Source organism: Triturus cristatus, chromosome 8, assembly GCF_964204655.1.
Source record: "Triturus cristatus chromosome 8, aTriCri1.1, whole genome shotgun sequence".
In the NCBI taxonomy this organism is placed as follows: domain Eukaryota; kingdom Metazoa; phylum Chordata; class Amphibia; order Caudata; family Salamandridae; genus Triturus; species Triturus cristatus.
The window spans coordinates 506,367,179-506,439,267 of record NC_140591.1 but is presented as its reverse complement, the minus strand read 5'-3'; positions in this window follow the sequence as shown (position 1 = coordinate 506,439,267).

Here is a 72,089-nt window from a genome sequence, read left to right as displayed (position 1 = left end):
TGGGTGAAGGGTAGTTCTCCCCACATTTCAGCTGGAGGGGACACGTGTTAGACCTGGCATCATTGGCATGAGTCTCTCCTCCATTTTTTTCTGTTTGCCTCCTCTGTTTACGATGTTTTTGCTGGATTATTGCTTTGGGCACTGTGCCACTGCTGATCAGTGCCACAGTGCAAGTGCTCCCTATGTTAAATTGTTACATTGATTGGTGTTACCATGATTGGCTTGGTTGACTTACTGTTCAGACCCTAGTCTAGTGCACTGCGTGTGCCAAGGGCGTGTAAGTTAACTGCTGCTGGTGGGCTTGCAGCACTGGTTGTGCCACCCACAGAAGCAGCGTGTAAAATGTGTCTCAGGCCTGCCACCGCAGCGCCTGCGTGCAGTCCCTGACTGCCATGTCGACTTGGTAAGGAAACCTACTTACCAGTCTCTAAACCTTCACTTTGCCACATTTCAGACACCTCTATGGTAGGCCCTAGGGCAGGGTGCATTGTTGGTAAAAGGTAGGTCATGCCCTGATGTGTGTGGCATGACCTAATAGTGAATTACAGCCATTTTTCGTTTTTCACTATTGAAGGGCTACCTGCCTCCAATAGGCCAGACTGGGCAGACTGATTATTAACTCCATTATAATCTATCTGACTCAGGGAGCATGGTAGCAAGTCGAGTTTAGTATCCCTGAACTCAGAATTTAATAACACACCCTTTAGGATGGATGGTTTTTAAATTCTATGTTTGAAAATAGCACTTTTAGAAAGTGGCTATTTTCTTGTCCAACTATCTACCGGTCTCTGCTGGTTTGGTGTGTGTGTCAGGGGCTGGGTGGCTCCAGAGGTCTGAGTGAGTCAGTGTGGGGTGAATGGGGCGTTTACACGTAGAGTGAGGGAAGAGTAGCCTGCCCTGCCTGACACAATACTGGCTCCGCCTCCTGCTGGGCGACTGATAGCCCTGCTCCTGCCAGTGACAATACTGGCTCCGCCTCCTGCTGGGCGGCTGAGGACTCTGCCCTGCTCAGTGAATAGGCCAGGTGCCTCTGCCTGGCAACACCCACAACAAACCTGAGATGGTGGGAATTTCCCTGCTTGGACAAAGGGAACAAAGGAGAAATGGGGTATAAGAGAAGGACCCCTGAACCAAGAACTCAGATCACTTCTGACAAGGAAACCTGTACCAAGGAAAAGAAGCCTGCTGATCTAAGGACTTGCCTCCCCTTTCTGCCAGAGTGCTGTTTTGCTGTGGAGGAACCTGAAAGCTGCTTCTTTATTTTTGCCAAGGAACAAGGAGAGAGGAACTTGGTGTGTACTCTCTGAACACTTGCTAGAAAATCTCCAAGGACTGGAAGAGTGCCAGTCTCCTGTTGAAGTCACAGGGCCAAAGGACTTCACCATCTACTGAATTGCTGAATTGCTGGAAAGTGTTGGTTCCAGTACACAAGGGAAAATCTGCAGTCTCGACGCCAGCAGCAACGCCAGTGAGCAGTGGGTATCGGCCCCGGCTCCAAGTGACCCCGTCTCGACGCCGGTATCAACGCCAGTGAGGAGTGAGTATCGGCTCTACCTCCAAGTGACCCCGTCCCGACGCCGCTGCTGATCGCATCGACTCGACGCCCTTCTCGACGCCGTGAGCGCTGCTCCGGCCCGACATCCCTCGACACCGCTGCGGATTGACCCGACTCCGAGGCACGATCGACGCCGACCTCGACGCCGACATCTCGACGCCGTGGATCATCGTTTCCTTCGTTTCTCAAGGTACTGTACTTGTGGGGTCTGTTGCGACTCCAGGCTCGACGTAGCGCTCCTCGCGGTCGACGCCGAACCTTGGGAATCTTGTAGACTCGACGTCGTGTGACTCCTGTGGGGGTTACATTGTTGCCAAAGAACTGTGCTCAGAAGAATACTTTACTAAAGAACTATTTGCCAAGAAGAAACCTTATTTGAACTATTATTTTTCCTTCCAAAGAGTATTTATTAAGACTGTGGTATATTTTTGTCGTTATTTGGTCTTGTGCTAAGCCTTATATAAAAATACTATTTTTATAATAACTTCTGTGTCGTGTCCATCTGTAGTGTATTCACTTTATTACTGTATGTGGTCATAAATGCTTAACACACTGCCTCTGAGATAAGCCTGTCTGCTCTGCCAAGCTACCAAGGGGGTAGCAGGGGTTATCTGAGTGCGTAATCCCCTTTCCCTGACTAGAGTTGGTTGGTCCCTATTTGTCAGAAGTGTATACCTCTGCCAACTAGAGACCGCCGGTTCTAACAGTCATGAAACCAACAAAGGCAGGTCAGAATCAAAAGGCCAAAAAGCAAAAAGTGTGGGGATTAACCCCTGGACAAGCCATGTCTAACAATACGTTTTCTGAGGATCATCTCCACCCAATTTTGCTGCAGGTGAATTCGGGATTACCAGGACCTTTTAAAAACGTATTATAACGAAAAGCCCAGAGGCCTCAATTGCAAAGGTTTTAGTAACTTACTCTTACAGAACTTCTGGCTTACTTCTACAATTTAGTAGTAAGCCAGGAGCACTACAAGAGTACCTCCCACCTACCTATGACATAATAGATGTGAATTAGACCCTAAATTGTTTAAAGGATGCAAAGAGAATTGAACTACTTAAAAACAATTGCAAGTTGTTGGTGACTCTAGGGTTAATGGAGGTACTGACACTTCGGAGGAATTCAAGAATGATCTCTAAATTCAGGTTCAAAAGATATGCACATATAGAATATTAACCTTGGTCGAGACTTTAGGCACTATACAAATTTCCACACTGTTACAGGGGCGGGTGAAATAATTGATAAAAGGATTAATCGAGAAGTAAAACTCAAAGAGGTGAAATATGCTACATGTGTTTGAAGTAATCAAGATGACCTAGTATGGAATGTATGCAACAATATCTTGCGAACACTAGACTGTAGAGAATTGACAATCATCTATACTGAGTGGCATGTGCATTCAAAACTGATGTAATTTCAAGGGTTAGTCCAAATTACAGTTCTAGGATACACCTCTGTGACAAACGTACTCATCATCGATTAATATATATAACACATTCTGTAAGTGTGAAAAGTCAATATGTCAACATAGTTCAGTATTTAACATCGAGCACAAATTTGATAATAAAAAAAGAACAAAAACAAATCTCTGAAGCTCTTTTTTCATTTCTGTCTTCTTCAAATACGTTTTTTACTACCTTATATGAGATTTTCAGATAACATTATGTTTTAGTGGGCTTTGTTGATGATAAAATTAGCATCTGGGCCCCCCTGATCTATCTAATATATGCCAGGTACCAAGGATGTTGTTTGCAAGCTTGTGCCTTGATTGTTGTGCAGCTGCACAATGTCACCACAGCTTGCTTTCCAATTGCCTTTTCATTCTTATGAGTTTGGCTGGTGGTCTGTGCCTGACACTGATACAACCACAGCAGGTGATGGCCAATACCTTCCTTCTCAGTCATTTTGATTTTTCAGTGAAATTATATATGAATTGTCCAAGCCCAATTATTTCCACAGGTAGGGGCAGTGGGGGTGGGGATTGTGGAATTCACCTCCCAGAAACAAGATTGACAGATGTACAGCCAACCTGGAGACAAAAAGTTAACAATGCACACACTCATTGCTGGCTGTGACAGTTCAGCTTTTTCAGGACTGCAGCCACCTTCGGCAGGCTTGTAAGAGATAAAAGCACATTCCGTGTATGTTCTTCACTGGGTCTGGACATCAAGGCATTGAAGCAACATGGTTTATTTCTTTGAATCCAATCTAAAGGGGATGAGGGGGTGGGGGCATATGAGCTAAGATGACCAGCAAAGCTGTGCTGCATAACATATCCTGCCAGATGCCTGAAGGTTGTGACCTGGAGGCAAGGCTCCCTGACCACAGGAGGCGTGCAGGAATATGTCAGCATTACTAGCTTTTTATTGTACAACTGAGCTACCTTTCTCTACTTCTGCAAGATATTAATCACTTGTGAGCGTGCTCAAATGTTTCGTTTAAAAATAGCTGGGCTTTTTTGTGTGTACTAGGATATGACGTTTTGAATACATTGGGTGCAGATTTGTGGCTGGGAAGGTGACAGGCAGTCTTAGTAGATGTCGCCAAGAATATAACTGTCCATGTTGCAGCCTTTTCATCTGAAAGCCTGTGTTTTGAATTCCAGATGTGCCACTTGAACAAATTGAGTGATCATGGGCAACTATTATTAGCTTCTTATTTCTTAGTCCCCATGCCTTATTATAAGTCCCATAGGGCAATTCAATATGTTTGAAAGAAAATGAACTAAGAGTGATCACATTACAGGCAAGCATCAAGCATGAGACAGTGACAAAGGAACATGGTCGAAAGGAAAGTTGCCAGCACACATTGAACTTGTTTCCGAAGATAGGCATTACATTTTGGTGACTTCTAAACTTTCTTTACCATTTAATCTTTCACTGTAGCTTTCATAGAGGTTCATAAGAGTGGAAGGATTTCTTATTTTATCTCCATCACATTGGTGTTAAAATAAAATTAGAACCGTTGAGTCAATGCTGTTTCACTGTTATTTAAGAGTCAGGATAGACTTCCAGGAATTAGGTTTAATTTTAGTGAGTTTGCCTAGAAACTCTTCTTTAAGCTATATGTTTGTTTTGGAAATATAGCCTCACATTTGTTTCTACAGATTTGTGGGTTCTGCTGCACATTTGATTTTGTACACTTGGCAGTTTTGCCTTATATTAGTTTTTTGCTCGTTTGTTTGCTGAAAGTGCAAATGAATATCTTTCTAGTGGGCAAAGGGATTACATCACAAAACATGTACTCTCTCTCTCTCTCGGACATAATCAATCCTTCACATTGGTATTGATCTATCCACCATCTCACAAACACCCAACTTACATGTATTGCTCCACATCCTTATTAATTTCAGTTTCATGACGTGTGTCATAATGAGGAGACAGTAATCACACTTCAGCCAATGAGAGTTTGCAGTTTGATATCTATTCTTTCACTTTCCTCATCTCATTATATGCATTGGCCTAAAAGACCTATCACACCGTGTGCTGTTGTAAAAAAAAAAAGAAAGAAAACATGAAGGTATTTTATTTGCATTCAGGTATTGCTAAATCATCGTCCATGTGACTGCATTCAAAACAGGACTGACTCTCACCAATATTCTTCAACTGGGAGTTTCAAGTGAAACTAGACTCATTTGCCCTCCCAGTGCTTTCTGGTCACTCTGTTCCATCTTTGAAAAGTTGCAGTTCTTCCAATAGAGAAAAGCTTGATAACTATTCATTTAAATGCAATATTCCATTTCCTTATTCCCGGACACTTGTGTTTTGTTCTTCTTAAGTTCTTCAGTAGCAAAGCAAGTATTGAGCCCCAAACTTCTTTGCTGCATAGCATTCAATAACCAGTGCCTTTCCTAACTGTCTGACAAACAGCATGTTACTGCAATAGTCATCCCCCTTTGGGGTGGGCCATTGGCACCAGGAACTTTTCCATTGCGAAACAACTTCCAAGTGGCTGCACTCAAAACAGGACAGAAAGAAATGAATATTTTTCAAGGTTTGCTTCACTGTAAGAACTGCAGTGCTGCAATGCAGGATCACATTGACCAGAATACACTGGGAATGCTGCTGAGTCACATTTCACTTGAAGCCCCCAGTTGAAGGCTGTTGGAGAGTGCCAGTCCTGTTGAGTACCGCCAAATGGATATTTTGGTTATTTACATCAAATGGTTCCAGTGGCATGTAAAAACTCCTTGTATATTTACTAGTGGCTTCCTCATTGCCATATACCTACCCGTGACACCGTGTCCTCTCACAACACTTCGGGTGATAACGCAGAGGTCAAAAAGTGTGTCGTGTATCTCAGGCCCACCAGCAGAGTTTGGAAGTTGGTTCCCATTGTCCGATGGATTAAACCCAGATCTGTGGCTGGGGGTGAATGTTTTGCCAATGTGCAACATTCCGTCCATCATCTTGTGTGTTTTGCTGTTCGCCCTATGTGGGAAGGGTATGCCCAGACGTGGGTCCCGTGCTCACTACGCCACTGGAGTCAAGCTATCCTGGCTGAAGAGGGGTGAAACCCTGAAAACGGTCCTAGGATGCTTCATTCCGGTCCAGGGAAGACATGGCTTGGCAGTTCGGGCTGGACTGTTCCCATGAGGCACAGGGTCAAGCCTGATTTGCATATGGCCATGTCTGAACTGGGGTGATGTGGTGAGGAAAATAACAATGGATTAAACCCAGATCTGTGACGGGGGTGAATGTTTTGCCAATGTGCAACATTCCATCCATCATCTTGTGTGTTTTGCATTTACCTACTGTGACACCGTGTCCTCTCACAACACTTTGGGTGATAACGCAGGGTTCAAAAAGCGTGTCGAGTAGCTCAGGCCCACCAGCAGAGTTTGGAAGTTGGTTCCCATTGTCCAAGGGATATTTTTTGAAAGTTATCTACTTTCATGTCCAGCGCTGGACGTTTCCTGAATAGTGTTTTTTTTATTTCTCTCTCGGCATACTTACAAACAAATGTGGCTCTCTACATCACAACCCATCCTATGTGTCGTGAGATGTCCCAGAGTTACATCTTGCTAATAAATATGTTTGATTCTTAAATCAGTTGCTTGTCCATCTTTTATGCATTGTTGTAACGCTATGAAGAGTGATTTGTTTAGACAAGCTTAACTGTTTGTCTGGTATGGTGCTGCTTCGGCCTGTACTTTTTTGCCGATTTCGACCAATATTTATTTTCTTTCCTAATTAGTTTATTTTCAAATTCTATTTTATACCTATGTCATTCATGTGTGTATTTTTTTTCATATGTTTTTAGTGCATCATTTATTTTGAAGTCCATAGTCTTAAATGTAGTGTCCTCTCTACATTCTAACGAGGTAGGAATTGTGATCTGTTGTTAAGAAGAAGAAGAGGTCTGCAAAATATACAGCAGAAAATGCTTTTAACTTCAAGGTATTCCCATCTGCGCGTCGTTTACTGAATAATAGATTATGAAGACCAATTGGAAGTTTCCTGAATGCACAGCAACCATGTTTTCATCTTACTAATGGAATTATCCTCTGCATTTCATGCCTTAAGAATCAACGTTTGTTCTTCCTAGAATATTCAATGTCATCTTATTCTTTGTTGCAACATAAATTAAATAGCTCAAAGGGGCTTTGTGCAGGGGTGTTTGCTTCTTTATTATGCCTCGAGAATGTTGGGAATACAGATAGGCTCCTTTCTGTGTAGCAGCAAATGGAAAAGCTCTGAAAAGAGCATAAGAAGACAAAATGCAAATAATATGGCTGAAGGCCCGGTGAGAATATACACCTTCAATGCAGGAATTTCAAATGGCAGATAGTTGTGATGGAGGTTTGATAAAATATGATAATATAGTCTAAGGACATGCTCTTTTCTTTTATCTCGTTTAAAAATGCACCAAAGTATCTTCTTAAAACGCTCCTCAAAAAAGTTTGGTGATCTTGAGAAACAGTTCCTTAACTTCAACAAGTACATCTAATTGTATAAATATTTTTTGCCCTTTTCGCTTTCCTGGTTCATGGACTTAGTTGTACCTTTTCTATGCTGGACTCACACTGTTTCCATTTACTATATGTGAATTTTATGGTTGTGTTTTTTAATTCGGATGTCTGTCACAATACTGGCTCGTAGCAGATCTGAGTTTGTAATATCGTTTGCCCACTATATCACATAGCATAACGTGTATTTATAAAGCGCACGTTCACTCAAGGGTATCATGGCGCTAAATAACAAATGTTTATTGGTACCCAACAGTACTCTTTTTTCCCACCTCAGAGCAACGTAAGGCTGAGTGGATCCACTGGGTTTTGAACCTGTGACCCTGAAGTCGAACAAAGACCCCTGCAGTGTATGCTTTAGACCACTAAGCCACAAGACCAGTAATATCAATAGGGTGAGTATACATAGAGTGCAGAATAACTATGCATAGCCCCCTCTACGTGGATTGAAGGAGTTATATGAAATATTCTCACATGTACTTTCATTATTTGGTCTATTGTGCCATCCACATTTTTTCTTTCACCCACTACATCATGCAGCATTTGCAGTGGTTTGGGTCACTTCAGCCGCTGGCTAACTTCATAGTGAGTGATGGCATTTTGCTTTTTCAAAGTAAGCAGCATCCACAGACAAAGAATGTCCCTTTCTGTCAGCTTGCTAAACAATAAAGCTTTTAAAAAAACACGACAAAATAAAACGTTTATTGACAATGCCAAGAGGCAGGCAGCCAACCCCAGATCTATTACCTTTGCCAATGATTCCTAATGTTGCCCCAAGGATGAAAAGTGCATACAAAAGCAAATGTTGCACTTAACTTGTGAAGGATTGTGTGCATTTAATGACTTTAATTTCTTTTAATCTCTATGGAGTCTGGAATTGTCAAGGAAGAAAAGGAAAAAAGGTATAATATCTTCAGGCAGAGTTTTTAACAGGAAAAATAATTTATTAAGCTGCAAGTCTTCGCTTTGAAATCCGTTCTTCACAACCATTAGTGCTGTAAGGTATTGACACTCTCATCTACTTATTTGTATCACAAGTCATACTCACTACCCTCCCTTTTGAAGCCATTTTTAAAAAGATTGGTCAAATGTGTTGTACCAGAGCGCATTTTTCCCATTATGTCTGCTAAGCCGATATAGAACCTGGTTCTTCCACATTACTTGGAACTGGAGTTTACACATTACATTGATAATAAAATCAGTGTTAGAAAGAGGTGTGGTCTGAAGCTCTTATTGAGGTAAACTGTGTGATGAAGCATCATGTGCAAATTTATTATGGTTATTAGTAGCCAAGTATGAGTTCCACTGGTACAGGAATGTGAAAAGAAGCCATGTGAAAATCACTACATAGATGCTTGCTAAACTGAAAAGCAATAATTCAATTTTATAAGCATGAATTCCGACCACTAACATATAACTTTCCTAATTTTTTAACAACATGCGTGAATAGAAACGTTCATCTACATATGTTCATGAATAGTGATATATTGTCGAAAAATCCATGACAGTTAAAAGTGAAAAATATCCCAAAAAGCCTCAAGATAACCAATGAAAAACAGACACAAATGCATGCATACACACACACAGACACACACATATATCCATGCACACACATGCATACACACACACAAACACACACACAGCCACAGACAGAGACACACGCATGCATGCAACCACACACACACATCATTCTTTTGACACATTTCGAAGCAGAACACAATAAACGGAGCATCTCTGACCTCAGCCACGTGAACATCAATCAAATATCCCTACCACCAATCACTTAGATAAAATCACACTTCAGAGAGATGACAATTGTCACCTATGTGCCAGAAAACCAATACACCTAAAAACATCTTTCAGAGAATCATAGGCCAGTCTTTACAACCTATATATGCTGAAGGCAAGATGGCTGACAGGTGAGGAGCTCTGGCTCGGAGCTCTCGGCCAGGGATTTCCTTTTTGGCCCAAATCCGCACATTTCCACCCCCCTGCTTGGATCCTGTTACTCACCTGGTCATGCCTAGATGACGGTCCTCGTCTCTCCGAGCTCCCATATTCTGGGCCCGAGATCCTCTGATGAAAACCGGATCGTTGTTTTGAACGCGGAGACTGAGCAACGTGGCCGATGTCCGGTGGAGCTGCATCATACAGATATAGAGGATATTGCCCCCGGTCCCTCACCTCAGCCATCACCTACCCAGCCGGACATCGGGCACTGTTCTCCTCTTCTCTCGGCTGCTGTCTCCGCTCCTCCCCCGCCTTCCCGCAAACTACGGATGTCCTGCTGTCGACTGAGCAAATCTCAGCGATGCTGATTCCAGGTGGAATTCTCCAGATGGCAGTCGAGGAGCTGGGCTGAAGTTCACCCCTCCTGACCATCCCCCTGCTTGTCGGGTTTGACTGCTGATTCTTGCTCCATGGCCATCCCTCTTGCTTCGCCTTGAGTAATTGATGACTGGGACGCGTAAGTCTTGTTTGCCAAAACTGGGGGTGTAGCGGCAGTGAGAATCATGTTACTGCGGTACGGTGCCCCTGAGATGGTCTTTACTTTCCGAGCCTTGGAGGCGCACCCTCCTGGTGCACCCTGCTGCTTCCTGTTCGCTGGGACTACTGCCTTTGCACCAACACAGACTTCCACCGACCTGCGGCATACGGTTCATTGATTTCGCTGCCCCCGCAGCCCTGAACCTGTGCTCGCAGATGGCCCATTGAGGTTTGGTTATCTCCAGCTCCTCTCCGTGGAATCAACGCTCTTGGTCTTGGGCTTTGTTTTTACACCGCCATTTTGCTGTGATGTTACTGGGTCTCTAACCTGATCCGACATCATGGCAGCTTCGAGGGATTTCCAGGCTACGATGGATTTATTGGTCTATGCATGCCCCTCAACTGCATTTTTTTGCCCCTCCCAACCCAACCCGTTTTTCCATGTCCTAGAACTTCTGATGTAGCTAGTGAGCCCAACTCTGGACGTTTTGCTTTCTGGTTCTCAGCTGGTTTGTTGACTCTCACCCGGACTTTTTGGTTTAAGCTCTTTCACCCTTGCTGTCCGTCTAAACCCAACCACATTCCAACCCTTTTTTCCTTACCCCTCTTCCTCCTATGCCACATTCGTCTTGTGTCTTGTACCTATGTAACATTGCTTCTTTTCCTATGTAATGTTTTGCTCCCGAAGCTGTTCGTAGCCATGAAATCTAGCAAATCCTTATTTAAAGCACTCGGGTCTAGCCAGCATTATCTAAAACTTCTCAAATAAATAAATAAAAAAATGTATTATACTCTAATACGCTTCCTGAATTTGAGATATGCAATAAATTACCATGTCACAAAAGACTTACTATGTTTAAAACATATTCACTAACATGCAGGAGCCAATAACTAGCTTAGATGATCAAGGATTTGAGGGGTGCAACAACATTGGAATGCTCAATTTCAAATTTGCCCCATTTCCAAGCTTTACATTCACCTTTTTTATACCCACAGGGTCCTAAAGATTCCTATTGAATATCTACAGTAGCATGGGAAATATCTGTCAGCTAGCTGATCGAACCACACCAATACGCGGATGCTTGAATTGCATCAGCGTTAAACTTGACTTTTAACCCGTAGCACAATCCACACTTGCAGAGCATATCAGCCCATATGGGGCAGCTGATCCCCTGCTCATAACACATAAGAACACAGAAGAGAAAGAGACCATTTCACCAATTATTCCAAACTCGGCGATGCCTAGGACTGCAACATAAAAAGTGCTGAAAACTCTGACATCAATGGCAATAACAAATCTCCAACACAAAACCAATTTTTTGTAGTCAGCTACTAAGATATGTCCACAATCCTGGAACATAACCCGAAATAGATACATCTATGGAAGCTTCCACAATATGTTATTCTACTGCTTTCCTCTACGAAATCCACAGGCACAGAGTAACAAGACATCACCACTCCTGAACATTATACCGGTGACACCAGCTTCACAAACAGCAACCTCAAGTGACAAAACCCAATAAAGCCAACAAGGCCAGACAAACAGCAACATGCAAAATGCCTTACTTCAGAAGAGATCAGATGCTACTTTAAGAACATCAGATATGACTTAAGGAAAGCTGTTCTACATTCTGGCAAAAGACAAAGAGACTGCTAAATTGCAACATGGAATTACATATGAAGGTACTGTTTGCCCAGACAGAACACAGTTACATTGTGTCATCAACAAAGACGTAATACTGACCAACAAAAATGCCATTCCGTAGAAAGGGAATTCTCCTGCCATAATGCCATATGGTGTGAACAGCGTCTACAACATAATCTATGCTTGAGTTTCTGAGTATCCAGTCAGCCATGCAGTGGCTATGATAGCACTCAAGTGTGCTTGAGGAACCACTCTATTGGTGATGCATGACATAATAATGAAACTAGATAGGTCTGGACACAGACCGCATCCGTCGCGAGCCAGCGGGATGAGTCATGGGGTTTTCGCACCCCAGGAGGTATCAAACAGCTGTGTCACAGAGCGAGGCACGTGCTGAGAATCGAAACTGGAGGGGTGGGTGGGATCAGCAGCAGAGTGACAGAGCTCATAGTGCGTGACCGACTGTCACTCAAAGTGGAAATGGGACCCATAGTCTCTCACTCGACAGGGTTAAAGGAGTGACTCCAGAGGGGGGCGTGGTCTGACACCAACGGATATGGCGGCACCTTAGTGGGGCTCCCGCTCCAAGGATGTGAAGCCGTGGACTTAGAGAGCTCAGCGCAAAGGCGAACGGCGGAGCTCTTCTCTGAATGATGCCTGCAGCTGCTCCGAGTTTCTTCCGCTGGCTCCAGTAAACGCGAATAGCGTTATTTTCAGGTAGATGCTTGGCGGTGGACTCGCGGTATAGCGACCGCCATTTTGTTTGATGATTTGCCGAGAGCGTTCCTAATATGTCTACGATGACGAGAATTATCATTTTTCTCCAGGCGCAATTTTTCTGCTTCACCACTCATGTCCCTTTGCAGCAGCAATGCACAAGTTGCACTTTTTTATCAGTTTCAGCTGCTTTTTCTCTTCAGTCTCTGTGAGGGGAGCAGCCATTTTGGAAGTTGCTTTTCGTCTTCATCATTCAGCTTTATGAGGGGACATGAGTCATCTGTAATCTGAAGGTGCTTTATCTTATCTTCTTACCCAATTTATACATTTGGCTTCGCCTGCATATTTTTGTGTAAATTAAGACGACTGGCTACACCTACTGTTCTTGCATTAACGAAGGAGGTTGATACATTCCAGCTTAAGGTGCCCTGTTAGCAGCACAGCTCACACTGGTTCTTGCTTTTGCCTCATAATTTTTCTCTGTTGGGATCCTTCTGCAAGACCCATTTCTTCTCTCAAGTTATATTGCTTATTTGGTTGTTTTATTCAACAGACTGTTTCACTCTCTTCATGTTTTGGCATTCCCACTTCATGCCCTTTATCACTTTCATGACTCTCTATTTTTGCTCCTCTATGTTTTGATGGGCAGAACGAAAGGTTCTTTTTTTGCTGCCTCACAACCAAAACGTGTTTTTATCAAAAATTCAAAGCTTTTTTCACAATTTTCACTACTGGATAATACTGACTCTTCAACGATGGAAGGTAATAGTGCAAAAGGGGATCCTGCATGCACTACATCTGGGATATCCAATGTGAAGCGTCTGAAACAGGACCCTCATTCACCTCCTAAACCAGCATCTCTAGTCTCTATGGAGTTGTTACTGCAGGAAATCAGAGCGCTCAGACCCTTCATGGAAGAAACTAATTCTAAGTTACAATCTCTATCGGATAACTGGCTACAAATGGACTCCAGACTTACAGTAGTGGAGCAAAATGTCTCTGCTTTTAATTATGCCACTAAAGATGTTTCCTTCATGCACACGCAAATCTCATCACTTCAGAAGCAGGTCAAGGACTTGGAAAATCGTAATAGAAGAAATAATTCACGTATTTATGGCTTGAATGAGGGGGGTCGAAGGCATGAACCCTATTGCTTTCTTCAAATCCTTCCTTCCAAAGATCCTCCAATTACCAGGTGATACTTCCTTGAATATCCAGCGCGCTCACAGACTGGGGCGCTCTTCTACCAATTCCTCATCTACGCAGCGGCCCAAGGGAGTTATTCTTTATTTTTGAGAGTACACGGATCTACTCAAAGTGTTTGTGGCGGCCAAAGCTATGCAGGGGATATCTTTGTCTGGTTCTACATTAATTTTTGCGCAAGATTATTCAAAAGCAACGGCTGCTAGACGCAAAGCCTTTCTAGCTATGAGACCTGACCTCCGCGCCATGGGAGCTAGATACGGTCTCTTCCACCCATGCCTTTTCAAGGTCACTTACAACAATAAGACAACGTCATATGAAGATCCGATACGTCTGCAAAGCTTCATTAATTCGAACAAGCTCACTCCAATGGACTCTTCAAGGCCTTCCTCCTCGCCTATTACCTGACCTTCTTATGGCTTGCGTGTGATTTTCATTCTGTTTGCAGCTCCATATCCTTAGATTTTGCCTATTTTCAATATGTTATAGCTATTTGCTGGTCATTATTGTTCAGTGGTTAAACTCTTCATGTTTTATTCATTGTCCTATATAGAATGTTCGCCTTACCTTTTTTGTTCTTTCTCTTTTTCTCTTTGTTTCTCTGGTTATTATCACGACATGGCGTATTCCTTTTTTGGTTTGGTTTGATCCCTGCTGGGTATCTCGTCTGTTCCATGTGGTTTCACCCACCCTTGCATTCCTGTTTCCCTTTTGTAGGTATGTTAATGGTTTTACCCTTTGTTTTTTGTTTTGATCCAGTGCTTAATACCGTTCTCTGTTTTGGTGTCTTGTACATTTTTGCTTCCATGTTATCCCTTCGATGTATCTCTTCTTCGGTCACTGCATATTTTCATTCTCATTTCTTCTTACTTTTTTATTATTCATTTGATTCATTTACTTCTTTATTCCTCAGCTTGCTAGACTCCAATTCTTGTATTCTTCTGCTTACTTTTGCTGAGCTTTCCTACTGTGTGATGCAGCGATTTTTTCATCTTCTTTCTCTCTTCTTGTATTTCTTTTGTTGTTGGTTTCATGATTTGGACTCATGTCTTAATTCTCGTGCTCAATATTGTACTTATAGCGTATGTCATTAAGATTGATAACTTGGAACGTTAGGGGTTTGAACTCCCCCATCAAACGGCAGAGGGTTTTATCTCATCTGGGGAAGCTAAATGCTGATATTGTATTCTTACAGGAAACGCATCTTTCAGATGCCGAATCCGCTAAATTAAAGAAGGGATGGGTTGGGCATGTTTTTTTCTCTCAAGGGGACAGCAAACGTAATGGGGTGATGATATTATGCCGTAAATAACTTCCAATTACATTGATATCACAAGAATCGGATACCGAGGGTAGATGGATTAATGTTAAAATGTTGTTAAAGAATGTTCCAGTTTCTCTTCTTAATGTTTACGCCCCTACCTCTGGTGATACTACTTTCTGGTCTACAGTTGCAAAGCAAATTTCCCACTGCATAGAAGATAATTTTATATTGGCTGGAGACTGTAACCAAGTTTTCGATCAGTTCACGGACAGGAACTCTAAATCCTCCTTTATCCCTAATAAACCTCATAAAGCGTTTAATCACGCCATCACTCAACATAAACTCCTCGATGCGTGGCGATTGTGTAACCCCACTACTAGAGAATATTCATTTTATTCTCCAACACATCAGTCTCAGTCACGAATTGATTATATTTTTGTCTCTCATAATATCTCGCAATCCCTTAGTAATGCAGAAATAGGTCCCATTTTGTTATCAGATCATGCCCCTGTCTCAGTTTGTCTTGACATTTTGCCTAAGCTTACTGGTCCCCAAAGATGGCGTTTTAATAATGCTCTTCTTTTAAATCCAGAGTTTACTGCTTCCTTTATTACTTTTTCAGATGACTATTTCAGGTTGAATAATACTGAATCTTTGCCACTTTCCACTATTTGGGATGCTTTTAAAGCCTCAACGTGAGACTTTATTATTAATTTTGTAGCTAAAAAACGAAAAATTGCACGCAGTCACACCAGTAAACTATTGGAAACCATTAAGAAACTAGAGCTTTCTTATTATACTTCCCACTCAAAGGACTCTCTCAATGCGCTCATAAATGCAAAATTGCAATTCAACAAAAAATCGACTGATGACGCTTCCTTATATTTATTCAAATCTAGTGCAAAATTTTATGGAGGGAAAAATAAAGCTGGGAAAATACTAGCTAATTACTTAAAAGTCCAACAGAACAAGATGAATATTGATTCTATTTTGGATGAAAACTCTGTTGTAAAGTTTAAGGACACTGACATTTTAGACACATTTTCTTCTTTTTACAAAATGTTATATTCGTCAGAAACACAACCCACGGAACAATCCTTGTCTTCTTTCTTCTATACAATCCAGAAACCCCAACACAATATCCCTGATTTGACCCCCCTAGAGTTAGACATGTCACAGCAAGAACTCCTAAAGGTGCTTCATAGCCTTAAGAAGGACAAGGCACCGGACCCAGACGGTTTCACTGTCGAATTTTATACACATTTTTCCAAACTTTTAATTCTCAAATTGCATTCTCTAATAAATCACTTTTGCTCTTTAGATAGATCCTCCGGCTCCTTTTCAGAAGCACATATTTGCATTATCCCCAAAGAGGGTAACGATCCTAGTCACTGTAAAAATTATAGACCTATATCTTTAGTTAATATTGATTATAAAAAAATTCTAAAGCATTAGCTATTCCCTTAAACTCCTTTTTACCAAATTTGTTGGACAAAGAGCAATCTGGGTTTGTTAAGGGGCGCTTTATAACAGATAACACACGTATTTTATTCAATATCTTGTCTAAATATATTCATCTTAAACATCCCCTTGTGGCGATTGCTTTGGACGCAGAAAAAGCATTTGATAGAGTGGAGTGGACCTATTTATTTTATGCCCTCAGGTGGTATGGTTTTGGCCCCAAATTTGTATCATTCATTACTTTCTTATATTCCAATCAACGTGCAGCAGTTTGTGGCAATGGCTTAATTTCATCTTTTTTTGATTTGGGTAGAGGAGTCCGTCAAGACTGTCCTCTTTCTCCTTTCTTATTTAATTGGGCACTGGAACCTTTCCTCTCCAAATTGCGTCAGAATCCATGCTTACATGGCTTCCAAACCTCTCAAATTCATGTTAAACTTGCGGCTTATGCCAATGATATTTTGCTTTTCATGTCACAGCCAGATGAATCTATTCCTGCCTTTGTAGCAGAAGTACATTCATATTCTCTCATTATTTCTGGCTATAAATTCAGTAACGACAAATGTGAGATTTTGCCCCTAACCAAATATACTTTTAATTCAGACTTTAACGCTTCCAATTTCACTTGGAGTCCCCAACAAATTAAATATTTAGGCCTATATTTTGTGTCTTCTATCTCGGACAAAGTTTCTCTATGCATGACTAAGTGCATACAGAAACTTTCAGAATTAACCTCTAAACGGCACCCTCACTACTTATCTTGGTGGGGTCGTTTAGACACTATAAAAATGATGCTCTCGTCCATAATTGTGTATACTATTTCCAACATACCAGTCCCTATATCCAATAAATGGTTCATGAAGATTAATTTCATTCTATCCTCCTTCTTATGGCAACACAAGAAACCTTGTATGTCCATATTAAAATTATCAAGTCCTAAAACAGAGGGAGGTGTCAATTTTCCCAATTTTCGCATTTACCATAAGGCTTTCCTCTTACGCCAAGCCTCTCACTGGTTGCTTGATTCTACAGACAGCAAACCTCTTTGGACCTCAGTGGAGTGTCTTTTCTTGTTCCCCTTCTCTTTTTCAGAATATCTATCCTTCTCATGTAAACCACAGTCCCTTTCTACTCCTATAATTAAATTAACCTCTAAACTTCTGGAGGCATCTTCTATTCCAGCTCCTATTACCATGGACTCATTTCTCAACTCCACAATCTGGCACAATATAAATTTGCTCATCAATCATAAGCCCTTCTATTGGAAAACGTGGAGACAAAAGGGTCTTCTTTGGATACATCAATTGTTCTCCCAATCTGACTTCTTATCTTTCACTAAACTCAGACAACCATACCATTTACCTAATTCATTTAATAATAAATATACTATCCTTAAGAAGGTTGTGATGGATACATATTCTCAATTGCCTATTTCCCAGACTCCCCTTGTAGGGGTAGACACTTCATCACAGACTTGTATTCTTTTACAAAATTCCCCCAGAGCCTCTACTATATATCGCCATCTATACAACATTGCCACAGTTAAGCAGAAATCAAAAACAGAGTTAGCTTGGGAACATGATTTTGAGACCTCATGGTCATCGTCACTATGGACAAATCTTTGGACCAAAGTTTGTAAATCTTCAAGGGCAGCCAGTACAATGCAAACATTGTTTTTTTGTTTACAACCGACTTTTGCTTACACCGGAAGCTTTAAGTAAAAAATTCACGGCAGTTCCGGATGTGTGTTGGACATGCTCTGCTCCAAACGCTGACTTCTTTCATATGTTATTCTCATGCACACATGTACACATTTTCTGGGAACAGGTTTGGACCCAAATGAATCTAATTTTTGCTACTAGGTTTCCTTTCTCTTTTGTTCATATCTTTTTAGGAAGCTTATCATCCATCTGGGATAATATTACACTTAATACCAAAATTATTGATTTGCTATTAGCGGTTGCCTTTCAACAAATTACCTCAAATTGGAAAGACTCTATGAAAATTTCTTACAAGGCCTGTTGGTGTATGATTTGCCATAACCATAGACACTTCCTTTGTATTCCCTATGCAAATGGCGACGAAACGCTTGAACTTATGGTCACCTGTTACATTGTATATTGAAGCTAATGCCAAACGATGTTCCCAACTCCAACCAGTTCACCAAGAAGTTCTTAAACCTCCTTGAACACCCTAACTGTTCCAAATCTTTATCTAGTATAATGTCATTCTTGTTTTTCGCATACTTAGAGTTGTTCTTTTTCCTTTTATTACGAAGTCCAAATTGTGTATGATTTTTTATTACAGCCATTTTATATTGTAATGATATGATTTTGACATTGCTTATTTTTCATTGACACCCTTCTTCTTCTAATAAAATGTTCTTGAACTTAAAACTAGATAGGTCTGTCATCTAAAGTGTGATTCACTGTTTAGCTCCTTTCAGATGCAGTCCTCAAATACATAAACAAAAGATAAGTCCAACTACAAAGAATATATTAAAGCTATGAGTAAATACCGTAAGCAAATATTATTTCTCCATGATTACATCACAGAGGGCTACTTGGCATGTCTTGTTCATTGAGTGACACTAACTTTAAAGTACACGCAGATCATAGCTCGTGAGCAGATCAAAACCACCGTCCAAGCACACTGCCATCCAAGGTGCCACTAGCCAGTTCATCAACTTCATGATTCATGATCCAGTTGTCTGTTAATGCCCTTGGCTTTCTCAATGCATCAACCTGAAAGAGAATCAGTAGCAAACTACAAAGCATGAAGTTTACATATAACACATTATTAAGTTGAATGTCCACATTTAATCTCTGACATTCCAATAGTGTGCCACATATTTCTAAAATCATTTTTTATATATGGACACACAGTGAAACTGGATATTCAACACAAAATGAATGCAGAATCCTCAAGCACCATTATCAATGTTGGGTGGCAGATTGCATGTCAACACCTTGGCATGCAATCTGCCACTACTGATATAGGAGTGTTTTCACAGAGGGTCACTCATGAAGACCACTGTTCTAATGTTGCCACTAGAAATGTAGCTCTCTGCTCCGCACAATGACTTTGAGTCAGATGGACGCTAACACCACTCATACTTCACTATGGGTCAAAGTTATTACAGATGAAGATACTAAGGTGAAGATATGGGATGATGTAGCTTAAACAAGCACCTGGACTCAGTGCATTCTGGTCTGTTCAAATGTCTAGATTGGGCAAGGTCAGGCAGAACTTGAGTGTGATGCTTCATATAGATAAACTGATAGCGCTATGGTAAACCAACAATGTGAGCAATGCGACTGAAACTAGTAACTGGGAGAGAGATGCCACAAAGTGGCCAAATTTGCTAGTCACGGTGTCTTGCAGATAGGGCAATGGGGACATTTTTAAAAGCGTGAGAAATGCAATGTGAAAGTTAGGTGGCTGAATTGAAGGAATGGGCAAGTCAATTTCTCAGCCGATAAATAGATAGATAAGACTTTAGTGCATGATTAATTAAATTCATTACAGTACAAGGTCCACAAACCCTCAAAGGCCAAACACAATGAAATAGGGTTTCAAAAGGATGAAACTGTTATAAAAGCTTGAAGAGAAACAAGTAAAAAGTTGGTGTTCTAAAAAGATTGAAAGAACGAGGGCCTTGTCCCAACCGCGTCAGAAAAGCTCCTCTTTGTCCCCATCAGCTGCTCATTCTCAGACCAAGTCAGGGCAGGATCGGGAACGGGGCTTTCCTCAGCTGAGGTATTGCCCGATCACTGAAAAAGTGTAAATACTTGCCAGTCTGTTCGTTGAGATTGCCCTGACTCAATCTGCGTATGTACTAGCAAATTCCTTCGAGTGATTTCAGTTTGTGGACTGTTGGGGATGCTTCAGCTGCTAGTGTGCACACTGCCTTACTAAGCCCAACCACCTCCCCAGAAATCTATGAAAGTGTCTGTACCATTGGTCAGAGTAGTCAAGTGACCATGACATCTAGAAGAATCATTGGCTCTCTCCTTCACCTACGAAGGCTGAAGTATGGAGGCCAACCTGGAAAGGTATGCTGGCAGCCGAGGTGTTTTTAGGTATGTGCTCATAGGGTAATTGACCAAGGCCCCACATACTAAGGGGCCCCATGGAAAGTGACTTTTCTCTAACACTGTTTATTTCTCTCCTTCAACCATTCTCTTTCTCCCTTTCTACCTCTAAAAGATTAAAGTATATTTCAATATCATTTAGGATTAATTAGACTTAAATAAGCAGAAAAGGGTTATTAAATGCAAAGTTGTTCTGAACAAGGAGTCCCAAAATATACCTTGTTCAGGGCCTCAAAAGTGCTAAAGATAACACTGGTTGCCAGGGATCTGGCAATTTACGCTGTGTTAATGGCAAATTCTAAGGGGTATATTCACAAGAACGTGTGATAACTACCACAAGAGTAGCATAACGCAACTTTCAATATCACAGCCCATCGCGTGAAATTAATCCCGTGTCAACGTGGAATTCACAACACGGCGGTACCATGCAATAGTCTGCCGAAAACGCGGACAATATCCACGATACAACCACCCTGACGGAGATAAAAACACAAACCATAACACCAGAAAACCTGCGATGAGCCCTTCCGCTATGAAGAAAGCAGGGATAAGCAGCGCGAGGGCAGCAAACTCATGCGCAATGCAGGAACAAGCACAAGAACAAATGTGCCCAACCAAGCAAATCACATCTGCAACCCCAGGGATATGTAGCATGACAATGCAGAATTCCAACCTGTAACCTGCAAATATGTTTTATTCACACATGCAGTGCAATTGGACATCTACTACTGTCCCATGATTGCCATGGACAGACACAATGTGATGTGCTCATGAGAAGTAGGTGTCAATGATGTAGTTCCTACGGGCAATTCCTGCCGCAGCTGCTGTGGGATGTGGGCCATCTGCCCCATCACCATCATCATCATCCGGTACCTCTGGAACTGGGATCCATGGGGCCCTGGTGTGAACACAGATGTTGTGCAACACACAACATGCAACTATCATCTTGCACACGATGTCCGGGCTGTACAGGAGCTTCCCACCTGTGCAGTTCAGGCACCTGAAACGTGACTTCAACACGCCAAATGTGCTTTCAATGATGCCCTTGGTGCATATGTGGGCTGCATTGTACTGCCTCTGGGTGGGTGTGCTTTGGTCCCGGAGGGGTGTCATCATCCAAGGGCAGATTGCATACCCTTGATCACCTGTGACAGTGCAGGGAGAAAACTTGGTTCGGCAGGATGTGATGGCTGGCCCACCAATTCAGTGACGCCTGTGCTGGCTGTGTGTGGGGTGAGTGTAAGCCAGCCCTCAGGGAGTTGCTGGTGCTGGCAACAACTCCAACAGTCATCAGACACTCAGACATGCAATGTCATAACCACAAGGGGGGATGACTCGAGTCACACAGGGCCAGTGGCCCCGGATGCACAGCGGCTGACATGGGCCCACCACCACGGGACGCTGACCTGCGGGAGAATAGGGCAGGGTCATGAGGGCAGAGCATTGCCTCACATGTGTCATGGCTGCATTCCGCATCTCCACACGTCAAGCTGTTGTGTGGTTGTGGTGCTATGAAATGTTTATTGGGTGCAGGGGTAGCCCAGGATGACCATGGAGTGTTGTAGTCGTGTCTGGTAGGTGGTCGTGTAGTCTGACATGTCGAATGTGGCTTGGTCACGTGTGCATCCCCACAGATGTGCCTTGTGCATTGGTGGCTGTGGGATGTGTGGTGTGTTGATTTGGTACTTACCAACAAGCAGTCCCATTCCATATGTGCCATTCTGGAAGCGCTCGTTGATGATCCACTGTCAGAAGATGAAGGAATTGGGCACACTGCAGGGGTAGTTTGCGACAACATTGGTTAAGAGTCCCCAGTGGTCCACTATTGCCTGCACATTGATGGAATGCGTGTGCTTTATGTTGCGGTAGTGGTGTGCAGTATCCACAGGGGGCACAAATGAAACATGATGGCAGTCAATTGCCCCTACACAGCAGGGAATGCGGCTATGGCGTAGAAGCCTTGCTTTGTCTCCAGCTGTTCCTGCGCATTGTTGGGGAAGTGAAGGTACTGAGGTATGAAGCTGAGGTTGGCATCCAGGACAGGTGTGATGAACTTTGATAGGGCTGGCTGTGAGACTCCTTCGACTCTGGCAGTTGTAGGTTGGAATGTCCCAGAGGCCAACAGGTGCAGCACAGCCAGCAGCTTTGTCTGAGGTGGCAATGTTGGTTCTCCGCTGTGTTGGGACCGTCAGCCCTTTGGGCGATGTGGGTCATGATACGGAGAATGGTTGTCCTTTTGAGCCTGTAGTGGGCAATGACTTCCACGGGCGTTAGGTCTGTGAGAGTGGAGTGTTTTTGGTATGTCCACTGTCTTATTCTACGCTACCTCTGTGGTGGTCCGGAGGGGTGCGGGTCCGGGTCCGAGGGGGGTGACGGTCCTGGGGTGGTGGAGGTGGGTGTTGTGGCCCTGTTGGGGTTCTGAGCTGCATGATGAGTAGCTCCATGGTGTCGTTTGTTCTTCGGGTATGGCTGTGTGCGGGGCTCCGTTGCCTACTGCAGGTAGGCGTCCGTCTTTGCACCTGCTTGAGGCAGGTGTTAAATACCTGCAGCCACCGCGGCTTATCGCCTGTTTTTGGTTTGATTCGCAGTTCTGTCAGTTCGTTGTGAAAGTGTTGTTGTTGTTTTTCCGTGTGTTTTTGTACTGGAACCCCTAATCTGCATCTCCTTAGAGTTAGTTGGTGGTGTTCGCCGTGGTGTTAGATTTTGGGGCAGTTATCGCGGGAATACTGGTGATGTCTGCAGTTTGCACCTGCTTGTGAATAGGGTGTTAAATCTATCTCCACTTTTGTTGCGTTAAGGTGGAGATAAATTGGAGATAAGTCCTTGTGAATATGCCCCTAAATGGGTTGGGTGTAGTAAGTGCCAGCACAAATTCAAACCTTCAGTGCACAGGTTGTTTTTTCTTGGAAGTGAGAAATATCGGTAAGAATTATGATTTTTCAGCGTTTCCTTTGAATTTACAGTTCATTGTGTTTCCAGTTTTACAGAAGGATTGCTGTCTGAAAATAACTGCATTATTTTCGGTTCCTATTTTATTCATAACTATAAAGTACCTGATATTATTTTTTTTCTTTTTACATACAAACAGGATTTACAGTTCTATTGACAAATTACACTTCATTTCATACTCTCACGGTAACACCGATCCGGCCCAATTCCTATTGTGGTAACGAGTGTGTTCAGCAGCACACACTTTCGTTTGATTTCCAGGGCTCACAGGGCATAATAAAAAGCAGTAGGTATGTGAAATAGAAAAAAAAAACAATCAGCGTATTCAAAGCAATAGACAGTGTACAGAAGGTTACGTGCAAAGCCTGGAACTAATTATTGACAAATGATAAAAAATAGGTCGCTGGGACAATGAAACCAAATTAAACTGTTGGTGAGAAATGTACGATTAAGCAAAGCGGAATCTCGTTTCTGCAATCGGTCCTCGGTGAGCCATTCCGCAAATTGTGAGCAGAGCCATATCCATTCTGAACACTGTACCCTGAACCATGAGTTCTGTGCGACTTGCAAGAGGCTCTGATTATGGCTATTACAATCAAAAATCAGTGACACAGGTGCTAAATGTTCATTATAATGGGACTTCAGAACACTGCATTGTCTGATGGAGCACAGAACAATACTCTAAATATATTAGGAGACTTTCACAAAAGGAGGCTCAATTGAACATGATTTTGAATGCTGAATATTGTCTCTACAACGGGTGCCTACGCTTCCAAATAGGGCGATTTATGTCACAGATTATATTGCCAGATTTTCTATTGTTTACGTTTAAAACCGATATTATGCTTTGCAAATACAATTCATTAAAATGGTGGCGCTGAGTTTTGATGAAGCACAGACAAGGCAGTCTTCAAATGTTCGCTCTTATTATACTCTTGTATCTGTTCTTAACAAATACTTTTGTATTGCAAACGTTTTTCTATTGGCTGATTAGACCTGCAAAGTAATCTTCATTTATCAGGGTGTTTTCAGCTTTTTCTAGTGCATAGTAGCCCCCAGTATGATGTCAGTATTTTCCAGATCGAATATCAAGCATTTTATATATACATCTTTTTGCTAAAAAAACAAATGTTAAAGTAACGTTATAGTTAAGTGGGAATTTCAGTGACACCATAATGTTTTAAACATACAAAACTACTGAGATTCACCATTTATAGTTTTCTCTGGTAACTGTAACTCACATCTGGCCATGTACAGTTTTCTTATCAATAAATTCAAACCTGTCAGCCTTAGGGTGGTGTTACCCCAAACATGTTTGCCCTACTCCTCCAAATCTTTCTGATCTCGTTTTTGTTGGCCTTAGGACTCTGTGCACTTTATTTCTGCTAACCAGTGCTGAAGTTCATATGCTTAATCTCTAAAACATGGCAACATTGGTTTATCCACAAGTGGCATATTCAATGTACGTATAAGTCTCTGGTAAATTGATGCTACATATACCCAGGGTCTGTAAATTAAATGCTACTGGTGGACCTGCAGCACTTGTGCCACCCACTTATATAGATCTGCAAACTTGTCTCAGGCCTGCCGTTTCAGCCCGTGTGTGCAGTTTCAAACTGCCATGTCAACATGGTGTTGCTTGAACATGAAATAACCTGACTAAAAAGAAACAAGAAGCGTTTGGCAAAACAGGAACAGTTTGTTTAATTAAACAGTGCAGCCGGGAGAACATCTACAGACATAGGGTCTCAATTTACAGTCGGTCTAACATGGAAATACAGTTCATTGAATGCAATAAAATACTTCTGGCGATAATTTTTTGGTAAGGAATGTGAACCGCTGCCTTTGTAGTCATAAATTAATGTATTCGATGAGGAATGCAGGTGGGCCTCGACCTTTTGTGGCCAAAATGCGGTCAGTGGATAACGTCTCCAGATGTCTGCATAGGTAGAGTGCGATCACAGCGTATACTGTGTGTGCTGCGTCCTGATTGCCTATGTGTTCCTAATCTCATGTGGGCTTTATTGAGGTCAATCTCCCTGGATCATTCTGGTGTTGCTGCGCCTACCTGTGGGTTTGATCTGGGATTTCCTGTTTGGGCATTTTTCTGCTGGTTACATGCCACCCCACCTGTGACCTGTCAACCAGTGAACACGGGTCTGGGTCTCAGAGCCTGCCTGACTACCTATTCCTGAGTCGGGGTTGACGTGGAGTTCACAGTGGGTGAGTTCATCAATTAAAATGCAACTTTGCAGGTTGTGCTTAGTCTCTACCTTGCTTTATTGAAACTGTGCTTGCGCTTAAAACTTTGCTGGTACTTAAAGTGTACACCAGACATCTTTTACCATAGTGAATAAGACTTGTCCCCGGTACTGCATAGTTTACTATTTGCAGAACATTATTGTTGATGTTGTTATCAGTGATTTGATCGGTGATGTGATAAGTTATACAATTTGTGATGTTATCAGTGATGTCATCAATGATGTAATTTAACATGTCATGACTAATGTAATATGGGAGGTCATAAGCAATGCATGTTGTGGCCATATATGTTTTAGTTAGCTAAGTGGAGTATAATTGGTGAATGTCAGTGGTTATTTGTTCTAAAACAATATTTTTATATTGTTACAAGATCTAAAGAATACCAACACGTTAACCTTTGTTTTTTCAATAAATATACATGTAAACACATAATATGTCCTCTTGCCTGTTCCCCCTGAAACAAGCTTGCCCACAGTCCTCTAACCTCTGTTGCCAATCTACCTGCTGCCCTCTGTTTTGCTTTTTCTGCTTCTTTTTCTGCCCTCGGTATTCCCTTTTTCTGCTTGTTTCTTCCCTCTGCCTTCCGTTTCCTCAAGACCTGCCTTTTCGATGGAGACCTCTCACCCCAGCGCCCAGATACCCCCAGACGTGACAGTGGTGAGCTCTACAAATGCGGTTTGATTGATATGATTGAAAATAAATCAAAATTAACCTGAGTAGAAAAGTTCTGAGTTGTAAAGTACCTGAAAATGACCTGTGTGGTATTTATCGGCATTGCAAAGACTCCACAGTAAAGGTACCACATGGTAAAGACTGTGTGGTAAAAGCAACATACCACCATAACAGCTACCCAATGTGTCAGTAAGATAGGTCTTCCTCATGTGACATCTGCCTCCATGAGACAGTGGGTTTTGCTAAACAGCAGCAAGGTACATTTGCCATAAACCAGGAGACCTTGTAACTGTGGTATGGAAAGCAATTTTACTGTAAACCTTCTAGCATTGCTATCACATGGAAGAGGAGTACCTGTCCTGCTGATGTTGTTTACTTGACTGAATTATCTGCTATCCCATGAAAATTGTTTCTTATGGAAACAGGCTCTGTTATTTAATAATCCTGGAATCTTTTATCCAAGTTGGACAGCATTAGAGAGTAAAGACAACAAGCTTATATGTCATTGATAAATACTCCTAGGCAAAATCTATGTGCTCCCATGATGCTACACTCATCTTTTAAAACTGAATAATCCAAGTCAAAGCTAGTCTGAGCACATTTCCTTAGGAAGTCAGATCGTGTTGTGTAAGTAAATCAAGAAGCCTACTTTATGGTTAACTTTTAAACCTCTTTCCTGATTCTTTTTCAGGCTTGATATGCGGGTCAGTAACTTTAGAATTAGGTTTTAGAGTGAACATACTGGGATGTTTTTTGTAGCTACCTCCTAACTGATCCAACGCTTCCTTGAGATGTTCCATTCATATTTGTACTGTAAAATAAAATTATTAGTCACTGAAATGTGTGTAATGGACATGGAAGTGTCATGTGCATCCCATTCAGAGTACCTATGATGGTTGGAATACTCAAGAGGCTCACACATGGTTCCAGAATAGGGTGAGCAGTATGCATTATTCAGTGATGTCTGTAATATTTTACACTCTCCACCCCTAACCGTTCCTTTGCTTTTCGAGATTGCTCCTCTGAGCTGAAGTGTTTAGGAGCCGTAAGAAAAAATTGTATGCAGCTTCAATTGTAGAAATATTTCTGCAATGCAGTACAGCCTCAGATCTCTCTTTAGCTGGTAAAATCTTCAAATGGTAAGAGATGTTCTGGAAAAGGTCTCTTCGTTAGTGAGACCTCATACCCAACAGCACTACAAAGATTCTTCTAAATGCATATAAATTCCCTATTAAAAAGTCATCTAGTGGTTCAGTATAAATCATTTCCTCACTCGAAACCAAAAACCCATGCAACAACCATCAATAATATAGTTTCTATTGGAGTCTATTTTAAAAGTCATGAGAGGAACTGTAAGGAACTAGGGTATTAGTTGACGTGGATGAGTGCCTACCTCAAATAATGCCCCCAAACATTGTCACAGTGAGCCCTTAAAGTCCCTAAATTAACCTGAGCTCAACCCCTTGGAAGATATGGCCGAGAGCAAAAAGGTTAAGTTAGAGGCAAAGTGTGGAGTATTTATGCAACACTCAAATAGTAATAAAGTCAAAACACAAAAAACTAAAACTATTTAGACAAAAAGCATTGAGTACCATCCTAAGTCATCTGGTTGCACTTAACCAATACCTTGGCATAAGTTTAGGCTGATTGCACTGGTGCACTGGTTGGATACAGAGACAAGGTTGGACCCAGTCAGAAGCTTTACCTTCTGAATCAGTCTTTCAAATCGAAGTCAAAAATGCTCAGCGGGGCATGGCAGCAGGCTGTGGCCCCACACTTCAAGATGTCAGATAGCCACTGAACGACATGTGGTGAAGCTGTTAGCTTTTGATGGGGAAACTCTGAGGTAGAGACATTTTAATTTCAGCACAGGGAAGATCCTTCACTGGCAGAATTCCTTTTGTAAACACAATGTGATGATGGACAGAGCACTGAGACTTTTCAGACACTCACCCCGAAGTCACAGATCTGGGTTTAATCCATCATCGTTCTTCAGCCCACTTCGCCACCCCAGTTTAGACCCAGCCATATGCAAATCAATCTTGACCCTGTTCCTCATGGGAACAGTCCAGCCCAATCTGCCAAGCCAGGTCTTCCCTGGACCGGAAACAAGCCTCATAGGACCAGTTTTGGGGTTTCACCCCTCATCAGCCAGGCTATCTTGAATCCAGTGGCAAAGTGAGCTAGGGACCCAGGTCGGAGCATAACCTGCCAACTTATGGTTAACAAAGCAAACACAAGGTGATGGTGGACGGAGCACTGAATCTTTTCAGACACTTACCTCCAGTCACAGATCTGGAATGAATCCATCATCGTTCTTTAGCTCACTTCAGCATCCACATTATTTGCATATCGCTGGGTCTGAACTGGGGTGGTAAAGTGTGCTATAAAATGATGATGAATTCAACCCAGATCTGTGACTGGAGTGAGTGTCTTACCAGTTTCAGCACTCCGTTCATCATCTCCTTGTGGTTGCAGAATTCTATTTGTGCCTTCACCTGATGAGATTTCTGTCTTGGAACTTTTCTGGAGCTTGGATTCTTCCAGTATGGCAAGGCTGAAGGCTGTAGCCAATGAGGGCTCCACAAGGTCGGATACAGTCTCTGCAAAGTCTTGCTGAATCAGATTTACTGCTCTGGAAAAGCCTGAGCCGGGCCAACCTGAATAATTGGGCAAATGGCAATGCACGTTTGTTGGAAAAGCTTGGCAGGTTGGTCCGAGTACTCTGGAAGTCTTTTGAGTCAATATGTTTCCCAGGTTTCAGGAAAGGTTAGTCTGAGTACAGTTTGACACCAGCCACAGAAACTCCTGGCCACTCCCTAAGCAATGGGGTAAACGTTTCCACAGGTGACCCTACCAACTTTTGCAGCATTTCCTGTGAGCCTTACTGAAAACAATCCCACAATGCACTGCTCTACCTAAAACTTAGATAGCAGAACATCTCTTCATCGGTGCAGTTCATGTGCCCACCCTAGAGGTGTGGATGATAAAGGAGCAACCCCTCCTCTGAGATCACTCAAAACTGATTCTGGTGGCAGCTTCTCCCCCACTGATATTGGTGCCTGGCTACCTAGAGGGACAAATGAAGGGGGTGACACAGCTGTTAGCTATAACTGTTGTGTAAGCTGCAACTTTGGTACAGTCCTACTAGGTTTACTTTCCCCTCCTACGGATGGCACAGGTGAACGTGTTTCAATGCACCACAGCTAAATGCTAAAGACAAGTTATAGTAGCCTCACAGAACCCCACCTAATACATTGTTTAAGTGGAATTATTGTTTTTGGGTTACAACCAATCCCTAAATAGGGATCTGGGGCACTGTGATACTGAAAACCAATCTATTTTGGTCTTCACAATACTACACAGGCAAATGGTACTAAGAATAGACACTTTTAACTCAAAGTATTTATTGCAACAGTGAACCTGTTTCTCAGCGTAACTAAAATACCCACACATCATATTATAAAAACAGCAACTAGGCATGAGAATAAAATGAACATTTCTAGCATACTTAAAATTTAATTTAAAACTTAACATCCTAAAACCTACTTCTATTTGCTACGCTAGGAGAGGATGGAAAGTAGAACTTGCAACCTAGAGCCTGATTTAGAACTCGGCAGACAGGTTGCTCCATCACAATGGTGACGGATATCCCGTCCGCTAAAATATATATCCCATAGGATGTAATGGGATTAATATGTTGGCGGATGGGATATCTGTCACAGTTGTGACCGAGCAAACCATTTGGCGAGTTCTAAAACAGGCTTCTAGTCTTTCTTAGAGAGAAACAACTCACTGCATATCTTGTTGACAGCAAAAATCGTAGTTATCAGTGAAGCATGAAGGCAGTGTCCCCTCCAAAAGGAAAGCACGTGCCACCGCAGCATTCTTTTTCCTGGACTCAGCTTGTTATCTGTATCAAGTGTGATGTAACATCTTCTTGGTGCGCTGGCAGCAGTCTAGATGGTCTCTGGCAGTATCTTGTATGATAATCTGGGTGAAGGACATCTCCTTACAAGTGGTCAAGGGGGAGTCCTTATATATTACATCTTTTTGGAGATGGAAATTTCAGAGATAGGTTTAGCTATATTTGGCATTAATTATGTGCATCAAGGCAGGCATCACAGAGATATCCTTATGAGCATATGAAGGAAAAGGACGCCAAATCAGACTACACTGGTTTGGCTATATGCCTGTATTTGTTTTTAGCTGATGTTGACCTTGTGAGTACTAGACACTTGTCCCAGACTGATGTTTCATCAGGTGTTACATCTATGTCATTGTCTGAATGGCTAAATACTATCCCACTTCTGGGAACGTTAAGGTAGTTTGATTCTGGTAGAAGAATTTTAGACAGGAAAACCCCTGCTGGAAGGTTAATTTTGATTGAATATGGAGTGTAATTGTAATGTTATATGAAATATGGCAATGATGTTACGTTTAAATTGGATTTTTAAGGATTATGGTTTTAACTAAAATTGTTGCCGAAATTATTTATGATATTAAAGTTATATATAAACTGATATATTTTTGCACTGTTTAAAGACCAATGGTCTAGCTAAACATTACTTTGACTGACTGACTGACTGATCATGTCATTGTCTGAATGGCTCAATACTTTCACACTTCTGTGAATGTTAAGGTAGTTTGATTCTGGTGGAAGAATTTTAGACAGGAAAAACTCCTGCTGGAAAATTATATTTGATTGAATATGAAGTGTAATTTGAATTTTTATGAAATATGGCAATGTTGTTATGTTTAAATTTGATTTCTTAACCCCTCGCATGCGTGCCTTGGCCAATGGCCATCGCGAGCACAACCTCGGTAGTGCTGCGCATGTCCGTTGGCCGACGCGGCCCCGCCCACGCAATAAATCACCTGCACCGCAGCGGTTAACGGGTTAAGGATTATAATTTTAACCAAAATTGTTGGCGAAATTATTTATGATATTAGAGTTATATATAAACTGATATATTTTTGCACTGTTTCAAGACCAATGGTCTAAATAAACATTACTTTGACTGACTGACTGACTTACCATGTCATTGTCTGAACAGCTCAATACTTCTGGGAACGATAAGGTCAGATTACATCTGCATCAAAGTCATACAAGACAATGATTTTGCATAAAATGGGGGTAAAAACTGTGACTCCTATAACCTACAATTGAGAGAATGGTGACTCACATTACTTAAGGTAGAGTTGGAGCCTACTTAAAATGGAGTCGGACCTTAAGGACTTGCCAGTCACAGGGTAGGCCTCTTTGAAGTTGATTAAGTTGCTGGGCATAGCACAAATGGTCATCCTGCCAGAGAAACAGAAAACCTTCCCACACCCAAGACGTTTGTCCCAGGTCTGGGTACAAGTTCACATCTCATCAAGAGAGGCTATTCAGCTGCTGGGTGACAGTTGTAGCTCAGGTAAATGGGCATCTATAGGCTTTAGGCAGGGAAAGGATTAATTTCCAAAATATTTATCACAAATTCAACTGCATCAATGAATCGGGCTTGTAATAAATATTTTGACAAGTTAAAATGAACATTGTGTTTTTTTTCTAGATGGAGATAACAATTTAATGTATACAGTTGTATTCCAACAACAGCAAATATAGGTTTATGGTGTTTTTACTCACTGTAAGGACATGTTTAAGATTACATTCTTACATGTCCTCCTTTTAAATGCCACACACCCTGAATTTTGGGCATTAAGGCCTACACAGAGGTAGGCCATTACTATTTAAAAGGAAGGTTTAGGTCTGTTAAAGTGGATAATTTTGACAGATTGAGTTTGCAGTTTAAACCAGCATAGCTAATTGCAGGCCTGCAGTAATGTCTTGCATTGTCACTTTAGTTTTGGCACAATATGTGCTGCAGTGCACTAGTGACAATTAAATTACAGGGCCCGATTCACAGAACTAACTTAAGACAAAATCCTAAACTTACTACCATTTTGGTATTCACAGAAGGCACTTACTCATTTTGGTATTCACAGAAGGCACTTACTCATTTCGGTATTCACAGAAGTTAGGAGTCCTAACTTTAGGACTCCTAAATGCCTTCTGTGAATACCGAAAGTCTTAAAGTTAGGATTTTTCTCAGTTTAGGAGTAGTAAAATTAGGACTCCTAACTTTAGGACTCCTAAATGCCTTCTTTGAATACCGAAAGTCTTAAAGTTAGGATTTTTCTCAGTTTAGGAGTAGTAAAGTTAGGACTCCTAACTTTAGAACTCCAAAATGCCTTCTGTGAATACCGAAAGTCTTAAAGTTAGGATTATTCTCAGTTTAGGAGTAGTAAAGTTAGGACTAGATGCTTTGGGCACTTTGCCACTGCTGATCAGTGTCAAAGTGCAAGTGTTTAGAAACCACTTTTTTAGAAGTGTCTGGCTTTTTGTGCTCTACAATTTCTGTGAGTCTCTGCCTGGTTGTGGATTGACTGTCTGGATTTTAAAGTGATAGGATCTGGGGAATGTCTTGACTGAGGGGAGGGGGGAGACAGCAACAGGCTGACCTGCATCTGGAGTGTAGGGAGGAGTCGTAGCCCCTAGAAGTGAGGAGGCCTGGGTTGCTGACATAAAACAATGGTCCCATCTCCTGCCGAGGGATTGAGAATCCAGATCCCCAGTAATCAGAGGAAGAAGGTGTCACTTACAGGAAGGCACCCAGAACTGGTTTGAACAGGGGTCAGTGCCCCCCTAAACACAAAGACTTCAAAGACATTTAGGGGTATAACTATGAGAGCTGAAGTCCCTGAACTTTGTAGAAATCGATTGATCAAGACTGAAAAGGATTGAACCTACTTCGTGGTCAAGAGGAACCTCTGCCAAGGAAGAAACAGCTGAAGAGACTGAAGGAAAGGACTGACCCTTGCTGTGTGTTCTGGGGCCAGCCTGCATTTTGCTGCTTTAACCAAGGAGAGGCTAAAGGAACGTTGCTGTGTGCTGTGCCTCCCTGCTTGAGAGGACTTTGCTGTGTGCTGTGTCCGGAAGTAACTTATCCCCAAGGCCCCGAGGTGAGCTGGCTCCCTGTTGTGGAAACTCAGGAATACAAAAGTTTCCAGGAGAGTCTCAGCGACACTGTGTGTGTGTGCTTTTTATTGCCTGAGACCCTCGTAAGAATTGCTCTGTGATCGTGGGCACCTGGAGTCCATGTGAGTCTCAGCGATGCTGTGTGTGTGTGCTTTTTGCAGCCTGAGACCCTCGTAAGAATTGCCCTGTGATCGTGGGCACCTGGAGTCCAAGCGAGTCTCAGTGATGCTGTGTGTGTGTGCTTTTTGCAGCCTGAGCCCTTAGTGAGGATTGTCCTGTGATCGTGTGCACCGGAGTCCAAGTGAGTCTCAGCGATGCTGTGTGCGTGTGCTTTGCACAGCCTGAGACCTTCGTGAGGATTGCCCTGTTATCGTGCACACCCGGAGTCCAAGTGAATCACAGCGATGCTGTATTTGTGTGCTTCGTGCAGCCTGAGACCTCTGTGAGGATTGCCCTGTTATCGTGCACCCAGAGTTCAAGTGAGTCTTAGCGACGCTGTGTGCGTGTGCTGCATGTAGCCTGAGACCTTCATGAGGAGTTTCCTGTGATCGTGCACAACCGAAGCTCAAGTGAGTCTCAGCGATGCTGTGTGTGTGTTCCCTGTTACAGCCTGAGATCTTCGTATCACCAGGGGCCCGGACCGGCAGCCCCAGAGGAGGTGAGCCACCAGCGCGAACCCGCCATTGCCAGAGCGAGACCTCGAACCAACCCCTTCGAGGGAAAGCCCGAGTTCCACTGCCCAGAATCCACAAAGATTGCCTCGGAGGCCCAAGTCGCGGTAAGAGATGAGGAGAGCGAGGTCGCACCCCCCAGGTAACATGTGTCGCCACCTGGGGCGGGGTGCGGGCTCGGAGAGAGATGCTATCGGCCTCTGCCATTTCTGCAGCACGAGCCTCTGCTTCGGCTCGTAATCGTGGCCCGTACTTGCCAAGGAGTGGCAGTACCTGTGCTGGAGTGCGGAGCTGCACTTTGGTTTACACCATACCCGTGTAGGGGCATCTGTTGACAGAAGCTGACCGCAAGTCAGTACGAGTGGCAGAGAGACCACCCAAGGCACCGTGATCAGTGCTGGAGTGTATTACGCATTGCATTATTTATTTATTACCAACTACCTGATCAGTGTATTATGCATTGCATTATTTCTGCATTACGAACTACCTGATTGTTGCATTATGCATTGCATTATTTCTGCATTACCAACTATCTGATTAGTGTATTATGCATTGCATTATTTCTGCATTACGAACCACCTGATTGTTGCATTACGCATTGCATTATTTCTGCATTACGAACTGCCTGATTGTTGCATTACGCCTTGCACTATTTTTGCATAGCGAACTACCTGATTGTTGCATTACGCATTGTGTTAGGTTGCATAATGAACTACCTGATTGTTGCGTTACGCATTGCATTATTTTGGCATTACGAACTGCTTGATTGTTGCATAACGAACTGCATTATTTTTACATTGCAAAGTGCCTGATTCTAGCATTACAAATTGCATTGCATTGCATTAGGGCTGCAGTGGATCATTTACAATTGCTCATTATTATCGCCAGAAAATACAAGGGCTGGCTGGCCTAACAACCGGCCAGGAGGAATATTACAAATACGCATATGTTGGATTTATATCGTGTGGTCTCATCGTATATCTTTTTATATAAATTTATACTCGTTTTTATGAAATACGTGTGGAGTCCAGTTGTGGTGTCATCATTGGGTTACTGAGAGCGTGGTTGCAAATACTTTACACACTTGCCTTGAAGATAAGCCTGGCTGCTCTTGCCAAGCTACCGAGGGGGTGAGCAGGGGCTATATGAGAAGGTGTCCTTCCTTCCCTGACGTGGAAGCAAGGGTCCCTATTTGGCCTAAGGTACCTACCTCAGCCAACTAACGACCCCCAGGTCTAACAGTAATTAATGGACAATCCAGAGGGTAGGGTGCACTATATGTAAAAGGCATAATATATATTTGTAAGTTTTACATGTCCTGATAGTGAAAAATTCTCAAATTCATTGTTTACTGCTGCAAGGCCTATCGCTCCCATAGGATAACATTGGGATTACCTTATAACATTTTATAAGTGTAATTCCCAACTGGGAAGAGATAAATCCCTAAAGTCTGTTGTCTCTTGAATCCTAATTTAAAATCTAAACTTATGGTGAAGTCGGATTTTAAATTGCAATTTTGAAAATCCCACATATAGAAAGATGACATTTTCTAACTTTAGCCATTTGGTGCCTGCTCCCTGTCTCTTATCACATTTCTGGGGTGGGTGTCAGTTGCACTTTGTGTTTTCCCCTTAGACAGCCACTCACAATGGGAGCTTAGTTCTGATTTTATGGGCCATCGCAACAGGATGGGAGAAAGGAGGTGAACCCAGCTTCACTTACAGCTGTATAGGCTGTGTCCTGTCCCCTCACAAAGGATTGCATCCCTCCTGTAGTGAGTCTGGATCCAGGGTAGGAAGGGAGGACCTTTGTACAGTTCAAAGGCATGTCTTAGTAGTCTCTACCACTTCAGAGGCACAACTAAGTTTAAATACTAGACCTCGGACACCATCACTTTAGTACACTTCTGGACCTGTGAAGACTCTGCCAGGAAGAGGATTGCTGTACTACTGAAAGGACTGCCCCTCTGCTGGACTGCTGCTTTGCTGTACTCCTGCTTTGCTCTATTGCCCTTCCGAATGGGCAAGATGGACTGGGTCTGCGTCAGAGTGATTCCAAGGGCTAGAAGGCTGGCCGCCTGATCTGTAGTTTCAGGGACATAAAAGACTTCCAACTAACCTCCTTCGGCACCTAGACTCTGGCATCTGTGAGTCTGCCCCGCCAAGTGGTGCCACCCCAGTCCTGGACCCTTGGAAGTGGGGGGTCTATCTCCAGAAGAACTGACGCATCCTCTGCTGAGCGATGCATCCACAAGCAGAGCCTACGCATCTCCTAGGCTGAGCAGCACATCTTCAAGAAGAACCAATGCATCTCCATTGTTGAGTGGATTGGACCTGTCGCAAAATACTTGCACCACTTTTGGAACTGACACATCGCCTTTGGAACCACTGTTGCTCTACACTTTACCCAGTGTGACTTCCTTGCATCCCTCGTCAACAGCAGCCTCGATGATGGATCTCTGCATCTTGGCTTCACCGCTCACCAGAACCGATGCATTCCCTGCTGCACTTCCCATCACATCCCCTACACTGAACTTTGAATCAAGCTCCATCAACAGGATCCTTGACATCGATGCATGAGGATCTCGCACTGAAGCTCTCCCCCTTTAGAACCAAGGCATATTCAACGCAGATCCATGCAAGCACTCCACAACCAGAATTTAGGTACTGCGGATCAGCAGGCCGGCCTGCACTCAATTGTATTCATACTGAACTTTTTACATTTTACTTTGTCCTGTTCTGGCCCAACCAGATAGTCCAAATAAGCTCTTTTGGCTTCTAGATACTTTGTTACCCCTCAAAAATAAAAAATCATTCTTTCAATGCCTTCTAATTGCATGTTTGTTGCAAATGGTCTTGTTTTATTCATTAAATTAGACTCAATTTTTCTAACCTAGTGTGGAATATTTTTGTGTGGTGTTTTAACTGTTTTACTGTTTGAAATATTGCACAAATACTTTACACATTGCCTCCAAGTTAAGTCTGACTGCTCTGTGCTAAACTATTAGAGGGTGAGCACTGGTTAAAGTATGGTTTGCCTCCTTCTTACCATGACTAGGATTGTGGTGGCTGCTTGACTAGGGCTCATACCCCAGTCAACCTACAACCTAATTTCTAACACAGCATTTATATATTTTTCATATTTTCTCTATGTCTATATTGATAGATCTGTGAGACATAGTCAGCGTAGCAAATTAATTGTAGAATTTAAGAAAGCAGAGGTGCCAACAGCAATAAACTATATGTCAAAAATCAAGGTTTTCTGAACTATTTCTCAGACATTGCTACTTGATTTCGAAATATTTCTTCATTGCATGGTACACCATCAGCTGCATTGTTATTGGTTTGTACTCTATAAATTCCAATGAATAACTATTTCATAAATGTGTAAATATGCATCAAGGTGAGTATTATAAAACATATAGCACAGAATGTTATCTCTCGCTGCTGACAACAATGGTGTTTTGTCAAAAAGTATTGTCATTCATGAATATTGTTGCATTGATATTGTCATTACAAAAATACTTTTTTTTAAATATTGCTGGTAAGTACATAGGTTTGAGTGTTTTCTGTATTGTTTTAAAAATAATGTATATAATATAAATATATGCAGTATTATTATTTTTCATAATGCGGGTGTATTTTTTATTTATTTCCTTTAATGTTTTTATTGTATAAATAATATAGTGGTAATATCTTTTGATTTTTTCTCGCATCTCATCTTTGGTGACCCCGATAGTGTCATAGGCATACCTCTTGTGTGATCCCACATGTTTAGCAGCCGTCGATAAGTCAGAGAGCTGATTACTTTTGTTGTTGTGAAAAAAGGCATTGATGAAGGGACAGAGCCATCGGTATCATAACTTAGTGTGATGTAGGTGTTCTGTGATTGGCCTGAACTGTTGATGCCTAAGGAGTGCTGTCAGGGTTATAGTTTGATATAGAGAATAGGTGTAGCCATTGTGTTTAATCTCATCTTTAACTCTTGCTGCTTTTAACCTCTTCAGTGCCCATGACGAGATAGTCTTGTCATGGAGCACGGTTGCGCTGTGCCCATGACGATACTATCTCGTCATGAACCCCGCCCGTTAATGTAACGCCCGGCACAGGGCGGGGAAAGGGCGGGGCACTGAAGGGGTTAAGATCTGCTCTTTACATTTATAATCATAACATTTTGCAAGGATATCATGAGGTTTGCTTGATTCTTCTATTTTTCATTGACCTACTCAATGTACTTTGTCAAGTATTATTTTGGCAGTGTTATCACCAATAAATGCTGATAAGAGGGCTGAGGGTAAGTTATCTTTGCCCTCTGCTGCTTCTCATAGGTATCAAATGCGAACGTTGTTTCTCCTTGAGAGATTTTTGAGATCTTCATTTTTCCTGGTGTTTCCATCAGCTTGAGCATAGCCCATCGAGCTTTTATCCATATTATTTAAGTTTTCTTCCTTCAGTGGGTCCATTTAGCCTTCTGGTTCCACCACTCTGTTTCCCACTGAGTCTGCATCCATGTTCAAGGCCATTTGTTTTTCTCCCAGTTTTGATCTGAGGGTTGTTGGACTTGGCCTTTTCTGCAGGGTAATCCCTAAATATTTTGCCTTCAACTTCTTGTTTTCTTAACCCATTTTGTTTGCTTTTTGAACTCTGTACACTTTAGCACTGCAAACTAGTGCTAAAGTTCTTGTGATTTCTCCTTTAAACATGGTAAAATTGGCTTATGCCCAATTGGCATATCTAATTTATTTGTAAGTTATTGTGCCAATTCACTGAAATAGCCTCTTTAAACATGTCCCAGTCCTGCCATTGCAGCTTGTCTGTGCAGTTTGAAACTGCCATATCTACCTGGCAAAATAAACCTTTCACAACACAAAAAGATGATGGGTGGAATGCTGAACATTGTCAAACATTCACCCCCAGTCCTAGATATGGGTTAAATACATCATTTGTTTGCTCACCATGTCACCCCAGTTTGGACACAGCCATATGTGAATCAGTCTTGACCCTGCTCCCCATGTCAACAGTCCAGCCTGAACTACCAGTCCTGGTCCTTAATCCCGGACAAAACCTTCCTTTTTAATACAATCAAGTCCCTCCATGGTAAGACCTGAACATTTCTGTTGTCAGTGTGCAGTGTATTTGAAATGTTGGACGTGTACCTTTTTGTTTTACATGTCCGGCTAATGAAAACCCTGTTAATAAATGTTTCACTTCTGCAAAGCTCTCTATTGTGTGTGGCTGTCTAGAGTAATATACAAGCTCAAATGTCAGCTCCGCCCAGTCATGTGAACCAGAGACTGACTGCAGGCAGTAAGGTGCATATTTTTTAACATTGAGCTGCCCTGCGTCGCAGGGAAAGGGCAGGAATGCACCATATTTGTCAAATACAGTGCATTCCTGTTGTCTTCAGCTGTGCTGTTGCTGTTTTGGCATCTGAGCGCCAACGCAGGCAACCTTGTACCAAGATGCACAAGTAGAAAGAGGAAAAAATTAGGAGAAATAATATTTGTCCTTGTTACGCCTCACCTGGAGAGGCCTACGATTTTTGCGTATTCCCAGGTTTACAAGTCCTGGCAAATCTGGAAATGTATCAAAATCCATGGGTGTTGCATGAGAACACCCACCACAATGCCTATGGAACACCTACCCAGGGCCGAGTAAGCAGTGCAGTGATTTGTGCTGTGTAGTCTTGCTCCATATTTATGACGCCATTTAAAGCCTCGCAAAGTGGCATTGCATGTCTTCATAAACATAACTTAGAGGCTTGCGTCATGCAAGTAGCTCTTTGCGTTTTGCAAACATGATGCAAGTCTCTCTCTTATAAATTTGCCTCTACATGGCTGAGGGAATGACAACTTTCCTAAAGAGGCTTTTTTAAAATTGCAATTTAAAATCCAACTTCACCATAAGTGAGGATTTTTCACTACAATTTCAAGGACACCAAACAAGAACGGTGACCTGCTCCTATTTGGAAATTATCACTTACTAGATGTAATAAGGTAACTCCAATGTTTCTATTTTTGAATGTGTGTATCAAAGGTTATATTAGGGGGAGAGGAGGTCTGCCACTCTAGCACAAGGATGATGTCATCAGTGATGTCATCAGTGATGTCATTTGAGATGTCATCAGTGATGTCATGAGTGATGTCACTGACCATGTCATGAGTGATATAATATGTGATGTCATCAGCAGTGCATTGCGGGCGCGCGAGTTATAGTTAGCTGCACTAACTATAACGGGGGAATTTCAATGGTTTTGTACGAGTAAAAAGTCCAGCTAACTATAAAGCCCCTGAAACCTATGTTTTTTTCAGTGAATAGATAGATAGATAGATAGATAGATAGATAGATAGATAGATAGATAGATAGATAGATAGATAGATAGATAGATAGATAGATAGATAGATAGATAGATAGATAGATAGATAGATAGATAGATAGATAGATAGATAGATAGATAGATAGATAGATAGATAGATAGATAGATAGATAGATAGATAGATAGATAGATATGAACGTTCTCCTCCAAAGGCCTTTGTCGTACAGCTTGCTGCAAATGCTATGCACGTTGTGTCGGGTGCAGCCCCTGACTAAATCAAACAAACGTTCTCCTCCTAAGGAGCGCACGCACGATCAAAATAAAGTTGCAATGAGTACACAATACCCCATTGGGTAAATGTCTTTACTTTGCTCAAAGCCCACAATGCGTTTTAATGACTCATGATGAGTAGGCGTTTTAGTAATTTTGTTTTTTTTTAATGCAAATTTATATAGCGCGAACTTGACCTGAAGGTATTGGAGCGCTTTACATGAGCACCGGTTACGTTACACAAGGACACATTCAGGCACAGGGAGATTTGGGGGCATATTATCAAGAAACGGCGTTAAAAGTATTGCCGCTTTAGCGGCAGAAAACTGCCGCTAAAGCGTCTATAATGGGCTTGATAATATGCCCTTGAGAATTCCCATAGAAACCCATGTTCTGGTGTCAACACGGGCTTCTATTTGAATTCTCTGTGGCATATTATCAAGCCCATTATCGCCGCTTTAGCGGCAGTTTTCTGCTGCCAAAGCGCCGATAATTTTAACGCCGTGCTTGATAATATGCCCCTAAGTGATTTGCCCAGAATCACAGGACGTGGACGCGAACCCGAGGCTCGAACCTTGGTTTCCAGCACCAAAGTCGTCAATCTAGCCGGCGGACCTCATCCTCTCCCCTGAGTTGCAGTATATTCTGCAGTTCTTTGTTTATCTGTCCCTAGCAGTTCTTTGTTTATCTGGCCCTTGCCATCTATTTCGGTATAATTGTTTCAGAATTCTTTTGAATGGCTTGTGTGGTAAACGAAATGGGAAATTACAAAAGTATTGGACCTTTCCCATGTTCAATTACTATGTAGAAAATAATCCTAAATAGCTACCAGTTGTGTTTTTAGTGATTGATCTTCCTGTTATTTATTCTATTTTCTGCCTTTGTTGATGTAACATGAAAATGTGCATGACATTTCTGAATGTGTTCATTATTTGTCTTGTGAAAAGAAAGCATCCCGAAAAAAAATCAAACTAGTAGTTGCAGTAGCTTGATCATCCGTATCAGTCTTGAGGACTCTGAGAAAGGGCGTAGGTATTTTATCCTAGATTATAAGGACAAGTAACCTTAGTAGAGTAGATTCACCATGGCAACGTAAAACAACAAATGTTACTGCTTTTAGAATTCCAACTAATGGAGTTAGACAGAAGTTCGTGTTAATCATTTAAAGAGTGACACACTTTCAACCCTTTGATTTACCCCATCAAAGGACTGACAGTATTACTTTTTTACAGTTCAATTATGTTTTAATCAGTATTTACTGTGGGTCAGGTGGAGCCGCGGTACTGACGTATATAGATCATTTGTAATTTGGAAAATGCAGACTTTCTTTTCAGCAATATGCGTCCTTTATAATATGTTATTCCACTGTATATACATCTAGGGGGTTTATTTATGAGATGCTTGCGCCGCCAGAGCATCACTTTTTTTGACTCTCCGGCTGTGTAAGCCTTTCAATCATAGCGTTGTGGCAAAGCAAAGCCGCTCTCTGTGGCTTTGATTGGCCTCATAGATATGGAGTAAGACAAAGCAGCGCAAGTCTCTGCCTTCCCTTACTCTGTGTCAAGGAGGTGTTCCATGGGCGTTGTGGTGGGTTTTCCCATGCAACACCTATGGATTTTGACGCTGCCCCAGATTTGCCTAATCACGTACACCTGGGCAAAACCTTATGCCTACCCAGAGCAGACGTAATGAGGAGAAATATTTGTATTTCTCCTCGTTTTTTCCTCTTTCCATGTGTGCGGAAAATGCCTTTAGTAATTGTTTTTGTGAAGGAAGGTGCTAAAAGCAATCCTGCCTCCTACGTTGGTGCTAGGCAGCACATTGTGTACCAGTGCAGGGATGAAAGGACAGGAATGCACCGTATTTCATAAATACAGTGCATTCCTTACCTTTCACATTGGCGTAGGGCAGTGCAGCAAGAAGACGTGCAGCGCTTCCCTAGTCAATTCCTCGTAATTGAGGACCACAGTGTATATAACAACGATATATTCTGGATTTCAAAGTATTAAAAACGTTTTCATAATTTTATTTTCCACAGTACATGCTGATTATTAAAGTATAGACTTTCCTAACCCTCAATTTTCCATATTACATTTTAATGCACTATATTTTTATATCATCAGAAACCTTCTAATATGCATGTGCCAAGCGATAGAGGTCAATGCATTTATTAACATTCACTGTACACTGTGATGTACTGATCATCATAAATAAGTATGACTCCTTAGAGAGTTATATTTGGACTCAGGTGATACTGCATAATTCATACAAACCTGAGGTCAAGCAATGAAAATAAAACGCATCTGCGAGCTGCCGAAGTCTTCAAGATTTTTCTCCATTTTTACTTTCATCCAGTTCAGAATTGAAGACATACAGTAAATGTCATTTGGTAGCCAGGTCATCCTCTTTTCTTACTGTTAGAAGACCCAGGTTGTCTACTTTTCTCGCTACCAAAAGTCCCATCCTTAGTACTCGAGGAGTCACTGTGGGGAAAATCAGACCAGGAGGTGAGATACAAGCACACTGCAACACTATATGTAATGCTTTGAAATTTCATGAGACACATGGAAAAATAAAGGGGGATATTCTCAAGAACGCGTGATAACTACCGCAAAATAGCTTAACCCAACTCTTCACATCGCAGTCTATCGCGGGAAAATAACACTGTGTTAACGTGGTATTCACAGCATGGCGGTACCATGCGATAGGCTCACAATCACGCGTCAAATGTCTGTGATAAAATCAACGCGATGCTGCTAAATTGCAAAATCCGAACGCAAAAAAAGTTGAGATGAGGCCAAGCGCGATACAAAAATCTGCGAAAACCAGCGACAGGCCTGCAATTCCCACGCGTCATGCGGGAAAATGCACTATAAAAGCAGAGAAAAAAAGGGAGGAGAAAAGAAACTGCGTAGCACCATGGATGCACCAAGACTGAGTGCAGAGACCAATGCGAACCCCACAAGCCCCACAAACCACCAGCAAGGAACCTCATGGTCGGGTAAGGCGAAGGAAAAGAGGAAGAGGCAGACGGGATGCAGTCCGCAGGAAAACCAGATTAGCGTCACGGAGGTAACAGAACACTACCATCCACTGAACGTCAAAATGTCAAACGTGAATGCAGTTGGAGTGTTGAGGAGGTCAATGGAGGAGGACAAGAGGCGCTGTCATGATGTGAAAAGCCAAACCAAGCACAAACCCGCTCCCAACAGGAAGGCAGCAACGGCAACAGGAGGGGGGAGTCCTGCAGAACAGGAGGAGCTGGAAGAAATGGAGGCCACAGTCATCAGGTTGGAGAAAGCGCAAGGAGTTGGGAGTCCGGACACAGCTCAATGGGACCTGACAAAACATCAACAGGGTGAGTAACGACCAGGGACTGGGGAGACGGGGGGAGATGGGCACAATGGCACACATGCACAAAGATGTGTCGCACACTGCACACCCACAATGACCCTGGATCATGTCCCTGATCCCTGTGACACACTGCAGCACACACACAGCAATAACAGCACATCCGACGACAATGTGGCACAAAGTGCAACACGACACTGTAGAACAGAGGACACAACTGGGTCCGCTCATGCGCAGAAACAGGCCAATCACATCTAACATAGCAGGAAACCTTGAGATGGAAATGCAGGTGTACAACCACACATCTGTCATGTAGTCCAAATGTCCACTGTCACGCAACAAGTATACTGCACCTCCCAAACAGTCATAATGTACATTGTCATACAGTCTGCATGTAAACTAGAATAATGTGCCAACATGCATTCCAACACAATGTCAATATGCATCTCCCCTTCACATTGCAGATGGACAAACAACACCTCCAGCAGGCCAGACCAGACCACACATCAGTGATGCTGTAGAGGACCACCACACCTTTGACACCGACGCCCTACAACAGCCCATGGACATCCCAGGCAGCCCACCCTTAGGAGCAGAGCAGCCAAGCCACACAGAGAAGACCCCAGGCCCTGCATATACCACACAGCAGGAAGCACCCGCCACCACGACTGGCTCTCAACAGTCCACCTAGGCACACATCGCATTCCAATGCCAGGTGTCAGAATGCCAAAAGGATGCGGCCGAACAGGTGCGGGTGGGGTCAGAGCTCATGGAAGCCAAACTAGATCACATATGTGGGCGTTCAAGTCCCATCAGGGACCACCTACACCCCACAAAGGAGACCCACACCGCAATAGATATACATGCATGTGCACATTTCCTGCAATGAACCATTCCAAGAGCCACAGAGTCATCATTCACAGTGAGATAGGGCCACGCGAGCTGAACGGGTCCTCGTCTATGTGGCGGAAGTTTGAGTGGGACAGTGGAAGGTGTCCTCCAGGGCGTGATGCTGAGGGCAGAAGCCGCAAATGGAGGAGTGGAATGCTACTGCCTCATTTTTGCCACAAAGTCAGTATCACCAACATGATTATGAAGACAACCCCAGTCCATAGACTCAGTCGCCACAAAGGACCAACCTGAGAGTGTCCATGGATGTCGGGGAACAGAATCAGTGGCACCGGAGCTGAAAGGGGATGCAGTCTGAGATGAGGCCAGTACAATGAGATAAAGTCTGCCATAAATAAATCAAGGCTGAATTACCAATGTGTGACCTACTCAACCGCAGTGTAGGCCTGAGACAGCGGTCAGCAGGGGCCCACAGCCACGTGCCGTTGGCTCGCGATGGACAGAGTCAGTGACACCGGAGCAGCTGTTGGCAGTGTTCGATCACCTCCGTAACAGGGATCCTTTTTTCCTCCGGACTGCACCACGTCTTCTTCTTACTCCTCTCCATGCGTTCAATGACATGAACTCTGTCATACACAAATCAAGACTCAGTTCCAACTGTGTTACCTACTCGACCACGGTGTAGACCGAAGGCAGTAGTCAGAAAGGGAGCACAGACAGGTATGGTGCAGGATGCTATGCACAGAGTTGGTGGCACCAGATCGAAGGAAGTATAGTGACATAAACGCAGCCACAAAGTGAGTACTCTGCCATTGCGTTATCAAGACTCAGTTAAAAATGTGTGACCATCCTGGTAGCTGTGTAGGCCTGTGGTGTATGTAAACGAGAAAGGAGTACTGTGGGCCTGTGTCGCGGAGGCTGTGATGGTCTGAGGAGGCTGCTCAGCTCGCGGGCCTCGGGCTTGCGCTGGCAAGTGGTGGGTCCTCATTGACACACGTCGGTGTCGGCAGGTGAGCAGTGAGGCCTGGCTGCGCAGAGGCAAGCATGACGGGTCGGGGACCAGCGGCCTGGGATGCAGCAGGCACACATGTTTGCAGGCAACACCACTCACGGTGATGGCGTTGGCCTCGTGGAGGGCTGGGAGGCGCCGCCCTGGCAGAGACGTTAGGCATTCTGAAAGAGGACCACGCCCAGAGCTACGTGCTTTCTATTCACACCCCTACTCCTGCCTGGAATAGACCGGGACAGACCACTTTGCACATGCTTACAGGGGGGGACGTCACAAGCTACATTTCCGCTATATTACCCACTGGCTGGGGTGACATGGTTGCATCCACTGTCCACTACACTCCATACACCAGTGGTGTATGTGGACATGGATATGTCTGTGGTCTGCATACTGCAGTCTGTCCAGCACATCTCTGCCACACTTTGCTTTTTTTTTATTTGCAGAGTTTTATATAGCGCAAACTTGCCCCGAATCCAATCAGATATCAAAGTGCTTTACATAGCACCAGTTACGTTACACGAGGACACACATTCATTTAAAAAAAATAAAAAATTGTTAGGCACGGGGAGAATAAGTGACGCCCAGAATCACAGGATATTCAGCGTCATTACCGAGACTCGAACCCAGTTCCCCAGGTCCGAGGTCGAGCGCCCTAGCCATCAGGCCAACTCCTCTCCCCTAATTGTGTACCTCCTCATTCATGGACTTGCCTCCGTCGCACATGCCTGGTTCCCACCTCTCCCAACATTCCGCTATTGTGTGGCTGAGGTGCCATGCCGTTGATGGATCATGTACATGGCTAGCCCAGGTTGCCACAGTAAGTTATGCTGCCATGTCTGGTGGGTAATGCAAAAACAACAGTTGATGGACAGAATGCAGAACAATGTCATACATTCACCCCAGTACAGAGATCTGGGCCTACATCCATCGTATTTTTGCTCACCATGCCATTCCAGTTTTAACCCAGCCATATGCAAATCAGTCTTGACCCTGTGCCTCATGGGAACAGTCCATCCTGAACTGCCAAGCCAGGTCCTCCCTGGACTGGAAACAAGCATCCTAGGACCGGTTTCAGGGTTTCACCCCTCTTCAGCTAGGATAGCTTGATTCCAGTGGCATGGAGAGCATGGGACTCACATCTGAGCATACCCGTCCCACTCGGGGTGACAAATGCAAAAACAACAGTTGATGGACAGAATGCAGAACAATGTCATACATTCACCCCAGAACAGAAATCTGGGCCTAAATCCATCGTTTTTTTGCTCACCATGCCATTCCAGTTTGAACCCAGCCATATGCAAATCAGTCTTGACCCTGTGTCTCATGGGAACAGTCCAGCCCGAACTGGTGGGTGGGCATGTTGTTTGGCGTGTTGAATGTGAGCCTGTGATGTGTGCATTCCCAGAGTTGTAATTTGCATGATTGTGGAGATGGGGGGTGTGGTGTGTTTATTCGGTACTTGCCATACGAGCAGTGCATTTACATGGGTGCCATCCTGTTAGCGCAGGTTGATGATGGACTGTGGGTAGGGATGAGAATGATGCACACTGCCTGTGTAGTTGGCATCGACGTTGGTGGCGATTCTCAGGCGGTCTACTGTTGCCTGCACATTGATGGAATGCATGTGCTTTCTGTTGAGGTAATTGTATGCAGTGTCACCAGGGGGCACAAGTAGGACATGTGGGCAGTCAATTGCCCCCTGACACGTGCGGGAAGCCAGCTATAGCGTAGACACCTTGCTTGGTCTCCAGCTGTTCATGTGCAGTGTAGGGGGAGTATGGGTACTGGGGTACCAAGTTGATGATGGCATCCGAGACAGTTGTGATGAACTTGGATTGTGCTGGCTGTGAGACTCCTCCGACTCTGGCAGTTGTTGGTTGGAATGTCCCAGAGGCCAACAGGTGCAGCACAGCCAGCAGCTTTGTCTGCGGGGGATGTTGGTTGTCCGCTGTGTTGGTACCGTCAGCCTGTGGGCAATGGTGGTCAGGATGCATAGGATTGTTTGCCCTTTTGAGCCTGGGGTGGACAATGACATTCTCTGGTGTTGGGTCTGTGAGGTTGGTGCGTTTTCTTGAGGTCTGCTGTCTTGGTCTGCGCTGCCTCTGTGGTGGTCCGGGGGGAGGGGAGCGGGGGAGGCGGGGGGGTGGTCCTGGGTGTGGTGGCAGTGGATGTTGGGGCCCTGTTGGGGCTCCGACCTGCATGATGAGTAGCTCCATGCATCTGTTGTTCTTCAGGTGTGGCTCTGGGCTGTGCTCCCTTGTCTGGTGCCGGTTGTCGTTTGACTTTCCACCAGGTCAGAGCAGGTGTTAAATTCCTGCTGCTACCGCACCTTATCGCACGTTTTGTGTTCTTATCGCAGATCTGGCTGGTCGTTGGGAATGTTGAGGTGTGGTGTTGTGGCGTTTTTTTTTGCACTGGAACGCCTACTCTGCATCTCATTAGCGATAGTTGTCAGGGTCATCTGTGGCGATGTTTTTGTGGATGCTATCGGGAAAAACTGGTGATATGGGCTGTTAGCACCAGCTTGTGAATGGGGCAGAAAATTTATTGCGACTTTTGCTGTGATAAAGTGCCAATAACTCGGCGATACCTCCTTGAGAATATGCCTCAAAGATTACAATGATGTTTTTTTACTAAGACACATTAAAAGCGACGAATTAACTGGAAGGGGAGATGCATTTAAAAGTGCATACAAAACATTTGAAGGTGATAAAATCTACAGTTTGCCGTCTTTAAATAATCTAGTCAAATCAATTGTTATTCGATTCAAATTCATACATTTAATTTAAGATTTCTTACATTTGCCTTATATTGCCCCTACTGATCAGTTAGTAAGAATACTGCCTAACCAAATTAATCTGGAGAAGTGATGGGTTTTGTTCTTGTCAATAGTGCACACTTGCCTTGTGGATGTGTATCTACATCTTTAGAAGAAACATGTGTGACATATACCTTGTAAAATATGCTCTAGGCATGACTGATTTTTCATTTTAGATTCATTAATAGTGTGGATTGTTCCTCTAAGAACCTGGAAAGGCTGGGTTTGTGTTGGTGGCTGTTAGGTGCAATTAGAACGGGTGTTAGAACCCATTGTTCCTTTGCATCTTCTGCATGTTATTCTATGCAGCTGCTTATTTGCTCTAGACAAACATAAACAAAGCTAGAGGTGTCACTAAGGTTATTATACAAATCTTGCAGATCTCTATTAGTTTAAGTTCTCATTGCAGAAAAAAAATCTTACATTTGATTGCACATCCCTAAGCTCCCAAAACATCTTTGAATGCTTCATTTCTGGGACTGTGGAAGTCTCTAAATTTTAAATGATCATAAGTTAATGTGCATCTTCCTTTCATTTAAGAAACAGTGGTGGCCCATGCATTTTCATTGTGGAGAACTGGCCTCCATAATGCAACCCATAGAAACTGAAAGTGAATACATTCTGAGCATTTAACAAGGTCTAAACTGCCTTCTTTTCAATAGTCGTTGTTGCTGGTTTCTATTTGTCTACTCCTGTATTCAGTTAGTTCATTGTGCGCAAGTGGCCTAAGGGTTTTAACCTGTGCATTGTCGTACATTGTTGCATACATTCTTGGTACAATCATCATCTCCTTTCCACATTAGTCTCCATGATGTCTGTCACTGTGTTTTATAAATGATCACTTATTTATAACCTACAAATGTCAGCTCAAACAAGGACTTTACACAATGGCCCATTAGCCAGAAATAAGCTTTAGTGATACAATATTTTATCTGTAAAGTCAGAGTACTCACAAAAAAAACAGAGCACTAGAAATATCACAAGGAACAAATATTTCAGTCATCATTGTGATTGTTTTTCTAGTATAAAATAGGCCACACCATTACATTTTCATCCCAGGCTTTCTCTGATCTGCAATGTCACCATTACTGTATAACCATGAATGACTGGAATCTTCATTACATCCTCTGTCTAGTAGATGAAACCCTAAGTCAAAACAGATTTATTGTGGGGCCTATAAATATATGTATGATTACAAACAAAATGGATTCACCAAATACATATCTGTCAGAGCTCCTCAATATTACTTTCATACCTTATTTATAATACAGACTAATTAGGTAAATACTTTGAGTATTTTTCAAGGTATCTTAAAGTGCTATAAACTAGGCACTGTAGCCACTAAAATAATACTGTGATAATTTTAATTTCTTCCCTTAGCGCTTTCATCAAGTATTCTAAAAGAAGAGAATTAAATGTTGCTTCTCAGTGATGAAGTCTAATGATGCACAGAAGGAGATATGGAATTAGGAATCATTACCATAGTTTTAGTGCAAACCAACACAAAATAAATGGATGCCTTAATACTGATACTGTTATATGAGTAGCAATGGTCTTGATGCACTATGTCCCACCAGTGGCCAACGTATCCCCAAACACTATTTTAATGCTACTTTGTATTTTAGGAAAGAAATTTCCACAACTGGTTATCTAGGCAAAAATATTTATTGTCCATTGACATTTTGGTTACCATGAGTGGTAGCTGATACCTTTAGCTTGCCTTCTGGAAGCACACTAGCAGAGTTTTTACTATGACTTTTATCAACAGCCTAAAACAGACATATATCATCTTGCAAAAATATTGTGTTCTAAATATTTACAAACATATCACTCCATTGGAGTTAATAATAAAATCTACACCCATGTGGATGATATCTTTTATATCATATTTAGTACACAATAAATATGTCAACAATATTTTTGTTAACAATTTTCATACATACCTGATTTAGGACAGGTCCTGTAGTCAACCCTGCAAGTCAAAAGGGCTCAATGTGCTCATAATGTTACTTCCACAGCCTTGTGATTTTGATGAACCTATGGCTATGAAACTGCCACCAACAGATTAATTTAGCTGATAGATTCCTGTTCCTAATGAAAAAATACTGTTAACCTGGAAATGAAAATGAAGAGTGATGACCTCGCCAACAATCTATTTCTAAATAAGATTATTCTCTTCTCTCATCCAGAAGATATACAATAGACAAGGTATTGCATTGTGCGGGGGAATGCACAGAGCCAAGCTGTCACCCAAGACGTGTATTAGGGAGAAGCTGCAGCCACACAGAACTTTAAGGGCAGAGAAATGCCCACTTTCTGAAAGTGCATTTCTAAAATAGTAATGTTAAATCCAACTTTTCCAGTAAAGAGGATTTATCATTATCATTCCAAAGATCTAAACCATGACAGAGCTACTCCTTTCTGATCAGGAATCATAGCTTAAAAGTGTAATAAAGAATTTCCAGTGTTAACCTACAAGAGGAGTTGGCCTCACAGTAGTGAAAAATTAATTTTGGTATTTTTCACTACCATGAAATGCAAAACGTAAAGTACATGTCCTACCTTTCACGTACACAGCTTCCTGCCCTATGGGCTACCTAGGGCTTTAGGGGTAACTTTTGTGTAATAAGAGGGGAGTTTAAGGCTTGGAAATGAGTTTTAATACCAACGCAAAGTGGCAGTAAAACCGCACACACAGGCTCTGCAGTGGCAGGCCAGAGACATGTTTAAAGGGCTACTTGAATGGGTGGCATAGTCAGTGCTCCAGGTCTACTAGTAGCATTTTAATTTACAGGCAAAGGGCACAGGCAGTTCACACTGCTAGGGACTTGTAGTTACATTAAATATCCCAATAGTGGACAAACCAAATGTAACCTGTTTTGGGGGAGAAGTACATGAACGTTTGCACTGGTGAGCAGTGGTAAAGTGCTCAGAGTTCTTAGACCAACGCAAATAATCAGCAAATAGAGATGCTAAGCAGGCAAAAAGATTAAGGGTAGACTACCCTTAGGCTGACCGGTCTAATAATGCCCAATTTAAAATTTGTGTACAGTGATAATAAATTAATATGGAATTAAATGCACAAAAATGTAATCCATGGTAGAAATGCTGAGAAAATAATTCACAGAATCAGGATCTGCAGACATTTCTGCCTGCAGATAGAGCTTTGTCCAAGGGACTATTTGCAAAAAAGGCAGATTGTCTGCAGTTATGGCTTTGTACTTGAGAAAAGATGCAATGTTGTAATGTGGCCATGCATTATGTAATAAGAATTCACAAGCTGGCAGGTGTGAGTATATATTTTGTGGTCATTTGTCACTTTGGAATTGTTCCATGTGAGTCCTGCACTGCCTATAACCTCACATATTACAACACTCATGAATTGTTCTATGACATCATTGATAACATTACTGATCACAAATAAATGATTTCATTGATGCCAACACTGTGCATGGTGATGGCTCACGTTATAGTTACTTCATTTAACTATGCCTGGTGAATCTCAGTGATTGTTTTTTGTTTAAAATGTTGCATTTAAGCTGACATTTTCACATATATAAAATTTCTTTAAAATTCTTATTTTTCAGTGAATATATATAATTACAAACACACAAATGTTGGAATAAGAAATAATGCTGTGAAAAGATGATAAACCATAATATTGACTTGCCATACACTGCACAGAAAATATTCCAATATAGACTACAAAAATATTGATGTAAGAAACATAGGGAACCATATATTCTCATCAACAAAATAATTGTATACCATATAAGGTAAAAGAATACCTTTAACCAAACACTTGAATAATGAAATTGACATGAAAAACAGTTTGCAAATGGGGCAAATAGGAACAAATTTTTCATTATAAAGTGGCATAAAAAGCAAAGATATGTGAAACCAATGGCCTGATTACGAGTTTGGCGGTCCAACTGCCTGAACGCTGCTAATGTGCCCTCTAGAAGATCGCAGTGCTGGTGGTCTTGTGACCGCCATATTACGAGTTGACCAAGGTGCCCGCAGTGTGGCTGCTGTGGTCTTTCGGTGGTGGGGAATGGTATTCTATATATATATCGATACCTATATGAATATGTCAATTGCACACATATGCATGATACATGTGGAAAAATACCACCTACCCGTTGCTGGACTCCAGCCTCTATGTAGGCGGTCCAGGCAATGTGTATATGGTACAAAAGGGATTTACCTGTAGATCACCACATACAGGGTAGTATTCCTCGGGTTGAAGATGCTGCTATGAAGGAGGGACCTAGAGAAAGGAATCCACGTCCAACTCCTGGAAGAACAGGAAGGGTGTAAGTATGAACCCCAAATCCTTCGTTTCCACCAACTTGAACCTGGCTGTCTCACCGCCACTGTCGAACTGTCAAAGATGCCAACTCATAATACGGATGGCAGTAAAACTCCTCTGTACTGCCCTGTGGCAGTGGCTTTTCCCCAACTGCAACCCCGGCGGTCTGCTGATGGCTGGAAATATTGGCAGTTCAGCTTTGCAACAACAATCTTTACATCTAGTAATATGGCGGTCGGACCACCAAGCTCGCAATAGTTGGACTGTGCGAATGGCGGTTCACAGACCACCAAATTTGTAATAAGGCCCTAACTCTTGGACTTGAAGCCCCCACATCAGCAGAGCATCACGTTGGCTGACTAAAAATTAATGAACAACGACTGCACCAATCTGAGTAGACCTCAATATCACAAAAGCAAGTTTTTAAAACTACCATAACCTAAAACTAGTAAATAAAGTATAAAACAAACCAAATAATTAATTAGAAATGTATATCTCTAAAACACATATACCTAGACTACAAGTATTTCAAACCAAGCATCAAGAAAAGGAGGAAAAGGCAAAAATCGATAGAAAATATCAACAAGTAACACACTAACAAAATCTAAGGGCCATATTTAGATGTTGGCAGGCGGGTTAGTCCATCACAATGGTGATGGATAACCCATCTGCCAAAATATAAATCCCATAGGCTATAATGGAATTTATATTTCGGTGGACGCATATCCGCCACTGTTGTGATGGAGTAACACATCCGCCATCATCTAAATATGAAAAACACACAAGATGATGGACGGAATGTTGCACAATGGCAAAACATTCACCCCCAGTCACAGATCTGGGTTTAATCCATCGTTATTTTGCTCACCACACCACCCCAGTTCAGACATGGCCATATGCAAATCAGTCTTGACCCTGTGCCTCATGGGAACAGTCCAGCCCGAACTGCCAAGCCATGTCTTCCCTGGACCAGAATCAAGCATCCTAGGACCGGTTTCTGGCTATCAGCCGTCATCAGCCAGGATAGCTTGACTCCAGTGGCGTATCATCTAAATATGGCCATTAGTCTAAAAAAAGTGTAAAAAATTAACTAAATAAAACCTTTAAAAAATATATACAACATATATATGGACAATTTCTCACCATTACCGCTCCCTTAATTCATGCCATACTCCCTAATAAACAAACCTCTAGATGTAATAAACACCTCACCATACCAAAACACAAAGCAAACAACTACAACTTTCAAAAAATTATATTTTACTTTGAGCAAGTCATGATAAATGGTACCCGAAAATATATCCTCATACCTCTGTACAAACGTGCTACTACCATCATAATCAAGCAATAAAGAAGTACCTTCAAGGATGAACTCTAAGGGCATGATTTAGAAGTCATCAGAGGGGAATACTCTATCACAAACATGGCAGATATCCACCTTGTTACTATCGCATTCTATGCTATGGGGATCGCAATACAGCAGACAGAATATCCATCACATTTGTGACAGAGCATTCCCTCTGCCAACTTCTAAATCAGTACCTAAGTATTGACTACTCCAGAAAATCCGCAATTTGCTTTTAATATACATTTTTTTTATAGCTCTTGCCTAAGGTACACAGAGGTAGCTAAGCAATATGATTTATAGAATGATCTTTAACCAAACAAATGAACAAATTACTGGACTACACTGAAGACACCTCGGTTGGACACCCACACTAATCAGGATGGAGATGCCAACTCAAATCTTAGATAGCATGGTGGAATGTACACAATAGCAAAAAGTCAAAAGAAATTAAAACAAATAATATTGTGGAAGAGTGTCAACATTCCGTTCAAGGAACACTTTGAAACAGCCACCCAAATGTCTATAAATTTACAAAGATCTCATAAGACCAAAAGAGCTAGAAGAATGAAATCCATACCGCAATGAAAACCTAAAATCTCCAAACAAAAAAGACAGATGCACGAAACAGTAGCTAGCAAGTGCTTTAAACCCAATTAATGACTTCAATACCTTGAATCAATTCCACAGACAGTACTATGCAAAAGTAGATTATAAAAAACCTAAACTACTGATCAATTTTAGGGCCTGGTTACGAGTTTGGCGGTCCATAGGACTGTCGAAACCGTGGTGGCGGTAGGACCACTGCCACACTGCAGGACCACCCGCAGTATTACGAATGTGGCAGTCAGACTAACAGAGGACCACTGCGACCACCAGGGATCCAGGATCCAGCGGCATTTGCACAGAATTGCCCCAAACAACAAAAAGTACAATCTCTGTAAACCAAATCTACCTTTCTGTCAAAATTGGAGTAATTACATCCAGCAGTTCGGGCTATAGACGTCTTCAAAGGGTTTATGGAAAATAACATGGGAAAATTTGCTTTTTTGACATCATACAAATCATTGCCTTTCCTTTTTTTCCAGTATTGATTCACGTACTTATACAGTGAAAATGTAGTTTGAGAGCCACCAGAACCACTTATGCCTAGTGCACTGAGAACCCAGTTGCATATTGATGAGATTAAGATTATGCCAAAAGGGCAAAGAGGGTGAAAGCAGCTATTGTGTAACTGCTGTGACAAGAGTTATACTTCCACTCAGCTCGCACCTTTCTGTTCGTCCGGCCCATTACAAGTTGACATTATTCCTTCTCTGTCTCACTCCTTCAGCTCTATATAGAATCTCCTCAGCAACGTAATGCCCTTTGAGTCACCGACTGCTTTATAAATCAATAAATATAACAATAATTAACAATAAATATAACACAAAAATACACTTTTGTCAACCTCATTAATAAAGGTTCTTCCTTCGTATAATGGGGCTTTAGTGCAAAGGTGTTCAGCATAGGTTTATGAGGGCAAGATAGCTTCTAGCTTTTTCAAGGTAACCACTGCCTGAATGCTTTCCATTTAGATTAATTGTATATGGAGCTGTGACAGGTGGATAGCTAAAACTCTGGCGTCAGTTTGGCCCTCTAGGATCTGCTTTGGTGACACCTGCTTTAATGGACCGGTTAACACCCTCAGTACCTTTCTGAATTTGACTTCTTTAATATGTGCTGAACATTCTTAGGCAACTATAAGTTTCAACAAAGATTACATATTATTCTAATATTCTTGGGGCATACTAACCAATGACCAAAGACCCAGAATTATTCAAATATCGTACATTTCTATATCAAAAAGCATTTTTTATAAATATCTATATCAATTTGCATACATAATATATTTTAAGCATCTTTTAAAACATGCCATCCATACTACGCAGCATAAATATCTCAAACTTTCCATTCTTGTTGACAGAGCTGCCGACTTTGGAGTTGGGGAACCAGATTCGAATCTCGGCATAGGCTCAACATCTTGTGATTCTTGGCAACTCAATCTCCCCTGTGCTTGCAAAAATGAATATGTATTTAACTGGTGCTCATGAAAACAGCTCCAATACCTTTGAGTCAAGTTTGCGCTATAAGCACCAGTGTTGATGATTAGGTGCTGGTGCTGACGATTATGTGCCGCTGCCAAGCCCTGGAAAACACTGGCTCAAACTAAGCACACTTCACAGGACAAAGTTTAAAGCAGTTTTTTATCACCTGCCACAAGTTCACACTTTAACATACACTCGGTGGGTTTAAATTAGAAAATATGAGCAGGCAAGCATTTAAGTTAAAAAAAAATCACATTTTTTAATGAAAGTCTACGGTCAACCATGCCGACTTTCGGGTAATCTGATAGAGTACTCAGACAGATACATAATGGCACAACGTTACTCACCACTAGTAAGGTAAGTATTATCAGAATTTTTTTGTATCATGTACCACTGGAATAAGACATGTATTTGAAGCGTGCTATTCATCCTTATTCTAACAATTTGATTATCCAGCATCAAAATAATTCAGGGCACAACTATACCTCAAGGATAAGGAGTTCTTGTGTTTGGGAAAATGCCTGTATCCAATTCAAGCGTCTATATAATATTCTTGTTGAAATAATTCCTGCTTCACAAAGTAATAAACTCATATAACAATGTTAGCAACTCTACAGCGTCGACATTAAATTAGGATTCATAATTTATGTTTAACAGAAAGTTGTTAACCATTTTTAATTGTCCTCATTTGCGTTGTTTATTTTTTTAATGGCTGTATCAGATCCCCTGTGTTAATTACCAAACTTATACGTCTACAATGCATAATAAATCAGGGCTTGATACTTTTATGCATCACCTTAAATCACATTTCCAGAATTGAGTCTTCGAGAAACACAATTGGCTGTAAACATCCTGACACATTAATGTAGATCAACCCCAGCAAATGACAAGTTAACAAACTCGTTTCCTATCAACATTATGGGGCTCTGGAGAATAAATGTAAAAGGTGAAGTGAAAGGTTTTTTTATCAACAATCTAGATTTATAATAATTCATTAAAATGCACTGGACCTCTGTTGACAGATGACGCAGGATTATCGATAATTCAAGCCACTGAGGTTAGGTCCACATAGAGTATTAATCGATTAAATGTATTTTGAAGATAAAGATAGATCTTGTAAGGTACCTTGCATTTTTTGTGTATGTTTTCTACTCTCATTGGTGACATCCTAAAGGTGACAGGTACAATTGAAGGTGTGAATGTTGTGTTTAGTCAGGATGACATCGCATCTCCAACTTTATTGTTGACACTATGACAGCAAAAAACAGATCACAATGACGATTATTGATCAAATTGTATTTTTTTTATGAATTGTTATAAATTTAGAATGTTAATACAAATCCTTTCCCTTCACCCTATACATTTCTTCTCTTGAGACCCATAATGTAGATAGGAAATTAAGGGGCATATTATCAAGAAACTGCGTTAAAATTATCGCCACTTTGGCTGCAGAAAACTGCCGCTAAAGCGGCGATAATGGGCTTGATAATATGCCCTTGAGAATTCCCATAGAAGCCCATGTTCTGGTGTCAACGTGGGCTTCTATTGGAATTCTCTGCAGCATATAATCTAGCACATTATTGCCGCTTTAGCAGCAGTTTTCTGCTGTTAAAGCGGCGATAATTTTAACGCCGTGCTTAATAATATGCCCCTAATTTGTTAACTTGTCAGTTGCCGGGGTTCGTGTACATTATTGTTATTAACCCTGCCCTTGGAACATCCATTTTAAGCAGAGGGTACCCTTTCTCACACTAACATCCTGACACATTTCAGGATCAGCAATTCAAAGTTGAAAGCAAGTAGGCCCTCATATGGGGATTTGGCGTAGGGCAGCGCAGCAAGTCATCTTGCTGGACTGCCCTACGCCAAAGTGAAAGGGCAGGAAAGCACCATGTTTATCCAACACAGTGCATTCCTGTCCCATCTCCCTACACTTGTACCATTTCAGCAGCCAAGCGCCAACATAGGCACCCTTGCACCATGACACAAGGGTGTCTGTGTTGCTGGCAGGATTCTTTTTGTACAGGAAGGGGCTCCTTCCTGCACAAATACAATCCTGAGAGGTGTTTTCCTCTTTCTATGTGTGCTGCAGAATGCAGCACTCATAGAAACAGGAATAAACGAATAAACGTATAGAAATAAAGTTATTTCTCCTCATTACGCCTCACCTTAGGAGGCGTGACGTTTTGGCGCATCCCCAGTTTTACATGGTTCTGTAAATCGGGGAAAACGTTAAAATCCATGGGTGTTGCGTGGGAGCACCCACCGCAACCCCATGGAACGGCTCACGGCAACACAGGAATTTGAGCCGCATTGCCTTAATCCATATCGATGAGCCCATTCAAAGCCATGCAAAGTAGCTTGGCGAAGCCTCATAGATGTGAGTTCAGCCGCGGTCGGTAGTAGGAGTAACTGCAGGGCGGTGACGTGGGGAGGGGCAGGGTGGGGGGTAGTAAACTATGGATTACGGTGGTTTACAGGTAAGTTAACATATAAATTAATAAAACGAATTTCGTTGCGTGCACTGCATCCCCAAATGTGATGCTGTGCACGCAACGAAATTCGTTTTATTAATTCATATGTTAACTTAGCTGTAAACGTCCGTAATCCATAGTTTACTACCCCCCTCCCCACGTCACCGCCCTGCAGTTACTCCTACTACCGCCCGCGGCTTTGTGAGTTCAAGCATTGAGCCGCCGGAGTGCCACAAAAGGCTGCGGCGCAAGGGGCTCGGAAGTATGTAGCGTCGCTGCTAAGGAGCTAAGAGCAGGCAATGGCTTTAATATTTTTTTCTCAAGCTAAGTAATGCATTGTTAATTATTACGCGCTGCGACTTTCTCAATACATCAGTATTTATAGCATAATAACAAATGCAGATTTATGCTGGTGCTGCTGTTTGAAAACCAACTTGCAACTATAGTTCTCTTTCTTCCTAAGACAGTAACATAAGATTTCTAGGGTGATCTTTTTTTTTGCTCTCAGGCGAGAGGTACATTCATGGTGTTTTGATTTGCAGTTGCTTTAAAATTTCCTTCCCAATCAAATGTGTTTCCAGGGCTTGGAACACAGTTTCTTTAAGGAGTGATTGAAAGTTGGTTTGGAAAATCAAGATTCGCTCACTGGCCCTGGCAATCAAAGTAAATATAGGCCCAGGTTTCCACAGGTTTATGGCTGCTCTTTACCTCAGAGGGGCCGGCAGGCGGGTATGTTGCTTCATTTTCTAAACATGCTTTCTGTTTATCCTTTCTAAGCTTGTTTTCTCAGAGGTTGTTTCAATCTGAGAAAACAACGCGTAATACCAAAAGCCAGATAGAGTCGACAAGAAAAAAAAGATTAGGAGCGAAGGGAAAAGGTGGATTACTGAAAGAAGATGTGATCTAGTGATTGCGAATCTGTTTTTTTAGCTTTGAAGGCATGCACTTGATGGATGGCAGTTCAACTCAGTTCATCTGCAGGTCCTGAAGCTAAATTGAACAGAGCCAAGAGAAACAGGTCATGGAATATGTGCTAGAATTAACGGGTACTAAGAATAATGTGAAAACATCAAATTAAAGAAGTTAATGACGTCTTTTTAGGGACAAACATATTACACAATCTCAATTTATAAATCACATTTCATGGTTACAATGAAAAAAGGTTGACATCAAATTCAAATAAACCATAATTACTCAGTGCTTAATTTGTAATAAAAAAAAAAAAGTGCCAGGGCTCTCGTCACGATGGCCACTGCAGAGTGCACCACACATCGCTATGCTGCCAGTGTTAGTAACAACACAGCTACTAACCAACACACTCCTACAAGTGTGGCAATTCAGACTATTTCAGTCCCCCAAAGCTATAAGAATGGCTTGGGTGGCAGGTAATAGTCCTTTTTAATAAATATTGAATTAATAATTAACTGTTGTGGTGGTCATCTCTAAATTAGCTAGACAGCGCCACCTTGTGGCAAACTGACTTCAGCACCAGCGTTACCAATTATTTGCCGTTGCCGAGCGTCGGAAACCACCGGCTCAATTTAAGCACTGTATTTACCCAAATTGTATCTACCCATAAGCAAAGTGATATTTTACAACCACATACATTTTGGAATTTTATGCTTCATTCATATTCCTCAAAATATTTAAACAACTATACATTCTGTTTACTCATAAACGAAAAGTTTTCCTTCAGCAACCCGCTTATAATCACTTCTGCAGTAACTCCCTGCTTGGAATGTGGGTCGATTGACTTTAATGTGTGCTGGATCAGGCTCATATTCTGGTCATGTGTGTACCTGTAATGAATGGAAGTATACAATCAGGGCTGGACTGGGAACAGAAACCGTCCCTGGCAAACTGCACAGCCGACCCCCCCTGGAGTGAGGGGGAGTGCAGCCGAGCAGTTTGCGAGGGCCGGTTTTGGCCGATTTTGTTACAGGGGGCTGATATTGCTGGCCCCCGGTAACAAAAACGCCCCCCCAGGTGCCCAAAACCGGCCCCCACCCTAGCGGCCTACTGGGGAAATGCCCGGTGCCCTCTACGGCCAGTCCGGCCCTGTATAAAATATCCTAAGTAAAACATTAATGGCGTATACATCCTCGTAAACCTTCCATATGATTCTCACTCTGGCATAAATAAACCCACCTGCACAGATAGTCTGGGAGCCAAAGTCTGGAAGCTTTTAAGTAATAACCCTGTTTTAGCAGAACAAAACATAGCTAGGCCCACTGGAAAGCTGGGCACATTCATGCTCACACAAGAAAATCTATCATCGATTCTCACGCTATCATTTCCTTTGTGGTGCACACACTCGTATCTGCGATATGCTTCTATCATCCCTTGTTTGGTTGACCTGGCTAAGCAGGATGACTGAGCTACAGCCCAAGGGCCTGATGTCATTTGCCACCAGCAGCACTTGACTCTTAGTCATTGCGAAGTCTGGAAGTCACTGGCTTCTCAGGGAGGATACAACAGGCTCAATACTCATAATACATCCATCAGCAAAATAGTTTGATTATCCAGCCTTGTGCTTATCTTTATAAGAAGTAAGTACTTTATCACATAATAAAACTCAATACTACACACTAACACAAACACTGTTCTATAATTCGCTTTTCAAAAAGAAATTGATTGCTTCCCCACATAGTACTTGCTACAAAGGAATCCCAATTCATAAATCGTTAACGGGATACTGCATGTGGTATTATTATTTGTCTTCCCACTTCACAAAAATCATTAAATCTATAAGTTGTTCTTATCATGTTATTCTTTCATGTCTTACATCGATATCTTATACAATAACCAGCTCTTTTTGTCTAGCCATTTCTCAGGTGTATCCTTTAATCACTGACCATTTAATAAATATCTTTGAGCGATTTAGACTGGATAATTTTTATCAAAATGTCCCAATTTTATTCAACAAGAGCCAAATCAGTGCATGAAATACTCCAGTGCCTCCCAAAATGTATTTAATTTTAATTGCTTACGAAACAAATGGCGTGATTTAGATATCGGTGAACGGGTTTTCTCTCACAACGTGGACGGATAACTCACCCACTGATATCTAAATAAGGCCCAAGAAAAATGTGTTAGTTCCTCTCGCAGGCCTATCAAATTATTTAATTTTCTTGTATATTTTTAAGGTGGTTTCTATTTTGTTTTATTCATTTTTCTATTGCATCATGAAGGACTTTACGAGAATATCCTCTCTCTCCAAATATTTGCACCATCACCTCTTTCTCCTCATTATATCCCTAATCCTTGCTGCAATTGCTCAGTAATCAAGTACATTTTTGCTTAGGGGCTTCTTTATTTCAGACATGTGGAATGATGGCTTCACTAAGGATGAGACTGTTCCCTCTTTTTTTCTTTCTGATAAAGTTAAGTTTCTAATATCTCTTCCGTCATTATTACTTTCACATAAACATAGGTAACTGCCTTGTCACTTAATCCAAACAAAAAGGTCAGTGCTGCAATGTGTATCTTCTGTCCATAAACTGGTGCTGTTAAAATTGGTTGCATTCCATTTTGTGTATTTGCCATTCGTGTAAAGCCACAGTAAATGGTTTAGAAATTGTACGAATTTCATGGTTAATACATGCCATGTGTGAGCTGCAGTGTGTATATAGTGCTCCTACATTTATGGCAAAAATATATAGGTACGTCAAAATTCATCATAGAGTGCACACCTTGTTTAAACACTCAACAATATAAATACTGTGCTCTTTGACAAGTTGATACAAGTTGCACTGCCAAATAGGAGTACGCCAGATAGGATCGGAAAAAAAAGTAATCCAAAGAATTCCATTTTGCTCCAAAGTACACAGAGAGGCTGCATGGTTCCAAAAATGTGTTAATGTTGAAGAAATGCCCATCCAGGCCTTTTCCTGTAACACTTTAGAATTCACTTTATATCCTGGACATCCATGTTGACATTCACCCAATGCATTTCGGGCAGTGAGCCCTTCGTCAGGGGTAGCTGTATTATAAAAGAGGCTCATCAGCAATCATAAATATTCAAGCCAATATAACATAAACAAATTGATCTGTACACAATATAAAATCCATGAAATAAGATTGCCAAAATTATTGAAGTCAACACTTGTTTATGCACACACAGAAAACTATTCTCCAGTGCAAAATAATATGTCATGAAATATACCACGTGCTAAACCATGGCAGGTGGACAATCCCACTGTGACAAACCAAACCAAAAATGACCATATCTCAAGGTGCAATAGATGAAAAGTCCAGATTTTCAATGTCTCTGCACCATAACTGGCAGCGTGGCCACCTTATGTGTCATCCATGCAAGAAACTTAACTGAGCACAATAGAAACAAATCTGTGATGAGCCCATTCTAAACATCCCAGATGAAAACCATCCCTTCAATCGTCATCAAGTTTAAACAAAGCCATGTTACCATGAACACCGGTTCACTGGACGAACATAAAAAATATATTTTTTTTAGGAGTAAACCAACCTACCCTTTACGAATGTACTGAAATTTTAAAAAAGGCACACTTGCCATTAACTGAGGTAAAAGCGATCTCTAGCCAAATCTTTCATTCCTAAGGTATTCAAACAAGTTAGATGTAAATAATATGCTATCTAACAAAGTACTGGTATTTAAAAAGTGCAAGGCTAGATTACTTATACTCAAATTCCTACACCGTAATATAACATAGACCTCAAAAAACAATAATAAACTAACAATAAACTAATCAGTCATACAAAACCAAAAACAGTATTACTGACCTTAAAGCTTTGATATTGCATCTATCTGTTACATGATTCGTCCTTCCAATGTGTGACTTTCACTTTTTTTAAATAAAAACTACTGGGCTGATTACGATGATGGTTGGATGAGTATCTGACCGCCATCATTTTGGGACCACCCAACAAGTAGGCAGCAGCCCCAACCTCTGAATTACAATGTGACCACAGTGTAGGCAGTTGTAAACATGCCTTTTTGCATTGAAGGTCTGTGCTGCGGCCCGGAAAAGGGCCACAGCACAAGCCTCCATGCAAAAAGGAATGTTTAGACACATCTTTGCACTCTGTGCCAGGCACCATGTGTGGCTAAGGGCCCCCAAACTCGCTTTCCATCTGTGGTCGGACCACCATGAAAAGGCAGAGGGAAAGCAAAATCCTAATCCTGAAGGCAGTGCCTGCACAGGCACTGCTGCCATTCTGGGATTTCCAGTCCAATCACTGCCCTGACGAGAGCTCTGATCCTGTCGGAAGCGGCGGTCCTTCTCCCTACCTGCAGTGCTCTGACCGCTGGCATCATAATGCGGAGGTCGTAGCGCAGCCCCGGTGGTAAGACATTGTAATCAGGCCCTATGTATCCAAGTATGGAAAGAAAAACATATACTAAATAAATGACATAAATCAGCAAACAAAAATCTTGAACTGCAGAACCTATGCTCTAAACATCGTGCATGCGCAACCTAAAGTTAATAAATACCTATCACATAAAATAGTAATTCATTGTAATAGTGAACACAAGTTAACAATCACAAGAAACATACAACAAACTTCCACTTAAGTGCCTAATTTATGTGTAAAAATGCCACTCCTTAACATACACATTACTATTAACAGAGTATTAAAATTAAATGCAATCCTTCTTCCCTAAAAATAAATTGATAAATACATAAATAAATGTTGTGAAGAAATAGAAAATCTAAACAGATGCAAACAGGACTCTTTTCCTCCAGAGCAGATAGTCCAAATAGCAGATTCCTCTAAAAATGCAAAAATATAATTCTCTGTAAAACAAACCTGAACCAAAAACAAGGTTTCATATCTCATTCACGGATACCCACCAAATCCAAATAATCTTTTTAAAAAATCAGGAAAACGAAATAATGAGAAAAATGTATAAGTAATTAGAATTGTAAAATGCAATCACTTTTTCCTTTAAACAAATGAAAAAATTAACTTAAATGCATCCCTACAATAAACACTGTATCTGCAAAAATGTAAACATTATATACTCCCAGCACATCCCCAAAACAGTAAAAACATAACTATCTTCCAGAAATACATTTTCAGTGTAGCCCCAAGTTTCATTACTGATCTGAATATGCACTTTAATTACTAAATACTCGCCTCCTACAAATATCATCCTTCATGAAAACACCAACATGTTTTCAAACAACTAAATACGCTTAAGATGTTTTTAATTCAAACACACGTAAAATTAAAATTATCAGATACCTACAGCTGTTTTCTCCAACATACCTTGGACAATGACACACAGAAAAGTCTCAACAAAGAAGTTGATGTGGAATGTATGGCAGTAAAATAAACATGTTTTTTACATAAAGAAATCCCGGCACTCTAAAGTCACGTATTATTCTTATTGGTTATTAGCCAAAGGGACAAGGAACAAAGTAATGAAAATGAAAAACTGGCTACGGAACAGATTGGGTCCTCACAAAAATATATGACAAAGAGTAATTTAATTCATAAATTTTACAGAAAGGAAAGTCATAATCATGAACATAAATCAGAACTCCCTAGTACATTTGGTTCTAGTTGTTGGTTCGTAGAAAGGACACTTGTATTCTCCAAATCTTGATCCAAATGGATGACAGCCGACACGTGTTTCGTCACGTATAGTGACTTCCTCAGGGCTTTGGTTAAAGAGTCTTAGGACACTTTATATGTCAGACATGCAATTATGCTTCTGCCAGACGAAATATTGATTGTAGGATATTTCAAGGGACAAATTCAGAGGTACGATATGATTCTGTGAAGAGGATCCAAGATTTTTAACCCTTGTGATGGTCCAAGGAGACAGTTTTTAAGGGTTCAGGGATGGGAAGTGTTAAATGGTACTATGGGGTTGTTAGGGTACAGTTACATAAATTAAGGAATGCATGTAATAAAAAAGACTTTTAAAATTCAATGTTTTGTGAATTGTCACAGGTGCTACAGAAAACAACATTAATGCCTCAATAATTTGAATGTGCCTTTAATGTAGCCAACTTTATTACATACAACTGGTAGAATTGGGGTAAAGAGGAATGGGATACGAGAGAAAACGGCCACATTAGACTTAACCCTCTGCCTATTCACTTCATAATTCTAGGAGATCTGTGGGCTGCAGTCTCAATAGATCAACAGGAAACTGGGAATTTCTAAAAATTCAAGCTTTATCACATAATGCCGTTTTGGAAGATTAGCAGAGTTCCTACTTGACTTCTATAGAAACTATACACGGCGTTCATGTAAACATACACATAAATGCCCTTTATAATCAGTCCTGTTGTTTCCCAGTGACTCTTGGCAACACACAACCCCAATCTTTAGAATTCAAATAAATGTGCACAGAATAGTTCAAAACCTGTTTTGATGACAACATCTGGTTACTTCTCTGTATCCAAAACATCCATAGAACAATCCTTGATTAAGCAGTAGGTCTTGGCATTGGAAACATGATCGCCTTGCAAAGGACAGCACCAACCACAAGGAGTGTTTTCTGTGATTGAACAACATGAACAAAGTCAGTATCAACCCCCCATGATGCCTGCCAATATTTCATTCTCCTGAAGACATTCAGAATGAGTGCTTTCAAGGTGCTGGTTCCTCCAATACAGACAGACTAAGCTGTAAGCACTACTGCTATCCCTATTTCCTGCCATTACTCATGGGCCACTGCTCTTCAGCTGGGTAGGCACAGCTTTTGAGCGCGAGAGTGATGGGATATGAAGGTGTGTGATGTGTCATTGCAGTGCCCTAATCCCTTGACACCACTGGTTTTCCTTGCTCAGTGGACCAGCTTTCTCACTGTCCTCCTCGCAAGTAGTGGTGTCAAGGTTCACCACCTCTAGCTACGGTGTGGGGACACTGGCCTACCTGCAGAGGGTGGCTCCTCCACCTCTATCACAGTGAGTGATACTGTCGGTAGGTGGACACCACGCAGTCAGTGTGCTGTTCTCATACCCTGGGTCGTGTTGTCTTTCCCCTTTATATGTGCTTTCCTCTGTGGAGTATGAGGGAGAGAGAGGGAGAGAGAGAGAGAGATTTCCTCTGTAGAGAGAGAGAGAGAGAGAGAGAGCGATAGAGAGAGAGAGAGAGTCCCATCAGTAAATTGGTGTATGTCCCATTTGATACACATGATATGTGTCAAATGCTGATGTCACTCATACCCCATTGCCGCAGTCCATTGAATCTAATGAATGATTTCTCCTATGGTGAACTAGCTATTCCTTCTAGCCCAACATCTTTTAAAATCAAAGATGTTACACCCATGCTGCAAAGTCAAATGTTCGATGGCTTTTCTTACCCAAATCATGTGTCGGTACCATATTTGGGAATTTATTTGTGTATATGACTGCCTATAAAAACGTCACAAAAGCACACATGAACATGACTTACATATATCACAGTATAAATCACCCATACTACGTAAACAGAATACTGGTTTATTAATAATAAATGAGATTACCAAGCCACTCAAGGCCACCTTGCATGGCCTTGCATGGCTTGATAAATTTAGATTAATGCAACACTGCATTGTGCTACTCTGCCCCCAGGAGGTATTCCATGGGGAGCGTAGGTGTTCCACGCATCTACCCATGGATTTTGGTGCACTCTCGGATTTACCATTACTGGTAGACCTGGGAATGTGTCAAAATGATATGCTTCCCCAGGTGAGGTGCATCTTCTCCTTGTTTCTCCTCTTTCTATGTGTGCTGCATTCTACAGCACACATAGAAAGAGGAAAATGACTCAGAGGACTGCTCAGGCTCCCTGGCCCCATGGTGCAAGGGTTCCTGCATTGGTGCTAGGCTGTACATTGTGCACCAGCGCAGGAAAAAGACAGAAATGTGCTGTATAATAATAAATGTGGTACATTCCTGCCTTTTCCCTATTATGCAGTGGATTGCTGTAATGCATGATATTTTGGTAAATGTGTCCCTAAATGAACTCACCACCATTCTGCAGGTCGTGCTCCTCTAGCGGAATAATGAGGCATGTCCAGGCCTATGCCAGGATGCTATTCCGCAGTGTGGTCAGCTGGGTGATATGTTTTGTTAAGCACTGGGTTGGCCTCCCCAGGAAGTCCAAGACCTTTTTCTTCAACCAGTCACAGTGACCCTCTCAGCACCATTGCAATTCCCAGCCCTTTCAGATGGTGGCCCCCACAACAGGACACCTACTGCTGAAATCCTGTCAAATTACTATCATGCGTTTCGACTCATATGGTTCTTGGGCAACCGTAATGATGAACCATCTTTACTAGCACCCAAAAAACGCCACCAATTACTCCTGAATGAATGTGTGCGACCGTTCATTCTTCCCCTCAGCCATTTTCGTGCAATGTGGAAAGAGGAGCAGGTGAATGGGGATTGATGGTGATCGGTGGTGTAGAGTGCTTACGATTGGTTGATTATGCATATGAACCTATTTTGCATAGGATCCAGTAAGGTAAAAATGGGTGACAGAAAGGAGGAGCATAACAGTTTTCATTGATTTGAGAAGCCACTAGGGATGAAGAGAACAAAATTTATTCCGGTGATTGTGGGTGTGGCCAACCAGCACTCATTTTTTGAGAACATGACTTATTTGTCATTGTCAGACTTTGAAGCATAGCAAATAACATACAAAAACCGTGTGTTATCAACACCAGGAGGCATCAGAGTAGCCCTCTAAATCGCATACTACTAAGTTATGGACTGTTCATTTTTTTTATACCAAATGTGCCTGTTGATTGGTGATGAAACACCAATAAAAGTGTTTTACTAAATTAAAAAGACTAGGGGTTTTGTTTTCAGCCTACTCCGGTGTAGATTATAAAGCAAAACCTTTAGCCATCTCACCTTATATTTTCACATATTAAGCACAGTAGATGTCACATACAAATTTGCACCTGAAAAGTCTGGCACATTCACAATTTAACACATTTCAGAATGAATACTTTATAGCTGAATGAATACATGCAATAGTTGAAATATTCTGCACATGTCAAAGTGAAAAAGAGGATTTTATATGCATTCATAGGACTAGTGACCCACAACGCTACAAAAACAGGAGACTCTACTTGTACTCTATGATCATTTCTGTTGGGTCTTCACACAGCCTTTTTTGCAACATACAGAAGTAGACAAGGACGACTTAAGAAGGTAGGTGTCCATAGAGGTATGCTGCTCATTTCTTCATGGAACCAACACTCTCTTTCTACAATGATACAGCAATCAGATGTGCAGTAAAGGGGACCTAAAGAGATACTGGTTGGTTTTATATTTGCAGACTGTGACAAATGTGCCTGTTTCTGTAGGGTCACACCATGTTTTTCACCTTTTGGTGGACCCTCTCTTTTACTGGATGTAGAACATTGTGCACTTTACCCTTCCCTGCTTAACAGTAACAAAGTGTCTGCGCTCACAGTTTCAGTATAGTGAAATCGGCATATGCATATTGACATTTTAACTTACATTTAAGTCACTAGTATATGGCACAATGGGTATCAGGACCCCTACGTTGAATGCTACTGGTGGAATGCAGCATCCATTGTGTCATATCTGAGTTGACAGCGCAAACATGACTACCATTTGCTGCCTGGCTGTTGCAATATTAAACTACAAATTTGACCTGTCAAGATAACCCATTTTGATACGTCAAAACCTTCCTTTTAAATATATATAAGTCAACTCTATATAGACCTTATTGCCCATAAGACAGGATGCATGGTAATTAAAAGAAGAACATATAGGAATTTTATGATAAATGTCCTCGCAGCGAAAAATCCCCAAATGCCATTTTCACTGTAAGGCTGGCTGTTCCATAGGAAAACATAGGGTTACATTATTACATTTAATAATCAAACAACTATTTTCAACAGTAAGCAAAATATCAGTTCAGGGGGGCGTGGCTACAAGCCGAAGAGAATGGCCGCAAGTTAACGTGACTCCGATAACCCCATCTGCTTATCCTGTCATTAATCCGCCCTAATCAGATCGCATTTCTCACGAAGTGTGGGAGATTCCAGCACAGAGTCCTGTGGCGCCATCAGAAAGGGAAAATTTACTTTAAAAGATGGGAAAGTGGCAATTAACTCGAGCGCAGCTGGCGCTCGAATCCAAGATGGCAGAGTACCCTAGATCCAGAGATTGATCCGGAGGTGTAACGAGGGTCTTTGGGAGCAACACCGACAGCGGGCTCATCAGATATGAGCGGAGACCCATGGGCGACATACTGAATTGGCTGCGAGCTGGAACAACCTCAAAGAGAGATCGGGGAGAAGCCTGGGGACAGCGGAGGTGGACTACAGGAGGCATACGGCAAGGATCGGCCGCAACAACATCGGGGGGCCCTGGCCTGCTGTGCCGGGCTTGAACCATCCACATAGTGGGGCGGAGACCAGCAGCACATTGGCGGTGTCACGCCGCAGTGGAGGCCCGCTGACATCGAGGGCTGATCAGTGACGTGGACTTTGGGAAGGCTGGGAGATTAATTGAGGCCTCGGCTTCCGAGCACACGCTAGGCCCAAAACGACGATCCACCTTGTGACGCGGCTTCGGAGACGGATCATGCTAAAGTGCGGCTCAGGGCACTGCGCTTTAATCTGAGGCACTACACAGCTCCCCTGGCGAGCCTGGAGGGGTCACAATAAACTGAAGATCCACCGTTGGGGGTGAGCGAGGACTTACATTACTCGGGCCTGGCGAGGCAGGTTCGGAACCACCCCATAGCAGCGGGGAGACCCAGAGCGTACCGGCGATAAGTGTCACGCCACAGCAAAGGCCCACTGTCATCGAGGGCTGATAAGAGACACTGTGTGTGACCAGGATGAGTAACTAATTGAGACTCCGGCTTCCCAGAGCATACTAGGTCCCAACACTGAGTCCATCTCAAGGAGGAACATAAGAAGCAGATCCCGCGCCGGTTCGGCTCTGGGCGCCGCTCCCTAGTCTGAGGCCCCCGCGAGGCTCCCCCGGCGAACTGAGAGTGGACAGAGGCGCAGGGTGTTTTACCGTTGGGAGTGAGCAAGGGCCTACACAGTACCAGCCAGTCACGACCAACTGCCCAGAGAGGGCATATTGATCTGTGTGAGATCGATCCGTAAGACCCGTGTCCCCGTGAATCTATGAGGGAATCCTTGTCGCTCCGGCTTCCCAGGAGACAAAAGACATGTCCAGTGCCCAGTACTAGTGCGCTTCCATTGTAAGCAAGGGGCTGCCCGGGCTAGAGAGCTGGCGAATTGCAGCAGAAGCACCTTTTCAAATCCCAATGGAAATACAGCAGTCCGCGCAAGGGGTCAGTAGTCCAGGAAACCCGACAGGCCGACATGGGTAGCGAATAGCCCCAGGGGAGATGGCGGCAAGTACTGGGGCCAGCCCACCAGACGTCTTATCTAACATCGAGCAGTACAGCTTTACGATGGCAAGTGGGAAAGGAACTAAAACATCCACGCAGGCCAAACTAGCCAAGCTTGCCTGGTCAAAAGCAGGGGAAGAAGGGAGCGCAGATGTGCAAGGACCTCCAGACAGCCAGGACCAGCCAACAAAGCAGAAAGAACCGACACTCCAGGACATCATGGCTGCCATTACGGGAGTGCGTACCTCCCTAGAGACTCGTATCGACACTGTCAATGTGGAAGTATCCTTGATGACAGCCGATCTCCGGAAAATGAACACCAGGGTGAAGGACATAGAGACCGTGACGTTATTCTCCAAACGGCACGGGCGAACCCACCTCTTAACTTGGAGAATAGTCAGATAATCTTTTTTCCAGACTTTACCACCAAAGTACAGGCTCAAAGACGCAGCTTCATAATGGTCAAACGGGCACTACGAGAGAAAGAAATAGAATACGCCAAGCTCTTCCCAGCAAAACTCCGTATTGAATCGGACGTCAAAACATGGTTCTTCTCCTCCCTGGAGGAGGCATGGGAGTGGCTGGAGTACTGGCGCTGGGTGGAGAAACCGAACAAAGACCGAAATGGGGGACCTAGAACTCGGAGGTCCGACAACAACACTCGGCAGTGGAGCAACACCAACCGAAGAGAGACAAAATCCACTTCACGCAGTTGAGACGACAAAGGAGGTCACCTCCGAGAACTATGAGGGGGGGACATAACATGAGTAACTCCCGCAGTGGAATTCCACGTCACACCGGAGTGGCCAACTGAGACTTGTTTTTAAGGAAAAAAGAGTGGAATACCTGCCTATATGATATAGTGTAGTGGAGTCATGGGGAAGGGTCGGGATGTTGCCTCAATATCCAGTATACCGTGGACTCATCCTTAAACTGTGGCAGATGGGG